We start from the raw sequence: 65,382 nt of genomic DNA, 5'->3' as shown, positions 1-65,382 counted from the left end.
GCAATATCTACCCCCTCCACCCCTCCCCTCCCCTCCCCCTACCCGAGAGTGCACAGTAACTCCTAAAAGAGAAAAAAGAAAACCGACAAAAAAAAGAAAAAGGGCTACAGGATCTGTGGACTGGGATGTCAGTTTACGCACTAACACACCAACACACCGCAGAGACGCGCTACCGTTCAGAAAGTCTTGGATGAGTGACTGTGGAGGAGCTCGGACACCTGAACAGACACCTTCCTCCTGACCACCTGCACATCTGTCCACATCTGTCCACACACCCCATCTCTATAAGGCAATAGTGGTTTGTTTCCACGTTCACTGAACCTCGTGGGTTTGACGAAGAACAAACCCTCTGTGAACACTGCTGTGTCTTTTTTTTTGTTTTCTTTTTTCTTAACGTGTGCGTGCATGTGTGTGAAGGTCGTGAGTGTGACTGTCACACCTGCAAAACGGGCTCTGAGATTGTGAGCAATATATTGTACCTACACACCCAAACTGTATGCGCTGTCAGTAAAACTACAGGAGCAACCAACTGCAATATCCAGATCCAAGGAATGGGAAACTTATGATTCTTATATTTATTTTGTAAATCACTGAGATATTTTTTATTTATGGACTCATAAAATCCCCATTCCTCTTAGGAAGTGTGCACGCTTTTTTTCTCATATATTTTGAAAAAGAGAGAAGGAAAGTGTTTTGATTACTATTTGCCTTTAGTAGGACCAAATTTGCACGAACCAGAGTTCATGTTTGTTTGTTTTCAAAGAGAGAAGCCATCAGAGTCACCGCCAAGCATTTATGGTGTTCAAGTATTAGTCTCGTCACGTCCTTTGACAAAACCTTCCCCCTTTACTGTTCACTACAAAAAAAACTAAACAAGGTGAGCAAACACTCACAGTCGTAGTCCGGCTTCGTCTTGTAGTGTCTTTGTGAAACTCAATGATTTTGGCAACAGTGATGATTGAAACACACAGCGAGAGGTTTGTTTCCTTCCTGTGGCTGCTGTGTGTGGAGCTCCAACACACATCACTGCCGGCCTGTCACATGTTGTCTTTGCTCAATACTGTTGAATGCTACCAAATACAAATCTTGTGAATGTTATTAATCCTCAGCAGAGCCTTCTTTCCACGATCAAAGGGATGTTTAATCCAAACCCACGACTAGCTGGGAACACCAACTCATGCCTTTTGATTTAGGTCTGCAAGTTTCACCTAAATCAACGGGTCATGTGTTCAATCATGCTTGATTATTATTGTTATTGGTTTTTTTTGTTAGTTTTTTTTGGGGGGGTGAACCAGCTTTTATAAAGAAGCTTTCTGCCCCATCTCTGTTCCATGTAACGCACAGTGAAGTTGCGTCATTAAGTAACTCCCAGGGCTCAAGACGAAACTTGACACGTCAGGTTGCGGCTGAAAAAAAAAGCAACAAATATATATTTTAAAAAAATGTACACGAGTGATCGTCCAGTTCAGGGCTCATCGGTTGCCAGCTTCATGTATCTACACACACACACACACACACACATCTACACACACCCATCTCTGCTCAAGCACAAAAGGGCACATGTAAGATGACACACATGCATGCATGCACGCCGACACAACTCTGTGGAGACCAATGACGCCCACCCTGTGAATAGAATCAACTTACAAATTGCATGAGGGGAAACTTTATTGTGCCAGCACGCGTCTCTTCGATGTTTCTTGACTTTTTAATTTTCCCTTTTTTTTGTTTTTAATTTTTCCGAAGCTATGTAACGATAACTCACCAATGTTTTTCTTTTGTGTGTGTTTTTCAAAACGGCTTGTGAATACGTCCTCTGTAACCAATATGAATGTAGTGTGAACACAGAACTCGCATGAGAGAATTATTTTCTACTAAGGATGTTTCTAATTTGTTTCTTATCATTATTGATTGTTCTTTAATGAGGATGAAGTGGACCTGGAATGCAGCCTGATTGTGATCTGCTTCCTATTAAAAGGACATTTGTGTCACAATATTCTTTCTGTCACGTCACTGCAGGTTTCTTTTCTACTGTCAAGTCTATCCAAACCAAATTAAAGTGACAAATAGAGACACATTAATCATCAACCTGTAGGAAAAATGAATCAGACAAGTGTGTCAACAGATGCTTACGTGTGGAGGCAGCAGCAGCAGCAGCAGCAGCAGCAGCAGCAGGGTGTTGTGCTGAGACAAAGCCTCAGCTTCAGGCCTCCAACGCAGTGAGCCTCAGGCCCAATTCCAATCCGACCCCTCACGGACTCATTGACTTAGAGGCGCGTTCACGGGAAGTCTGTGAGTGTGTGAGGGCTGTTCCGTTGTCAGATCACCAAGTCAATGAGTCAGTGAATGAGCCCTTACTGCCCCCTTACCGTAAGTCAGCACCGATGCTGACTTTGGGTAGGGGAATTACCCACAGTTCATAGCGTTGTGAAGTCAAACCATAACACAGGGGATGCCGTCGGAACGCAAGTCTTAAAAAAAAAAGAAATTAACACAAGTAGTCAGAGAGCTCCGCCAGTCTCTTTATTGTTAATGGACAGGAGCCAAAAAAAAGGAATAAATAAAAAGAAAAGAAGAAGTTTACTGTCAGTATTAACGTGCAGTTTGTGATTATTGATGATGATTTGATCAGATCTGATCCAGGAATATTTTGTTTTGAGTCCGCCTCCCTCGCACACCTTGTGCGTATTGAAAGTAGCCTACAGTAAATTTATCGGTCCAAGGGCGGAGTTAAAAACATTTTGTTGTCAAGGTAACGTGTCGTGAGAGTGTGTAAGTGCTGTTCCATTCATGTTTACAGCATCTGGACCATAGATATAGAAACATAGATGCCGCGTTCCATACTGCCGAACAGCGCCACCATGCGTCTGCTGGCCGCCATGTTGTGCAGGGCATAAATTCTAAAGGACTGCAGTTCTAAACGCTGTAACCATGGTTGTAACCCCAGATTTTGATTAAATCTATTCACATGCGTCATTTACGCTGGGGACGTTAACTACATTATCCTAGAAGCAGCTGAAACAGTGTGCACGGCGCAGAGCTTCCTGTACGCCGGAGCCAACTCGCAACAATGTAGCTTCAATTAAGTAGTTCTCAGACTCTTTCTGTCATCTCCCGCTTTGGACAAAGAGGGATTTCAAGACGCACCACGGTGATATGCTTAATGTTTGGGTGCAACAAAGTCCCTATACGAAATCAACATCTAACCTGCATCTGCATCTGGTGCGCATCTGCTGTTTCTCTCGCGCTTGCTCACTTGCTCACTTGCTCACTCTTGATCCGCATATAAATTAATATTATATAAAAAATAAAAAAAGGAAAACACACAGACACGCAAATTGAAATGACCAAACTGTAGTGTAGTCTATCAACTCAGTGACCTAGAGCTGTAGACCTGTAGATATCCCCAAATAAATTTAAATCAAACGCAACTGGACTTGGTTATTTTGTCTAGGAAGACGTTTCACCTCTCATCCAAGAGGCTTCATCAGTTAATGTACGCATCAGACTGATGAAGCCTCTTGGACCTGGACAAATGACCTGGACAAATGAGAATATTCACAGGCTTTAGACGTTCTGTGTCCTGCACAATATGGCGGCCCCGCTGACGTATCGCCAGATATAGAACGCGGCATCTACGTTTATATATCTATGATCTGGACCCTCACAGACTCTCACACTCTGTCACTTACAGCTGACGTCACTTTAGTCATTGAGGGTTCAGGGCTTGAGTCTTTAGGGAACGGATTGGAATTGGGGGAGAGTCTGTTCTCTGTGTGACCTCTGACCTCCCTGTGGAGGGGGGGGGGGGGACTATCACACATCACCACATGTTTTAAATGTTCAGTCTCACAGTAAAGTGGCAAGAAACTCCAGAAAAGAAAACAGATCGGAACGTTTTCTCAGTTGTGTAAAAGTGACAACAATCATCATGTGTTACTGTTGGTTAGTTTGACCAGTCGTATGCACTATGCAGCAGTTCTTTAGCAAAGCTGATCCTACTTTATTTTGACCTGAAACTAATGTTTTAATTACACATAAATCTTCCAATTATTTCCCTTATTTCTTCAATTAACAGTCATTTATAAAATGTCAGACAACAGTGACAAATAATCTCCTACGTCCAAACTCGACTGTATTTTTGACATGGAAAAGAAAATGAATATTGATTGGAGTCTTTAAATATTTAACATTTTTGCTTGAAAAATCACAGAAAATTAAATATCTAAACTGTTGCTAATAGATTTCCCAATCCTGTCAGATTAAGCTCACTCAGTGTCATTACTGTGCAATAAGATCCACACCATATGACCCAAACTGACGACCTACATTTGCCTTTGTCTCTAACCAGTGATCTCTAACCTCACACTGGTTAATTAATAACGGTGTAAAACAGAAAAGCTGCATATATTTTCTTATATAAGTTTCATAATGGACCTAATACAACACTGTAATTTCCCATTGTCTGATTATTAAGCAATATTTGTTAGTAGTTTTTAAAAGCGATCAGTCTCCATTCAAATGTGATCTTAGTTTTCTACAGAAATAAACATTCTCCTGTTTTTAGATGAGCAAAGACACAAACATGTCTGATCTGCAGTCCCCCACCCTCCTCCCCCCCCCCCCATTCTCAGTGTTAATGTGGCTCAGATGCAGCGTCTCTACCGCCACCACGTGGTGAAGACGCAGCACACCAACTCCTCAGCACTTGGCCGAATAAAGACACAAAGCCGCAGATTCTTATTTTACAGTAAAAAAATGAAACCAAAAAACAAGACTTTATTAAAGAAGCATAAAAAATAAAACTCTTGATACATTTCTCATAACCGTCAAGTCAGCTCAAATTATATGATTATACAATTTTCCCGGGTCACGGTTAAAAGGTCCATAAACTTTCAAATAAAATATATTTCAATTTTAAAATTTCTTCAATAGTTTTCTCATTTTGTTATAAATTGCCTATATGTAGTACACAGGAAATAAGGAAAATAAAAAATGGAAAATAAAAATAAATTTGAAGTAATAAAAAGGGTCACATTATTGTCTGGGATATTTAGGTAAGCAAATAAATTGTAAAAAATAAAATGTGTAAAAAGTTTTTTTTTTTCTTTTTTAAATCTCAAAAATTATTAGCTAATGCCAGGTGGCTTGAAGACATGCAGATGGTTAACTTACAAATAATGATACATGTTCTTTAGAAACTACACTTATCTTCAATTAAGTCATTTTGCTTTTGAAAACAAGATCCCAATGATTGTATTCAGGGTATATACACAGGTCAGGACTGAAACCTAGTTTGCTGACGTTTTACATTTTGGTTCTGCATACAAAGAGAATTAAAGCAAAAATAGGAGAGCGGAGGCTTAAGGGGGGTCTGTCACCCCCTTACTGGCGTGGCTCTCTTTGCATCCCCCCTCTAATCACAAAAAAAAGGTCAGAGGTCACTGGCTAGCATGCCTCAGGAAACCCTGTTTTCAAACCTTTAGGAAGGAAATGGGGGAGGGGGTATGTTTGGCTAAAAAAATAAAATAAAATAAAATAAAATAAAAAATTCAGCAGTCAATCTGTAAAACATTTGTACCTTTTTAACAATTAAACTACTGTACATTAAACCCTAGCATTCTCTCATTGGCCAGGAAACGTCCCGGTGCAGCACTAGGACTGACATTATAGACCCATCTGGCAAAAATCCAACAATTTCTTTAACAAGTCGACTTGGACAGTTTGAAGATGGGGCTGCAAAGATTGGCCTCAACACTCACACACAAGCAGTCACGACTGATCTGTTCACTCGGACACATTCGCCGCCCTGCATCTGTTCAAGAGTGTGCACGAGTATGAGACGAAATGCAACAACAAAAACAAAAAAAAAGCCAAGACGTTGCCAGTTATATGAGAATGAGAACAGGGTTGTTGTTGTTGTTGTTGGTTTTTTGTAGGTCTAACGTTGCACTGCAGGAGTTTTGACTGAGAGTTAAAGTGGCCCTCCCGCTGCAACCAAAGCACCATGGGTAGAGTGAGTCTTCAGGGAGACTATAGCCTACCAGTTCAGCTCCTGGGCACATTTTTCCTACACGTGTGGACACATGAATCAGTGCACTGCTGCGCTCAACCAGGACAGCTGCTTATTAGTTTCACTACTGCCCCCGTCGCCCAAGTAGCAAACAAACAGTCAACACAGCAAATAAGTTGAACGTTATATACTGGCTGGAGCACCAAAGCACAGCAGCAACTGCCCATTTCATCGTTTACTCAAGTAGAGTTACCCTTTTTTCCCTTGATTTTTTTTTCTTTTTTCTTTAAAACCCAACCCCCCCCCACAACCCGTCCTGATCTGCGACTACGTCCAAGGAGGAGGACACAACTGTGACGGTGGTGCCCTGCTCTCTTAACAGGATCTGAATGTGATGACTGTGTAGGGACAATTCAGAAAATAATTCATAAACGAGCAAAAAACATTCTGCAGCTGCTGGGATTTGAACACAAAGAGTGTCTGGAAGCCCTGGATGACCTAGCTACTAGCTGCCATAAAGGATAAGTTGATTCTTTCCTACTGTGCGAGCCTGAAAAATGTGATCATGTGTCTGTGCAGTCAGAGGAAGCCCTTGAGAATTAGGTATGTGTCGTTTTTAATTCAGTTGTCATGGCTTGTCTCATTCTATGAGCTAACTCCATGTCATGTTCAAAAGGGCCACAAACAGCAAACCGTGTACCATCACACCGACCGCCCCAAATCTTCCATACAGTATTAACACTATAGGAGGCAGTTACTGCAAACTCTTAAAAAAATAATTAAAATTGAAAAAACAAAACAAACAAAAAAAAAACAGTAACAGGATGCAACCGCCTCATCGGAAGTTATGCTATGAAACACAGGACAAATTGCAAACAACTAACCATATAGTGCACTACATTTGGCCAGGAGTACAGCGCTATATGGGTGTGACAGTGTGTCATCTGAGAGAGTGCCATACAGCTTTGCTGTGAGAATGGGGTGGAAGACCAAAACTTGACAAAAACAGTAAGAGCTGTTTCTTTTTTGTGGTTTTTGTTCTTTTTTGTAGTTTTTTTTTTTTTTTTTTCTTTTTTACTTTTTAGAGGGGTTGCGAGTTACAGTGCATGAAAAAAAATGCTTCAATCGAGCCCCTTTTCTATTGTTTCATGTGGGAGGAGTGGACATCTCTCCTTTACCTTATTGGACAAAAACATTCACGTGTGACATCAGAAAAGCCCTATCTTACCCTAAAGTTCAAAATATGTCTGTAAGCCACACACTCGACAGTCAAGAGTCAAAAAACTAGTATAAAACACTAAATGAGTTGATCTAAGTGTAACAGACAGGATGTGAGAGGATAAATGTCCCGGTGTGGATGGATCAGAGCGTCGCCTTCCTATGAGACTGAGACGAGTGAAGGAAGAGGGGCAGCAGGACAGAAACCAGACCTTCTCAAGGTGAGGACACGCGACGATGCCGGCGTGGAGAACAGCATGAGTGGGCATTACTCTAACACACACGCACGCACACACACACACATACATACGCACACACGTACGCCCGCGCGAAAGATAGAGAGATGTAAAGGGATTGTCAGGCAGCCCAAACGTACAGACCTCAGACACATTCCTTCAGCATGACTAATGGTACGTTTCTGACTTATTAAAGGATAATTAATGAGAATCAATGCAGCAGCCACATTTGAAATGTGGGGTAGACTCATTCAGATTCCTCCAACGTGTTATTGAGTTTGATCAGGAATTACGAGACGACTATTAATAGCATTCATTTGGCATTACTGATGGCTAATTTTTCATCTGTGGCAACGAGAAACAGGAATTCATCCTTAAGGAGGTCCCTCGGGTGTATTGTTCTGCTTGGTGCCTGACTACATGCCGACCTTTAAAAAAGTTCCAAGCTTACAGAAAAATAGCAACCCCGTCGCTTCATGTCACAAACAACAGCATGAGTGAGAGCAGAGGGAGAAAAGCAAGGGGTGGCGGGGTGGGGAGGGGGGTTTGTTTGTTGGAACAGTTTGCGTCCTGTCAAGAACATTAAAATAAGGAGTAGAAAAGTGCAGGCCTCAGTGACAGCTTCATCGAAAAATATCTGTTAAGTACAAAAGTGTCAAAAGGAAAGGCTGTGAGAGAGAAAGCAGGCAGAGATCTGAAGAAGCCAGAATGAAGAAGAAATGTGGAGACAGACCGGCGGCCAGCGGCGCAGGCTGCTCCGGGTCAAAATGAAGGCCTGAAGAGAGATAAGACACTAGTTTCCTTCCATAAGTTCACCACCGAGAGACTGTCTGAGCCCCAACGGTCTGCAGACCAGTTTCACTTAACTTCACTCTGAAAATAAGTCATTGTCATTATTATTATTATTGTTATTATTAATCTTGACAGTTATGAGCAATAAATCAACATCCGTATAGTATCATCATCTCTATTAATGTATTTATTATGGTCCATCGTGTGTGTGTGTGTGTGTGTGTGTATGAAGGTTATTAGTGTGAATCCTTCCATCGCCTCCTCCGCCGCAGCTGGTGCCCCACTCCAGTCCTCTTCCTGCACCCCCCCCTCTCCCCAACCCTCATATTTCACCCCCCCTCCCTCTCCCTGCCTGGGGCATTAAGAGAAGATGCGGATGCACTGTGTGGTCGGGGTGTGGCACACGGGGCACTCGGGCTCAGCTGACTGGCAGATTTGCCCGGCGCACTCCATGCAGAACAGGTTGTGGCCACACGGCACCAGGGCGGCCGTCACCTCGCTCTCGAAACACACGAAGCAGTCCCTGTTGACCCCCGGGCCCAGGCCCACCAGGCCCGCCACGCCGCCGGGCCCCGAGCCGCCTTTCAGCCGGCTCAGCATCCCCGAGCTGAGGCCCACGCCGCCGCCGCCGCCCTCGGAGTCGGTGGGAGAGCCGCCGGGGAGGGAGGAGGCCGAGCAGGAGGAGTAGCCGGTCGACGAGCCGCCGGAGCTGGAGCTGGACGCTCCGGAGAAGGAGCCGCCGCCGCCGCCCGCGTTGCCGGACTGCAGCCAGGAGAGAGTGCTGAGGGGGTCGCTCTGTGCACGGCGGGCCAGCGGGTGGTCCAGGGGGCCCGCGCCCGTGTCCTGAGGCAGAGTTGGAGACAATCGTGGAGTGATGGCGCCGCCGCTGAGGCCGCTGCTGTTGCGCCGTAGCGGCTGCTGCTGCTGCTGCTGCTGCTGAGAGGAGCCGGCCGCCTTGTTGCCGCCGCTGCCGCCGTTGACGAAAGGCGCCCAGATGTTGGAAGCACTGAACTCGAAGCCCAGTTCGTCCGAGGAGGGCAGCCCCGGGGTGGAGTCGCCCCCGAACGTGAACCCCCCCCCCGCGCTGCTGGAGCCCGTGCTGAAGGGGCTGGTGGGGCTGCCGCCCTCGTTGGCTTTGCGGGCGGCGCTGTAGCTGTCTGAGCTCATCCCGCCGTTGTGCGAGTGATAGGCGACGGAGGAGGACATCTTCCGGCCGGAGGAGTGGTGCATGGACATGGGGACAGCGGGAGGGGGGGAGGGTGGAGGTGGAGGGGGGTTGTTGGCGGCGGCGGCGGCGGCGGCAGCGGCGGCGGCCCTGGACCACAGCGACGCCCCCAGTCCGCCGCTCAGCGCGCCCAGACCCTCCAGGCTGACGTCGGTGCCGTTGGTGTGGAAGTCGTTGTCGCCCTGCAGGTCCACGAAGGTCCCGGTCCTCAGGGTGATGTGGGTCTCGATCTCCTCCCGCGCCCGGTCCACGTTCTCCGGCATGCCCGTCACCTCGAACACGGGGTCTTTCTCTCGACTCGGCGTCACGATGTAGGTGTGGGTCTGCTGCTGGATGCGCTTGATGGTCGCTCCCTTCGGTCCGACGACGAGACCGACCACTCTGTAGGGGACCCTCACCTGGATCAACGAGAGATTTATATATTAAAGCAGAAGTAAGCGATCCGGTCGTTTTGGCTAATGCTGCGTTCCAGGCAGGCTTTTGAAACCGTAAATTACAGCTTCAAGTCACGACTTACGACTTTGTAGCGTTCCAGGCAACCCACTCGTGTTTCTCCGACGTGTTTTACCTGTGAAAGTCACTATAACGGCCACTCGTAACTTCCGACCCGTGAACTCGTACCAGATCGAACTGGTACGACTTCACAGGTCGGAAAAACACGAGTTACGGGCTGCCTTGAACGCACCATAACAGTCCTCGTCCCTACGTCACCACATTCACGGCGTTCCTTGGCTGCACACACAGCCCTGCATGCCGTTCTCTCTCCTCATTGGATAAAAACTGTAGGATACGATAAATGTTTTCTCCTCGGCTCAGAGCAGAGCAGAGTGACTGACAGACCCGTGTTTCAGTCCAAACACTCTATGTAAGTGATTGCTGTCGGAAGATATAACTATTTAAGACTTATATTAACACAAATATATCGCTTACTTCTGCTTTAATGTCTGCAAAACTTCAACTTTGTTACCTGAAAACCAAAACAAAAAAAACCGCAGAACTTGACTTTTCTGTACCTGTATGGTGGTCTGTCCGGGTAGGTGTGGCGGTCCAGGAAGCGAGCCTCCCCCACCGGGTCCTCCGGCCTTGCAGCGGGACGCACGGATCATAGAGAAATGCTCGGCCGCCGAGACGATTTCACGCTTTGCCATCTCCACGTCCTCCCTGCGCCCCGTCACGATGAAAACAGGTTCCTCGCCCCTCACCGGAGTCTTTATGTAGGTGTTTGTTTTGGCACGCAAGGCCTTGATCTTACAACCTGGAAGATGTAGAGAGGAGAAGGAGGAGTTTTAGAAAAGAAACTGGGAAAAAACAAACACTGAATATACACAGAGACCCAGTGTAGAGATGCAGATGTGATTATGTAACCAAATAAAATTAGCTCATTAAACACTCAGTTTCCCTGTTTATTAAAGCCTTTACATTAAACCTGCTGCGCTGTGATACAATAAATCATTTTATCGCTGTTGTAATGTTCAGTTTTTGTTGAATCCGAGAGGTGCTGGATGCTGCAGCTCCATGTACCATCGTATATTTCTAATATTTAGTCATCAATATAAACTGGGTGGACAGAATATGAAAACATGCTGTCAGCGTAAAGCAGTGTAGAGTTCCCACGGCGTATAGACAGCATCCTTTAAAATGACAATAAAGTTGAACCAGCACCTCTCTGAAACCGCTGAAATGAAAACTGAACACTGCATGGCAGGGTTTATTGAGGGACTGTTGCATTAGCCTGATTGGTGTGTAAATAACAGTGATTATGCTCCATAAAACAAACAAGTAGTCAAATGAAACCAGCTCCAATATTTTTCTGAATATGCAGACAAATAAAATAGCTCAGCTCTGATGTGCATAACCTAGAATATTGAATCAAACAAAGAAACAAAAACAAAAAATAACAACAGGAGGACAGAACAAGAACTGAACACCCTGGCTAATAAACATGTTTGTTATGGAGACCAAATCATTTTTTAATAATAACAACACTGGAAACAAAAAAGCCAGCAGCAGTGGAGGAGACTCGTCTGCCCAAAAAACACACTGTCAATGGCTGCTGCACTGCTTGTGTCAACTCATGTAGCTCCTCCAGCAGCAGCAGCAGCAGCAGCAACACACACAGAAGGAGCTGCTGCTGCTGCTGCTGCTCTGTTTCTTTAAATATGGACGCTTCACTCCCGGGGACCAATAGGACGCGCGGAGTGTGATGTCATTGTGGGAAGCAGAAAGCATGGCTTTTTCAAACAAAGAGAACAATGCCGTAACGCTGCCGCGGCGGCGACGGGCAAAACCAAACCCACAACATGACCCGGGTTAAAGTGTGGGACATGTGTCGGTTGGGAAACAAAGCGGAGAAGGGGGGGGGGGGGGGGGGAATCGGACGGAGGAGCCGCTGCTGCTCGGTTCGCCAGCGGCAGCAGCAGCAGCAGCAGCAGCAGACAGAGCTGGGTGCAGGGCGTAACACCGCCCAGTCCCGTGTTTGTGCGCCTGCTGCTGCTGCTGCCCCGTTTCAGCCTGAAAAATCAGCTCCTCTAACACAATGAATCCGCCACAGACACACGGGACCGGTTAGAAATGTGTGTCCGCTGCTGAAATCTACCGCCAGATATCTGTGATGTGCCAAAAAGGCGCATGTTTCCGTGCGTTTCCTTTGTTTGGTGCAGGCTCCTAGACATGTCCAGACTCCCGACAATCTGCCGCTTTGTCTGACCCTCTCCCACCCCTCCCCCCTCCCTCCCTCCTACTCATCAACCACCACACACACTCTCTGTCAAGGCATTGTCTAAATACTACTACTAAAAAACAAACAAACGGCATGCAAATATACAGACAAGTGAGGCGATTTAGTGGAGTAGTGGCCGCATTATGTTGGCTTTAAGGAGCCAAAACAGTTTAGTGCAGTCTGAGCAGCAGAGAAGAGCAGCGAGCTCAGTCTGGAGAAAAAGTTGAGAGACCCTCCTCCTCCTCCTCCTGAACAAGGAGCCACCCAAACAAAGAACAACCAGGCTGCATGCTGCCTGGCCAAGACGTCCATGGACATAAACAACATATAAACCCTCAATCCTGCTCTTACCTTGTCTCCCCACTATTTCAGCCACATGTTCCGAGCTGGGCACAGGCACACACTCAGTCATGTTGACACTTCTCTTCCTGCTGCAGAGGACGGAGCTTTGTTCCCCGTGGAGCATGGGGTGCGAGCCGGTCATGTGGTAGCCGCCCGAGCCGTAGTACTCCGGGGATGGAGAGCAAGACGTCGGGGAGTCCCGTGACCCGCTGGGATGATGCTGCTGCTGCTGCTGCTGCTCCAGCATCTGTAGGTCCACGTAGCCCCCTCCTCCTCCACCTCCACCACCCACACCGTTGCATCCCTCGGAACCGGGCCCCTGGTGGTGGTTCCCGTCCAGGGGGTCGACCACCCCACAGTCCACCTTCTCCAGGGCCATGAGTGACAGCTGGTCCAGGGCGAAGCGCAGCGCCTCTTGGTGGTCCTCTTCCCGGGTCTCCTGGTCCGTCTCTCGGGGCAGACCGACCCCGTTGTGCTGGCTGCTGATCACCACGTCGTGGTCCATAATCTCGGGGTGGAATAAAGGGCTCGGCATAGTCTCTCCGTGGATCTCACATCAGATCACGGATTGCCTTGTTTTGTTGGGGAGTGAGCGCACCCTTGTTGCTCTTCTTCTTCTTCTTCCTCTTCTACCTTGGAAATAACAAAAAAAAAAAAAATGGGGGAAAAACAACAAAGAGTCAAATGTTTGTTTACCATTAAAAACACACAGCACCGGGGGTTCATTCATAAACACAGGCAGCAGCAGCAACAACAGTCCCAGAGCTGTTTGGGCGCCTTTGCTTTGTCTGTTGTTGCTTCTTGTCTTGTCTGACAACTGAGCCCATCCAGCCCGGTTGTTGTTTTGTCAGGATAAATAAAGCATGCCCGCTTTAACCCGAGTCAAACTAAACTAAACTAAACTAAATAATGCCCCCGCAGCGGTAAAGAAGAACAACCTGCACTCACTTCTTCTTCTTCTTCTTCAACCCCACACCTGTACGCGTTGTTGTTGTTGTTGTTGTTGGAAACTAAAAAACCAAAATGTGGATAAAATAAGCTGTTGTTAGCTCCTCCAGCAGCTCCAGCAGCAGCAGCAGCCGAGCTAACAGGCTAGCAGCTCCACACACACAGGCAGTCAGTCGGCTCTCTCTCAGTCACGTTGTCGACCCCTTTGTTTGGGAGCAGCAGCAGCAGCAGCTCAGCTCAGCACAGCACGGCTCGGCTCGGCTCGGCTCGGCTAGCTGCTGTTAGCTCCGCTCTGTGTCACACACCAACTCCGACTCCTCCGTTGCTGCTGCTGTGTTGATTTTTAAAATTAAACAAGTGCTAAAACCGAGTGAACTTACCTTATCTTTCCTTCCGTCGACTGTAGCCCAGCTCTTGAGGGAAAGATGAGAAGCAGCCAGGCAGGAGGAGGAGGAGAAGGTGGTGGAGGAGGAATAGGAGGAACAGGAGGAGGAGGAGGAGGAGGAGGAGGAGACCAGCGTTGTGCTGTGCAGCGCTGTTGAAGCTAGCGGGTTAGCTAACTAGCAGCAGAGAGAGAGAGAGAGGGAGGGGGGCGTAGGAGAGAAACGTTCAAACACGCAAAGGAGGGCAGCACTGTTGTTTTTTTCTCCTCTTTCTTTCTCCTCCTGTCTGGAGTCAAACCACGCTCCTGGGAGTGTCACTGCTTCCTCATGCTGCGTACCGTCACGTCAGGCAGGCAGGCAGGGGATAGAGAGATAGAGGGATAGAGAGATAGAGAGACCACCGCTGCTGCTGCTGAACCCCCCCTCTCCAAGGTTACCCTTTTTTTTAAAGTTAAATAATAATAATAATAATAATAATAATAATAAATAAATTAAAAAAAGGGAAAACAGTGGTGTTTGTCGGCTCAGTGCTAGTGCTGCTGCTTCTCGCTGCTGCCTGACCCCGCTCGGTCCGCCGCCTTTGTCTCGCCAGGCGCACGCCGCTCCGTCTCCCGCACACGGCACTGACGTCACCCGCGACACAACAATGGGTTCAAAGGCCACGCGCAGCAAGGGGGGAGAGACTAGAGCATCAACCCAACGCAAAGCCACTGTCACTGCCATTGTGTCTGCCCCATCCATATCACCATAAAAGCAGAATAAGATGATAAAAACAAAGACAGAATTAAAAAAAAAAAAAACACAAAATACAAAGTACAGAGCTTTCACCCCACTATTCAGTGTAGGCTTGCATTGCATACAAACATGTTCTAAAATGGTTCCACAGTCTGGACGAAAATCTTACAGAACTGCGTACAGGATTAACCAACACATTATAATAAGTTCATTCTCTGATTCTGACGCCCTACACATAAATCTGTGCATCAGATTGCGCAAAACAGCAGAGCAGGTGGGTACCCCGACACTAACAAACATATGGCTTGCACTGGAGCTTCTTGGGGCTTATACAGCATGTTTAATTAATTATTTTTTTTTTATATATTTTGCATCCTGGCTGCTGATAAAATGTGGTCAGGGCTGGGTGTGTTCATCATGGCTACCAATGAGCTGTTTTGGGTGGTCCAACTACAGCACTGAGGGATGCTTATGCAGTGTGTGTGCATTTATTTGTGTTTCCTGGGTTATTAAAAAATTAACAATAAAAGGAATCACAGAAGGGCAATGGGTTCATTTCAAATCATGCAAACAGTTTGAATAAAATATATAAAGCTTTTCCTTCTCCAACACCAAAGGTTGAACGCTATCAGTTTTAAGGACAGGTTTGTATTTGTTTTGAGTTAATCATAATACAGCACCCTCGTGCCCACTACACTGGAAGTGCTCTTGGTTGTTGTAATTATTCCTCCTGTCCATGCTGCCTGGTAAGTGATTCCTTAGATTTTTTTTTGGCTAACAAATTCCCTCTTTGTGTTTCCATGCAGAGCTGTGGTGGAGCGATAGTGACACAAAGGGGGAAATTAGGGCTAAAAAGATAAATTCTTGGTCTGACTAACTGCTGCAGCCTCCTTTTAGCTGTGGATGAATGACTGCAGATTTCATTTTGCTTTGAGAAGGGATCTCTTCACAGCCAGAAGCACATATGGGCATGAGGGTATTGTTTCAAGATAGGCTTGCGTAAGGAAGAAAGGACCATAATCTTAATCCTAAAACATGAGCCCATCTACCCCAGACACCCAAATTTATGAATGGTAATAATTAAGGAGAAAAAAAAACACACACACTCTACACCACTAACAAAAGAGCTGCATTTATTTGACAGTGATACAGAGACAAATAATGAATCTTGTAATGAGGTACAGTACATCAGGTCATGAGGTACATCAGTGTTGTAATTGTTTTTGTATTTTCTTAGGGTGCACATCTTTTCTTTTTCTTTCTTCAAATGTTATTGGCAAAACAATATAGGCAACTCTTCTATGAATACAAATGACATGGCCCAAACTTTAAAACCATGTAAACTCAGGATATTGTGAGTGTGACACCACTTTGAACTGTAAACCTTTAATCAGTCTAAATGTGATTATACACAGCCTCAAGAATGCTGTGAGCATGTAAACATACTGCAAACTGAACAACACTACCTACACTGCCAGAGTTCAAATGTAAAAGAGCAACATGTTCTTGTTGAACAGTAACACCCTCAGAGGTTATGAACATGAACCGATACAACTCAAACACACACACACACACACACACACACACACACACACACACTTCATTCACATACGTCAGGTTTATGTTTTAACTTTAAACTTGAATAGCTGTTAACAGAGTGTAACACTGCATTGTCTAGAGCACCATCCAAACAGTCATACATGGGTAGAGGTATAAATGAACTGAAAAGTAAAACTCAAAACATCCTTTTGGATTACATGGTCACATGTAAAAAAAGAAAAGAAAAGAAAAATAAAACTTAAGAAACACAAATACATTTTTAGGTTAACAAAATCTGCAGAACATCTGCACTTAGGGTCTATTTCAATTAAAGTGTATACAAAAATTTTCGTGGGGCAAATATTTGAAAATAAAAAGGAGTTTACCAGCAAACCTCACGTCAAACAAACCTGTAGGAGAGATGAGACAGAGACATGTTACTGTGTTATGCACTATGTACACTCCTGAACAGTATAAGATGATAAAAGGCTGGGGATGGATGCAGCAATACTCGATCCTTACCGTGTACCTTGGCTATAATTCCTCCTTGTCCACCTGCTCAACCTTCTCCTCTTCTTTAGTGGCTGCTGTATCTGCAGTGGTGTCCTCTATATGAGCCAACATGTCAGCCATAAGGGCTTCCTCCAGCCGCCTCCTCACATTCTGCACCAGGTCCTCTTGCTTCCTGGAGGACACACACCAGGAAAAAATAAAAAATAAAATAAAAAATATATATCCAGTGCTAATGAATACAAAACCGATCACAGCACAGACCCAATTATTACTTTAAACATCCTCACAGCTAAAGAAAGGTGTGTGTGGCAATGTCACATGATAACCACCAAAACACCAAGCCTGCACAGTCTGCAGCGACACTTCGGCTGATCCCAGCAGCACCGCCCCCCCAACAAACATGACAGGTTCAAAGTGGCAACACAAGACAACATCAGTATACGAAGGTGTGTAATATGTCGTCATCATCAGCCACAGCCAACCACTGAGACAGACCAGAGGTACCACAAGAACCCAAACCTCTGTATCAGGGCAATGCCAAAAATACATTATAGATGTTGTTGATACTGGAGCCGAATCGTCCACTAAACCGTTCCAGTTCAACATCGACTATGTAACTATACACAAGCTGTGACATGATTCAGTTGTAACCATTTTAATCTTGGTCACTCTATTGCAATAGTGAATAAGATAAGATAATACTTTATTGTCAGATCACTCTGAAATTTGTCGTTTCACACAAATAATAACAAAATACAAAAAACATACATTTACAAAAAGCGTAAATGTTACCCTCAAAGGTCACATTTAAAGAGAAACACAAACTACCTCCTAACTCCATTCACAACATAAATCCAACATTACAATGTGTCTTTGGTGCAACACCCAGTGCTCAGTCTGTACATGAACCTTAGGGTCGACTAAGGCTGTCTTTACACTGCAGGTCTTGATGCCCAATTCCGATTTGTTGCCTATATCCGATTTTTTTGACGGTCTATTTACATGTTCTATCAGAAGTGACCCAGATCTGATAATCTGCATTTACACCTGCTGTGCCTGCATGAAACGACCCGCTGGAAATAAACTAGCGATTTCAGGAAATTGTCACGTAATAATATAAGAATATTTTTAAACAAAGGTGAGTCTGGTGTTCAGAGTTTATATCCAACACGTCACTTACAAAGTGAACGTTACAAAATAACGTTAGTGAAGTGGCTGCGTGGAGCAGAGCTGCTGTGAGATGAGCAGCTGAGTGACGGTGACAGTTGTGCCACCGTTTGATCCTCCGTCGCTCACGTAGTGAGGACGGGGACAGCCTCACACATTTGTATACAATGTTTGTTTTTACTCTCTTGATTTCTTATCGGCTCGGTTCAGTTTTTGCCGGTAGGAAAATGTGAAATCTGGTGTTTATCTCGCGCTCCGTCGCTTGCCCTCGTATCGATCCGCATAGAAATGAATGTTACTGTAGTGGCTATATGAAAACAAGAACTAGTGAGGGGGGAAAAAACAGACGCGCGGACACCACAAAATTTTTTTTTTTTTATTTATTTAAACCTTTATTTTAACTCGTTGGTCACTGAGGTTTCCCTCATTTACAGGGACGACGAGTTTATTAAACACTGTAACGCCTGTGACAGTGATTACAGCTGGCCACGGTAGTCCAGGTCAGCCCCACGTGTCAATCACGGACTACAGAGGTTCAGCGAGACGCGTGAGCACGTGAATTAATATTATCATTGATGACGTATGACACGCATTGCCAGGGAAGATCCGATCTGTCTGTTTAGACTGCAGACGCATTGGCAGAGATCCGATTTGTATCTGATTTATTTCCACATATAACGGGGCCTGAATCTGATCTGACAATATCCGATTCCATGCGCATTTGTCCCGTTTACACATTCATGTTACAGATCCGATCTGAGCCACTTGAGAAAAAAATCGGAATTGGGCCACTTGAACCGTGCAGTGTAAAGACAGCCTTAGAGACCAAACTCTGATTTAACAGTTTGACAGACCGAGGGACAAAAGAGTTCCTCAGCCTGTTCAGTCGAGCTTGTGGAACTCTAAACCTTCTATTTGATGGCAGAAGCTGATATTCCTCGAATAACACGTGAGAGGGATCAGATGAGATATTACTTGCAAGAGACAACATTCTTTTAGTGTATGCTGCTTGAAAATGTAACTCCAAAGTTTGACCCACAATCTTTGAACAGATATGTAGCAGTCTGGTTAGTTTGGTTTTAAGTTGGACAGACAAACAACTAAACCAGGCACTAATTCCATACTGCATAACACTCTGCACTATAGATTGAAAAAATAATAACAGGATGTGTTTGTTTGCTCCAAATGACCTCAATCTTCTCAAAAAATAAATACGTTGTTGTACTTTGCAACAAATAAAGTCTACATGTACACTCCAGGACAAAGTAGCGTCCACGTAGATGCCCAGATATTTATAGGAGGAAACTTGTTCAATCTCAGCATTATGTACAGTAACTGGTGGAGGGTATGAACCCACTGGGAGACCAAAAATGATTTATTTTGTTTTCTTTGAATTAATAATGAGTGAATTGTTTTCACACCACTTCACTAATCTGTCTGTAGCATGCTGATGAACACAAGGATCATCTTCAGGGCTCAACAAAGACAACAGTGTAGTGTCGTCTGAAAATTTCAAAATAAAAAGTATTTGGACATTCTGTTTTACAATCATCAGTATAAAGTGTGAAAAGCAACGGAGAGCTCACACAGCCCAGGGGTGCTCCTGAGTTAGTAACAATAAAAGATGAGTATGTCTGGTTAATCAGCGTTAATCAGCGTTCAACAACACATCAACAACCAATAACCTTATAAATGACAAAACTTCTACTTCAAGAAGAAACTATCAACAAGTGCATTCAGCTTTGTATCAGTTTGTTTTTGATATCAATCAACCACAGCTGTGCTGCAGGTGTGGGCATCTTACCTGATGTCATCGTCAGTCACTACGAAGGCTTTGCACAGAGGCTGTGTTGTGTTGAGCCACACTCCTGGGTTTTTCTCTACTGCAGCAGTGAGCTGTCCAGTGACTGGCGAGGGGCTGGTGTGCAGCGCACTCGCAATGGAAGAAAGCAAAGTTTTATCTGAGCAGGCAGGGCCAACACCTGGGAAGAGTTACAAAAGCAGAGGCAGAGGTCAAGCTTGTTGAAAATGATCAGATGAAGATGTACATGTCAGTCATGTTTTTCATTTACCCTCACCTTGTAAACCTTTGGGAAGATCCATGGTTTTAACCAGTTCCTCTGCAATATCAAATGCATTTAACCCACTCAACTTCCTCTCCCAGAACAGCTGTAGATTGGGAAAAAAAAACAACAAAAACAAGAGGGTCCCTGTTACGTTTTGAACACAATTCATTCAAGACATCTGTACTAGGATAAATTCATCCTAACAATCCTTCTAAAAAAGATAAAAGCCAAAACTGAGTCAAGATAAATCAGCAGGCTTTAAACGCTGTGGAAATTTCTCAAGCAAAATGTGCAGGTACAGTAATTTCTTTTGACTCACTTCCAGTTCTACAATATTAACAGCGATGGGTTTTTTTTTACTGTGTAAAGTAAAAAGATGCGAGGCAGAGGTGCATGTCCTGATCTTACCTGTTTGGGTTGGTCCACGGCCTTCTGTGGGTCGGTCTTCACCTTGTTGTTTGGGTGATTTGTTACCTTGGTCACTGGCTGTTTGAAGATGGATGCCGTCTGTCGAACTGGTAGTGTTATGTTGCTCAAGTCAGGCTTGGCCTTCAAGAGGAAAACATGGCTGATGATTATCTTTTATCATCATTTTTCATAATGAAATAAAAAATTCTGTCAGTTTTAAAATGTCTACACATTACTAACCTGTTTTAATTAATTCATGAGTAGCATACTTACATTATCCCAAATGTTTCCCTAATAAAATCTGTGATTTTAATCATGGCAACAGAGCATTTCATTTGGTTGCCCGTCAATGGCATCATATCCCTTATATGCATATGTCAGCATCGTGGTCACCTGTCAGAAGTTTTATCCAGTGCAAAACCACATTTTTATGTTATATTCAGCAATTCGTCCCAGGTCATTTTTAATTATATACCTAGTCATGGGACATCTGGATCTCAAGTTATCCGAGTACCCAACTGCATAAATGTTAGCAGCAGCTTGGCTCTCTGCCCCTCTGAGATGTCTTATATCTGTTAAACAGAGTTGTAGAAACACAGATTTATCCAGTGTTTTACTGTTTTTGTTTCCATTTCTGGGGGGGGGGGGGGCACGTTTTGCCTTTGTTTTGTTGGGAGAATGGATTGAGACAAGTAAAGTTTTGAAGATTGGCTACTAGAAAAATCTCCTGAACAACTGACATTAAAGGAATCCAAACTAGCGGTAGCCAAGTGGTAGCAATGATGGTGAGAACTATTATTCCCATGATCCCATGCTTCTGTGTAATGCCACCAAACTGTTTTTTTATTGTTGTTTTGATTGAGAGAACCCTAGCAGTAGAAAATTACATATTGGTCTTTTTAAAGCAGAAGTAAGCGATCCGGTCGTTTTGGCTAACTTCTTGTCAGCCGATGGAGTTAGCAGTCCCCGCCCTCGTCATGGATCTATTGGTCCTCGTCCCTACGTCACCACATTCACGCGCATCCCTTGGCTGCACACACAGCCCTTCATGCCGTTCTCTCTCCTCATTGGATAAAGGTTGTAGGATACAAGGAAGTATACAAGAAGTTTTCTCCTCGGCTTACAGCAGAGCAGAGTGACTGACAGACCCGCGTTTCGGACCAAACACTCTATGTAAGTGATTGCTGTCGGAAGATATAACTATTTAAGACTTATATTAACACAAACATTCTGCTTACTTCTGCTTTAAGTTTCACTACCATCTACTAATATGTAGATTTGTCCAAAATAACCACCTGTTATCTTCTACCTAGGGCACAATACTCACTATCAAACTTAAACTTAATAAATTTAATGATCTATTAAATGTTTAAAAAATCTTCAAACAAAGGAGCGCTTCGTGGACTCGTTGTTTAAACGAGTGCTATTAAATGTTTATTTTGTAGTTCATAGTAAATGAGTGAACGAGTTATTTCAGACAGAGCAACTGTACAACATGACTGCTGCTACAGCGACTTATCATTTGCAGCTTTGCAGCAGACTGGCACAGAAAGCCACTGTTAAAAAATGAGGTCTCATGACATCTTAACTACTGTTTGCCTGAAGGCACATGGGAGATTTTTAAGTGGAAGAAAGTTACATGATTTAACGCCAATAAACTGAACTTGAGAATGTGTTTCAGAAAGGGCCAAATAAGTCCAGATCTTAATTTGTTGCAGATCCTCATGCAAATTCACAGGGGACTGGGAAAATCACTGTCTAGATAGAAAAAGCTGTGACAGAGGTCAGGGCTCCAGACTGCCCCTAAATGGGGGCATTTTGCCCCTAAAATTTGAGACGGTGCAAGTAAATTTTTAATCTACTAAATTTGCTATTTTTCTTTTAAAGGGATAGTAGCATTTTTTTTAAAAGTGGGGTTGTATGATCTACAAATAGCCCCTAAGTACTTTAATTGCAGTAGCAGACTCTCTACAGTCCTCCCGTTAGCAACGCCAGCCCAGTCTTCTACTGCAATTAAAGTACTTAGGGGCTATTTGTAGATCATACAACCCCACTTTAAAAAAAATGCTACTATCCCTTTAACAGTGGTGAAATGTGGAAGGGGTGACTCGAAGAATCTGGAAACTGTCATTACAGGTGGCAGACCAATGTGTGTGAGGATCATGAATGAAAAGGTGAATAATGAGAGAAATGTGAATATTTGCCCTGCAAGTCAATTTACGGTGTGCACCCCTAAATTCTCTGCTTGTGCTCCTAGTAAAAAAAGTTAGTCTGGACAGGAGCCCTGGAGGTATGCACAAAGACCTGAGCCTGACATTACCGCCAAACATGTCTCTACTGTTCACTTAACATTAAAGACTCAATGCTCTCAAAAGGCATCATTTAAAACACTGATTCAATTATGAAAAAACAATAACATGAAAAGGTTGAAGGGGTCGCTTACCGGATAATATTATAATCATTTCATATTTCATAAATCACTGTAGGACCCTATACATTCTGATCAAGTATATCATTTTTCCTTCAAGAGCCACTGCAGACATCAATGCCTCATTACACCAAACGTACACACAGCCTCACCCTGATTTGATGGTTGATGTTGTAGAGCTGCTTGTGCCTGCTGCGGGGCACTTTGGTCAGGAGCAGCCGCCCGGCCCGGGGGTTGCTGGCATTCACATCTGCGAGCAGGTTGCTGCCCAGACCGCGGACTATCTGGGGCTTGTTGAGAATGCACTTAACAGGTGCACTGGGAGGAAAAACCAGAAAAGTCACTATCACACGACCATTGATCATTTAAAAAAAAAAACAAAAAAAAAAACACACACACACTGAACAGTTACAGTCTTGAACACCCACACACGACCTATAGCTGCTGATGCTGGGCTTGGTTTCCTCAGGTGACTCAACTACAGTAGTCAACTTTGAAGGTTGTCCTCCCCGACAGGTGCAATGACAAAGTGTCACGAAATGTCAATCAAGCACAGCATGTGTGCACACCCACCCACACAGCCTCGGGGGGGAGAGGGCCAATCAACCAGAGGGGGGAACACCTGTGTGAATAATACTGCTCCACAGTTGTGTAGTGGGACAACACAACACAACGACACAGAGCGGCTGCTGCTGCCTCCTCTCTAACTAACTAACACTGTGTCCGGGGGAGTGCAGTCCAACTATTCAAGGGACAAATCAACGTGAAGCCACATGAAAGACAGTTTATTGTTCACCTCCAAGTTTTTTAACGAGCTCAATGTGCCGTAGCCGTGCCTTTTGTGACCGTAACTCCCCCCGTGACCGGCCTGTGTGTGTGTGTGTGTGTGTGTGTGTGTCTGGGCCCATCGCACCGCAAGTCAAGCGTGTGTAAACAATGAAACTTAGCTAGCTAATCAAGCTAGCAGCGTCGTAACCGTCAGCGCACGAGCCGATCAATTACTGTCGTTCAAAGTTTCCAAACACAACGAAACCGTAAACTTTCCCAACCCTCGGTTTACCTACTGTAACAAAAAGTGGGAATAGCTAACCTAAGACGTGTTGGTTTCGCTGCAGAGTGCGTCTCAACTACAAAACGCATGTCTTCCCCCCTCTCTGTGTGCGTGTGTGCGTTTCCTGCAGAGAAACTTTCATTTTAAAACATCCTCTCGTCTCGACTTCACGTTTTTAAATCTCCCACCTCTTTCTCTCCATGGTCCCGGGTGTCTTGGGTCTTCTGTCTGAAGTTACCGGCTCGGTGGAGATAAGAAGCCAGTTCGCTGCTTCTTGTTTCAGTCATGAATTCACGCCGAGTCCGGTTTGTTATCGATCTCTCCACTGTCTGTCTCAGTCCCGTCAGGACCTTTACAACTGCAGATCACTCCGCCAGCCCCCTGACATAATAACCATTGTAATCCATCCGCCGCACTCCTGTAACTAGTCCGAAAGTGATCTCGTCACAACTCACTGAAACGCTCCACTAGTCTGTACTTTTTAATGAAAATATTTGACTATTTGAATATAAAACTTGAATTGTTTTAATTTATAAACTAAGTATATAATTATTTACATTTATATCACAATTTACTTCAAGCAAACGTCAACTGAAAAGTTAAGTCTGCCAAAGCCCACAAGGACCTGCTTGCTACAAGATAGAAATTACTGCACGTTTTTTTTTTTTTTTGCTCTGCATTACTTTGAGAGCAGGCTGGAGATTCAGACAATTTACATTGCATTTGAATGTTGATTAATGGTACTTCTGTAACACCACTGCAGCCTTCAGTTGCATTTGGAAAGGTATGATAAGATTTGCAGACACAGAAAAATACCAGTTATGCACATACCCAATAGAAGAAAAGCAGCTGTAATATCTGACATCAACACTCAGGACAGGAAACTGCACCCAAATCAATAGACCGGACTTATTGTGTAACAGTTTTAGCTGGTGCTTTTAAGAATCTGTTCACATCAATGTTTGTCTGTCTGTGAGCACATTAGTAAAATTGATTTACAGTTTGAAACATTAAAAACTGGATTTTCTGTCACTAGTCAAACAATTTCTCTCTCTACAAAAATTGGAAATTATGATTCGAAGATTAGTGATCGGTTTATAAATGGCAGATAAACACAGACAAGGCATAATTCAGTTAATATGGCTTTCAATCAGTGATGTGTTGCCAAACTCCACTCATGAGTCCACAACCAGGAACATGATATTACAAACAGGGAAACACTCAAAATCATCAATCAACCCATTTCAAATGTAATAATTGAACACAAGCACAACATAAGGTAAATCTTACATACTTTACTTCTCTGCAATACAATTACAGCATGACATGAAGGACAGTTTTTCCTTTGTGGACCAGGTTTGATCCACGGCACACAGAAGACTGATGATTAAAATAAATATCTGAACCCAGATTAAGCAAGGGAATGAAAACAAAAGTCCATTCATCATCTCTGTTTTCATTTTCCCTCCATTCACTGGTGGTGGAAAGTTGAAATGTCCAAACCCTGGTGCATTTCAGTTGGATGTTGGTGAAGAAAGATTTCGATGGTGACTGGGCTGCAGGATGAAGACGACAGACTTCCAGTGGCCTGGCATTCAGGTGGACAACAGTGCGAGGTACTGGCCGCAGCAGTCAGCAGTAGTCTTTGTGTAATAATACAGCACCAACCTGGCAGTAGAAAACAAAGAGTCATTATGTTGTACAGTAGAAATCTGGGTTTCTCTAACAGGAAAATCAAATACCAAGGCTGGATGGAACGTTAAAACAACATGGTCAGGAGTGTGAGCAACAAAGTTGTGTTTTTGTTCAGAAATTAAATCATATTCTTCCAGACAAACCAAAGATGTGGTATATGAGCTACACTTTTCCAGTGGTTCAAGCTTTTTCAGACGTTTCTTTCGTATTAAAAGCTGCTACACAGAGTGCAGCCTTAAAATAGACCACTGTCCTGGATTCGTGTCTCCTGACGCCTCTAAACTGCCCGGCTTATTGTCTCTGAATTTCACTCCGTTTATCATTTCCACCCCGACACTTCTGTTCCTTGGCGAGAACAAGTGCTCCATGAGTATCTCGTCATCACCACTATGATTCTTAAAATACAATAAAAATAAAGTAACAACCATTTATTAGGCAGGTTATGACCTCCACCTCCTATTGTCCAAGTTAGGATTTGGTTTTCCACAAAAACACTATTCTGTGTCAGACTACAGTACAGTCGGGGATAACTAGCTCCTGGGAATATTCACAGCAGGTCAGTATGCGGAGGACAGTCAGTGTTCACACACAAGGTCAACATATGATCTCTATCTGTTTTTTGTTTTTTTAGACATCTTACATTTCCCCATCACAGTTCCCATCTTCACATTGTTAAAGCACATGCAGTCAAAGAGCATCAATAGCAATATAACAAAATTATATAACTAATATAACTTTCTTTGACTCTCAGCTGGTTGAACTAGCAAAATGATGTGTAAACAAATGCATGAAGTCACAACTGCCCAGACACACACAAAAATGCAGTCTGGTAGTTGTTTGAGAAAAAACTAAATTGCCTATGCTCATTGAAATAAAGAAATATGTCACAATGACACAATTGCTGAAACAGGGGCAAATCTCCACCCAGTGCCGCCTGAGGTCCCTGGATGTAGGTCGGCCTCCGTTTCCATTATTTATTTGTGCATGAGTGCTGCACTTGTGTCATTTAGCATCTGTTCACTGTGCTGCAACGATAGCGGGCAGGAAAAAAGATCTTCTACACCCAACAAACATGTAATGTGTGAAGAGACTCCACTAGGGACTTTTTTCTGCCTATGAGGGTGAAGTAAGCAGCACTGCTACACACAGTGACACAATAGACTGTAATGCTGTAGGCAACAACCCAGTAAATTTGCTACAGATAAGGGGGGGTGGGGGGGGGGGGGGTATGTGATCTTTTTAATAATATATATATTATAATATATATATTATAATATTCTTAAATACCAGTTCTGTACTAGTAAATACAACACAGTGTTTTAGCTTCTGACTTCAAAAGATGCAGTAGTTACAGAAATAATGACTGACTGTGATTATTGAGCAAAACTAAATTATATTGGGGATTATACTTAAAATGTCCCTGACCTGCTCTACTTTCACTCAGTGTCACTCTGTGGCCATCTCTTACCTGTGTGCCACTACTCATCCTTCTTGAATTTGCCACTGATGTAAGGAACATAATCCAAAAACAACCGCCAGTCTGTGAAATGGACCAGAGCTACGCCACCAGCTGTGCCCCATACAGCCAGAGTTGGGATCCTGTGGAGCAGAGGGCATTGTGATGATTTACCATATTGGAAATACAATACAATTAAGGAAGTGATCAGAAAAAACAACAACAACACACACCTTTGGGGGGGAAAAAAAGACAATTATTAATAATTATAAAATAAGTTGTTGTGTCACCTAGAAAATTATTCTTTGTATAATAAACATCGGTAACACTTTATTTTAAGGGGTCCTTGTTCCTGTGTATCTACCTAAATAATTACAGTGTAATTACCTATGTAACCGTATGTAATAACATGTACTTAAATTGTAAATACATAGTGTATTTTGGTGTACTTACATGTCCTTGTTACACTTGTAATAAGAAATGCTTGTGCAAAGAGAGAGGCCACTTTGGCATTTCTTATTACAAGTGTAACAAGGACATGTAAGTACACCAAAATACACTATGTATTTACAATTTAAGTAGGCCTACATGTTATTACAAACGGTTACATAGGTAATTACACTGTAATTATTTAGGTAGATACACAGGAACAAGGACCCCTTAAAATAAAGTGTTACCTAAATATCAAACACCCCAGCCAAAATGTTTAACAAACAAAAAACAAAGCAACTCTAACCCTGTAAATGGATGGAAAAACTATAAATAGATTGGCTAATTTAGTATTTCAGTGTGATTCGCTTTTTTTCCCCTTCTTTTTTAAAAAAAAATATTTTTCCTCATCAGTTTGCCAACAAGTAAACATGTAAAGATATTGTTCTGACACTGGACACTGGCAGACAGATAGACCAAATATCAACCTGATAAATCTGTAAGGAAAACAGCAGTTCAAGCCTTTCAAGTGAGACCGTACAGCTACTTGGTTAAATTAAACACCGTTTCTTTCACATTTCATTTAAGGAGTTCACACTTTTTCCACAAATACCTGAAAATCGTGTGTTTTAGCCACTTTAGCTGAAGTGTTCTCGTCCCCACAGCGATGACCTCGGCTAGGCTAACAGCTAGCCAAGGACACACTGAGACTCTGTCAGCCCACACCTGGCTTCTTTACGTTTTAACGACTGATAAATTATCAAAACACATCTTACCATGTTTTGGCCATGGACACATACTTCTGGCCGATTAATTTAGCGATCATTTTGGGTCAAATGTGTCCTCCTAAACGCTGGACGCGCCGCTGTGAAACCTGAAAAGAACTTCCGAGATGTTGCTCGCGAGTACACTACTGCGCATGCGCCGGGAGCACTTCCGGTTATGGCTGAACTCCTTTACAACAATAAAAGCCGGTGAAAACCATAGAAAACGGACTAAAAACATGATCACATTTAGATGACAAGGAAATCCTGTTTGCAACGGCGGACTAAGGTCAAAATCACTTTTCTACATCGTACCGACTCCGTTTACATTGCACATACATGTTGCATGTTCCATAGTGAGGATTTACTAATTTACACACAAGTACACACAATCTTGAATCAGACGGCACTCCAGTTCAGGGGTAATAATTTGCCTCTGGGTCGTTACACAAAAAAGTCAAATGTGTTACAAATGTATAATACAAAATGTAATGTAAATGTGTATGAGTGTAGTGCAGCTACTTTACAGTAGGATGTATTACGGTATGTAAAGCCCATAGGTAAAGCTTGTTCCTGCCCCCTAGTGGACAAATCAAACTTTGGAAAAACGTATTTGCTACCAGTCCATGAAATCTTGCTGCTTGGTATTTTATGTATTTAATTAATAAAATATATCAATTAAATCAGCTGGATCATGGTCCACCCTTTGTTCCAGAAAGGACAATGCAAGTAAGTGTTTATTTGATTTGTGGAAGAAGTCATTGGGAAAAAAGTGGGCTTTGTTTTAATAAAAATGGAACATTTATTGCTACATTACTGTTATAGACACAACAGTTCTCGTTATCTACTTTATATATAAAAAATAGGAAACTGGAGGCACTTTGAGGACATCGCCTACGTAGATGTTGTCCCCAAACTTTGATAACAAAGAACATCAGGTGCATGTTTTGATACTTGAATATTGTAGACATACATATCTTTCGTGTAAAGAAATAAAAGCACAAGCCTTCAGTAGCGATCTTCCACTTCACAACACTACATACTCCCGTGGAGAGGCTAGAGTAACTGACAAAGGAAATAATATTTGGGGCTAGTCCATGGGGCAAAATTTATGAAGAAATGACAGGTAGAGAGGTAAACCAAATACTGTTACATATCAGTATCAGCTCGCAGTGATAAAGCTGATAGGGACATATTATACAGCTGTACATACATATCAATGCACATGCCAGTCAAGGACAAAATTATATTCAACAGAAACAGTACATAAAAGATGAGAAACTTTAAGTAACGTTTTTCAGTGTCAAAGTTGTAGACAAGGTTATTAGTCAACTTACACACAGACTGAGGCAGTCAGTGTCGACGACTGTAATTCTTCATTTAGATGTTCTGAGACACTGTCAGATGTTACTGAAGTATATATGCTTTTATACATCTGTATTATAAAAAAAGGTACAACCTATAAATCCTTAAATGCAACATCATCCACCATGTAGCAGAGAAGTATGCAGGCACTGGTGAGTAACCATTATCAAAACCTTCTGCCCCTTCTTTAAACCAGACAACAAGCTAATCCCAGGGTGGGACATCAGGGAGAGGAGAGAGGGGGTTGCGTTGAAGACAAAAAAAAAGTGTTTCTATAAAAAATGTTGCAAACACCAGGACAATTCAGTTATAACTGGCCTGACAGATTTGTGTTCAAACAGGCTTTTTTTTTTAAGAGCAATATCAAAACATGTATGTTAGAGCCAGATCATTTTGTCATTTCTAACATTTCTAAGCACCTGGCACAAAAGAAAACACCTCCGTTTGTTCCTGGAATCTAAATTGAGAGTTGTCTTACATTAAAATGATGTAAACAAAAAAAAGAAAGCATTCCAGATCATGAAACAAAACTCATACAACTATCTTACAAGGTAAAAAATAAACAAAAAAACATATTAATTCTACAAAAGGAAGATCCACATAACAGGCTTTTGCAATTGTTCAAAAAGGGGAAAAGAAATAAGCAAAACCCCAAATGCTCAACACAGAGCAACAACCAGAACAAGTCAGTCAGTGGTGAAGGTAGCAGTAACACTTGTGACTCCTTCAATACTCGGATATTTCTCTGCCTTCTAGCAAAATGTCATTTACCACAATTTAAATTGCTCTGAGACTTACTTTGAGTAAGTTCACCATGTTTTAACAGCGTCTTTAGATATGATCTGATGTGACACTGGCTGTGCTAGTCAGAGAGGGTTCGTGATGACAACATGGCTGAATGTCTGACTCCATGATGGTTTAAACATATGAGGGCGACACCTGTGTGCTTCCAACGGCAGCCTCACAGAGGAAAGGTTGGGATGTCCGTGTGCACATTTGCTTCAACACCACCGTGGATCCTGCTTTTTGTAAAGTCTTTGCTTGTGTTTGTGTCAGTGGCGGGTCTCTCCAGCAGTCTTTCCATTCCACTTGCATGGCAGTGACAGTAACACATGTACAGGACTAAGAGATAAGAGCCAAGGATCCACGTTTACAAAGAAACAAACAGTTCCCACCACATGTGTGAGTCGCTGACTGTGGCGCCGTTTCAGCCAAAGAAAGAAAGAAAGAAAGAAAAAACACAGCCAGAGTTACCAGCAGATCAAAAAGAGGAGTCGGCTCTCTGATTGCCCAGTCAGTGGCTGGATGTCTTCAAAACTTGTAATTCAGTCATCACATTAGAGGATAGCAATGATGACAGTTTTTTTGTCTTAACAAACACTATGCATTCGGCCTTTCTCAGGCACATTTTTCAAAAGGTATTTGTTCAGTCATAACATATAAACTCAGGTGTTCGTCGTTGCTTCTGCAGAATGTAAGACCTTCTTTTCGGATGGGAATGCCAATAATTATCCAACGACACAAATCCTAACTCTGCTCACATGAGCAGTTGATCCAAAAGTTTTAATTGATCCAAACACGATTTGCTCCCAACATGTAAAGCGATTTTTCAAAATGTCTTACAAAATCATGTTCACGAGATCACAAGAAAGTCCTATGTCCAATTTCCACTGTCCACAAACCAGTAACCTCGCTTCAAGGTATTGTCATGTAAAGAATAATTTTTCTTTTTCTCTTTCTGTATGAGTGTGCTTCTTCGTACGGAATGTGGCCACCTGCTTTGTCAGTGATGAGATGTGTGTGTGTGTGCGTGTGTGTGTGAGTGTGTGTGCGTGTGTGTGTGTGTGCTTCCCAAAGGTTGATTAACACACACTGAGATGCATGACAATGATAGATTAAGGCCACATGTTCAAAGGGCTGTACAATCAACAGAAACTGGAAGAGAAAGAAAACAGAAATTAGTACATTCCCACAAAATGAACTTAAAATAAGCATCAAAAATATGTATATTTCATTGTATTGTCTCGTAGACATGACAAATCCCACTGTGGAGACTGACCTGAGAATTACATATGGCTAACAGGGTTGTGTCCATCTCCTCCCAGACCATGGTGACCCCCACCAAGCTGCATCTGGGGATCCATGCTCGACACTTTCTCCTCCTCCCTTCTCTTGAGGCAGGCAGCCTTTGGGTTCAAATTACGCTCTTTGGAAAAAAAAAACGACAGATACACTGATTGAAAACATCAGCAAAGAAACACTTGAGTTCATCTCATGAGAAAGGGCCAAAATAGGTCAGAGGGAGATGGAAAAGGGGGGAAAGCAAGACAGGAAAATGAAAAGTAGGATGAGAACTGCAGGATGTTGGCAGGAACAGCAGGGACATACTTCCTCTAAGATTCTCCCTTTCACCCCCTTTTTCATTTTTCAGTCTGATACAGACAAAAAGCAAAGAGAAGTTCAGAGTAGATGTTAGCCTACTTGGTGGGTGAAAAAATCCCTCAGGCAAATGACTGGCAGGTTTTGTCGAGGTTTGAAAAGAGACGGTTGGCTGTCTACGTGGTTCAGACCTTCCTGTGTTGGCTGACCTACCTCGCACCTGCTTCTCCAGGCCCAGGATGACCTGGATGGCCTGTTGCAGGATGACAAGCTTGGTCGGGGGCCTTTCGCTCTGCAGGTAGACCTGACACATCCTGCCCAGCTCTCCGAAGGCTTCGTTAATGTCACGGATACGCACTCTCTCCCTAGCGTTGGTAGCTGCGCGCCGCTCACGCTCCCTCTGCTCCTTCTCCTCAGCTGTCAGGTTCTCATCAGTCACCGAGACAATGCTGCAGCTTGAGGGAGAAGGGAGGAGGGGGGGGTTGGAGGGGCTGGTTAACAAACCCAGATCACAACCCTCACTGAACCTCGGCTAGATGTTCTCATTAAAACTGTGCTATTTACTGTGCTGCTTTAAGGTTATACAGCTTCAAACCTGGAGTGAAATATAACTGTGTTTTTCCTCCTCAGAATTATTCTGCTATTGGGAAATATTTTGAGTATCATGCTGAAATGAAACCCATGAGGCTGCCGAAGAGGAGCCCAGTGGAGTGGAGCTGTGTTTCGGGAGAGTTAACAGACACACTGGAAATTGATCTAATAGATCTCCATTATGTAAATAATGATTAATACGTCTTTATGAAACAAAAAACTAAAAGGAAAGTGTTGGGGGTTGAGCGGATTTCAAGCCAAGAACAGACATACCGGAGTTGACCAGTTCTAAGATATCTGTCCTGAAGTCTAACCCACCAACACAGACTTTGTTTCTCTTTCTGATCATTGGGGTCCAGGATGGAAGTTGAGGGGGTATGGTGACTGTCCAGCAGAATGAGAACTTATGAGGAGGGAGAGAGAAAGGGAGAGAGAGGAAACAGCACCCTCTGCCAAGTGCAGCATATAGGAAGAACACAGAGATAAATCCAAGGGGAGAGACTGGAGGCATCGTGTTAAATACATCATGTATTCATCTGAATGTGAGGCAGAGCGCATCACTGTTGTCATCTGTAAAAGGTAAATGGGGACAAGGGAGTGGATAAAGAAAAGAAGGGGTTCATAATATAAAAAATAAAAAAGGGTTGACTTTTGAAGGGCTGGGACATGCAGCACAGAGACACTGCAACAAAGGTGCAGACAGGTAAATACACATGACGACAGACAACCCTGCTTCCACGCAGTAACGCACACTATGAGTCAGAGGTTGGAGAAACAAGATTTCCTAATGCTAAAATAACTCATATGAAGTTAAGATGACTTCATAGATTAGTAAAAGCATAATGTGGCAGAAGTGGACAAAGCAAATGTATAAATAAAAAGATGTTAATTGTTGTGATATTTACTCCAAAATCGTATATTGCTATAATGTTTGGGATATTGACATTTGCCTTAGACATATGATAAGCTCGTGACAATCAGATTAATAATGAAGCATGTAATCAACTTTTCTATAATTGGTGTAATTACTGTGTTTTGCTCTTACAGCCCAGAGAAGTGGAATTAAACACTGCAGGATGGCGTGTTGGACTCCAGCCAATGAGAATGCACATTACATCAATTATATAATATCTTGCATTTGTGTAATCAGTAACTATAAAACCGGACAGGGACAGGAGACAGCATCAGACTTCGTGAACTGAGGGAAACTTAGTCTGGTCCGGAGCTCTGTACACGATCTCTTTTCCTAGGTGATTCTTTTATAAATAAATTTTGGAAAATTTTGTAATTTAACGTCTCCTGCGTACTTCATCAAACAAACACGCGAGTTCAAGTTTTAGAAATCTTCATAATCCAGTCAAAAGGTGCCACAGACACACATGTAAGCATTTTCACAGTGGAGACAAACAGCCAGTTGAAAGAAAAGGACACACACAGCACATCAGAACAAACAGCAGCCCTGCACAAGTTACCAGGGGACAAAAACCCGAGAAGAAGCTGGAGAATGGGCATGTCTTAAAAACAGTCACACAGCTTCATTTCTTCTTCCCATATTATTATTTGTCACATCTTTTGAGATGGACAGCAAGATGGATGTGCTTAAGTTTTCTGTAGATATACGAGGGTAGACTCCCTCTATCATGATATGTAGAGTAAAAATCAACCACCAAAAGTAATAATAATAAAAAATGGCTAAGAAGTGAAGCTGTGCTGAAGTTTTCATCTGTAAAAAGACACTTTCCCTCCTCTTCCTTCCTCCCTGGACACCCACTGACCTCGAACTTGCTGCTCCAGGTTGAGTATAATGTTAACGGCCTGTTGCAGTATGATCAATTTGGTCTGCGGTTTCTCATTGCTCATGTGGAGCTGAACCATGTGGCCCAGCTCCTTAAAAGCCTCGTTGATGTCCCGCACGCGTAGCCGCTCGCGGGCGTTGTTTGCCAACCTCCGTACTTTCTCCCGCTCAGCTTTAAATTCCACTGGCCCTTCATCGCCATCCTCATCATCATCATCATCCAGACTAGTCCAGAGCCAACGGCAGATGAGGAGGGAAGAAAAACAACAGTTTGGGTACAGTTCACTGAAAATGACTTTACAACTTTGGTTAGCAATATTTTTTCCTTAGTGTTGTCAATACCCCACCAAAAGCTCACTTAATTAACTTAACTAACTGGCTTAATTAAAGCAGAAGTAAGCGATCCGGTCGTTTTGGCTAATGCTGCGTTCCAGGCAGGCTTTTGAAACCGTAAATTACAGCTTCAAGTCACAACTTACGACTTTGTAGCGTTCCAGGCAACCCACTCGTGTTTTTCCGACCTGTTTTACCGGTGGAAGTCACTATAACGGCCACTCGTAACTTCTGACCCGTGAACTCGTACCAGATCGAACTGGTACGACTTCACAGGTCGGAAAAACACGAGTTACGGGTTGCCTTGAACGCACCATAACAGTCCTCGTCCCTACGTCGCCACATTCACGGCGTCCCTTGGCTGCACACACAGCCCTGCATGGCGTTCTCTCTCCTCATTGGATAAAAACTGTAGGATACGAGAAGTTTTCTCCTCGGCTCAGAGCAGAGCAGAGTGACTGACAGACCCGTGTTTCGGTCCAAACACTCTATGTAAGTGATTGCTGTCGGAAGATATAACTATTTAAGACTTATATTAACACAAATATATCACTTACTTCTGCTTTAAAATTAAAAATACTGTAACAAAAGTGGATCATTTATGGGTTTGACAGGAATAATGCAATACCTTTGTTAAAAACAAAGAAACACATTTGAAACAGAGAAGAAAAAAAAGATGTGCAGTTAAGCTGAAACTGAGTTACAAATAGCAAAATATAAATTATTTTTTAGCTGGAGCAGTGATTGTGATTAGGATTTTATTTCTTCCAAGTTTAAGTCCCATTTAATGAGGTGTTGATCTGGTTAAAACCTAGAAACCCATAAACCAGATTTTCCTCCGATCACTGGCTCTGACATGGCTCTTTCATCTGGACTTTTCTGACTTTTTTTCCCCCTCAAACACAAATTTTTAATTATTAGAAATGATACATGTTCATGGGAAGGTTCAGTATAAATATCTAAAATCACAATAACACTTCTTGCTACAGTGCCACTGCTGTTAAAATGTTTATATTATATCTGTAGTATCTGTGAGCTACAGTAACATGTAACAAATCAAATGTTTGGTTTCTTAAAATGAGCTTGTATGACTCTATAGAGACTTGCTCAATTTAATGTGTTGATGAGGTGAAAATAATTTTTATCAATAGTTGATCATAGTTGTCTCTCAATTATAGCCCTTCCAAACTCAATTTATTTTGTTGAATTGCATGAACCATAATTATATGCCATAACATCTCATAATAACTCAGTATAAATGTCATAGAAAAAAGGAAAATGTAAACACCTTGTTCGCGGGCGGATCTTCATTTCTTTTCTATCGTCCTCTGATTTGTCAGTAATGGAGCAATTCTCATCGTCCTCCTTCCCCTCTTGTTTGATATCTGTACCACTGGATCGATTGAGGCTGCCGGGCAGGCCTGCACAGAGTATACAGGTATTAGACACTGATACAGGTATTAGACACTGATACATAGAGAGCCTAGGCGGAAGCAGGAAGTGGCATGAAACGTTATGTTTTAAATGGCTAGAGGTCATATTTTGTTCTCATGACACAATTCAATCGGATCACGAAATAAAACTTTGACTCCCATTCACTTACATGGAGATTTTTTCCGAATTGAGGTCCCATGGCAAGATTCACTTCCGCTTCCGCTTAGGCTCTCTATATCAAGCCACACACAACTATCATTTAACCGTCCAGTAATGACAAAGTTTTCCCTCCACACACTGACATGAAAATAAAACAGAGGAGCTGAGAGCAGAGAGCCTTACCGCTGAAACCTTCAGGCTGAGATCCAGATGTAGGGCCGTGGTGGCTATGCAGAATCCCTCCACTAGAGGGCAGACCAGCAGAGTCCTCATGGTGACTGGACATCTTGAAAGAAAGCAATACAACAATTCTCAGCTACACTTGTGAAGTTTGTAATATTGCCAAAAGAACAAAATTGTGATACTACATTCATTTTGTGTTGATTTTAATTCAGGTTATCCGACTGCCTTCAGTCATTTGTGTATACATTTCCCCTGCTACTATTTATTTTTCTCACCAGTCCAGGCAGACGACTGGCCAGTCCAAGCGCTGCACTGCTGAAGCCTGGAGGTAGCCCTAAGCCAGACGCCAGCAGGCTGTGTATTTCAGCCAGTCCTGGACCTCCTTGCACGCTGGCATGACGCTGAAGAACATTAATGGCTTCATCCAGACGGTCCTCCATTTTACTCTGCCACAAAGGATGAAAAACAATGAACAATGAGAAAGCATAAAGGGTGATGCATGGTTGTAGCATCCTGTATTAAAACATGAACCATAATTTGTTCCATCTTGAAGACAGAAAAGAAAAACAGAGGCACATTAACTCACCATGGACTGAATGCCTCCCTCAAAGTTGGGTGACGGCGTGGCCTGGCCAGAGGAGCGAGTCCACTGGGATCCAGAGCCTGGAAAAAATGAAGACATGCTCATTTACTCTATCAGTTCTAGTATCCAAACTGAGACTAACATTTGAATACAGAAGTAGTACTTCACAATCATCTGATGGTTTCTGTTGATACCAATTTATCCAAATGGATATACAGTAATCAATGTTCCCTCTAATTTTCAAAACTCCTGAGCAGAAATTCAACTACCCTGATGAGCTGCTTGAGCAACTGTGAGCGACAGCTTAAGCGAACACAGTACGTCCACATGTTGGTGCTATGGCCTCACCTCTCCAACTCCAAATATCAATACAATTGGCTATTAGCCTACTATTATGATTATGAACAGATTATTTTGACAACATTAAAGGCTACTCCATATCTAGGTCAGTTACAGTTAATGAGAACAAAAAACAATATTGTTTTGGCAAAATAGATTTAGCATTTTTTCCCATATGAACAATATGAAAAAAATAACTAACATCAAGTTGGTGTCCTCAACTCTTGGCACAGAAGCATTCTTGATATGAACAGTAATAATAATTCTCAAGCAAAAACTTCAATCGTATTTGCACTACAGACCACATTTAAGGTCATAAATTTCACAATTTGAAGCCACATTAGGGAGAAATAAACAGTAAACTAGTCGGGGATATTTGAGTGTGCAACTTTTTTGTCTTCTGGGCAAAGAGGTGGAGCAGTGTGCAATTGCACAGTAAAACACCTTAGAGGGAACAGTGACAGTAATAGTCATCTTCATATCTAACAAACTCACTCACTACAGAGAATACAACTAATGCAAGTCCAGCCTGGGCAACTCCAGTCTCTACACAAAGCTGCACATTTGTATTTCCATACTCATATATTCGTCAGGCATCATATAATTTATGTTGTCAATCTATTCTTTGAAGCACTGTAATCGTTTTTTGTTTCTTCACACTGTGCTGACTATTATGTGGTTGAAATTCTGAATGTAAAACATTCAGGAAAATACATTTCTAATTGTATTTTTAACATGTGAAACTAATGTGACGCTGATGTGAAAAAAAAAACAAAAAAACCCAAAGATAACGATAAAGTGGATTAAAAAAAAAAATTGTGTTCTACACTTTGGCCAAAGTATGACTCAAATATAAGTCAAGGCATTTCCTTATGTCATATTATCATATTAGTTGGTTCCTAACTATTGTTTTTTTCTCTTCAAATCTTGATCTTGTGCCAGCAGCAGTTTTGATGTTAAAGTGTGAGATGAGCCCACTCACGGACTCAGAGACTAATAGGAAGTGACCCCACCCTCTTTTTATTTTCCCTTCCTCATAAGTTATATTTTGTTGATGGTGGTGTTTATTTGTGTGTGTGTGTGTGTTTGTGAAGATCACAGGAGGACTAAGCTGTGGATGGGGTACTCATACAAAGAGTTACACACAAGCACTGACTGTTCCAAAACATATAAAACATTATAACACCAACACAAGTACCCTTTTTAATCTATGCAGGGGTACGTGGTGTTTCTTACAAGAAACTTTGCACCAAATCAGATGATTAAATGTCCAAATAGTCTTAGATGCCGTTGTTATCGTTGTATGTTTGTTAGTAAAAGGACATGAAAACGTCTGACTGAACTCACTGACAGAAAAGAGAAAAACTGAACTGGGTTATTTAAATTTCACTTTGTTTGTCCTTCTGTGACAATACTGAAACTGGGCATTGCACGAGAGAAAATAAAGGTCCATAAAGAAAAATAAAGAATTTCTAGCGTGTTTGACTTCCACTTCTAACCCAATAGATGGAGCTGCATTGTCACTATGAACCATTGGTAATCAGAGTAAAAACAATACATTTCTCAAAGATTGTATCAGCCTCTTACACAACAGGAAAGACCCTGTGTTGAACAAACAAAACTTCCAGAGCCAGCTGACCTTGAGGCCTCAGGAAAAAATGACGGCAGCTACTCACTCACCTGACACAGCCTGGGGAGAGCCAGAGGGAGTAGACGGGGATGGTGGGAAAGCGTTACTGTTCGGGTCTGAAGGATAGATCTGGACACAAAGGTTTTTCTTTTTAATCTAGCACACACAGTGTACTTTTTTACACTTTATATACTACAGAAAAACAAAGTCTAGAACACTTAAAGTTTTATATTTATGTTTATGCTTTTTTTTTTTTACTACTTACAGATGCCAGGGCCTTTCCAATCTCATCACCTGAACTCCCAGGTACTGCTCCCCGATTGGCTTGAGCGAAGGGAAGGGGGCACAGAGAATTTAAATCAGAACCTATTCTCAATAACAAGTCAATTATGTGTCAGTGTTGAATAAAACATTAAGAACACCTTTTCAAAGAAAAGAGCACACAATAAAGGCTTTACCCATAATGGTGTCAGTTCCAGCAATGGGGGGTGTGTGGTTAGCAACTCCAAAGCTGCTGGAGCCCGAGTGGAAACCAGCATGATGAGCCCCGTTCACCTCACTGCCATGCAGGGGGTAGTTTTGTGGAGAGAGGGGCAATGGCTGCCGTTTCTTGGAGGCAAACAACAATAATACATTGATAACTTAATATATAACGTGCTTTTTTTTAAAAACAAGCTGCATACTAAGTGCTTCACAAAAACAATAAAATAAAAAGCAAAGCCATTTTGCTTTGGTTTTATGTTTTCATTATGTCTTCATAGAAAAACAAGTCCAAAGTGTGAGGGGCAGAGCTCACCAGTCGGTCGTGGGGGTTGATGGCGGTGAAGGGACCATGCTGGTTCAGATGAGGGGAGTTACCCAGCATGGAGGAAAAACCAGGCTGAGCCATCGACCCAGCAGAGCCCCATGGATCGGAGGGCGGGTGGAGGCCTTCTGTCAGGGGGCATCCAGTGGAGGAGGGGGGAGCAAGAAGGGCAAGGGATAACCAGCCACAGGAGATGAGAAGACAATGAAGGACACATATGAGACATGTCACATTACTGTGATGACTTCATTCAACTGTGATGCACCACTCGGCACTCAGGCACCACAGGGTGTTCACTGGCAAACACCACCTACAGTTGGTTCATGTGGACTCATTTCACAACCATGCTGGCCACCCAGAAACAAATGGTTAGCCAGGCATTCATATCTATGATGGTGCATAACACAACACATATTTCCACATTTAATAAAAGTGTCTCTCAACCCAACACAATGACCAGGGGGAGGTTATGTGTGCAAATCTTGTTTAGACTGACCTTGCATGTAGAATGGCGGTGGGTAGACGTTTCCTGCCTTGGAGGCTGAGTAGCCAGCATTGTCTCTGTTATAATCCTCTCCTGAGGCGTGTGCATAAACCTACAGAAAATTAAATATATTACAATGTTAGAGTAAGCAATGTATTTAGATTTGTTTTAGTTTGTTTGTTTGTTTTTTATATTATGTTGTTTTGTTCCTGTCCTTGTTCACATTCATATATGTTGGTCCTTTTGTTGCACTGTTAATAATCAATAAATTGTGAATTAAGATAAATCAGCTCAGTGCTTTAAAACCTAGTAAAAGTCATCACATCACTATCAACAAGCTGAAATTTGCATCTAACTATAAAAATATGTACGTAAATAAGGCATTTTTCTGTTGAGATAGTCTTAAGCAAGTTAGGACCTCCCTTGTGCTAAGTGGTGGTGGGGGGACCACATATCAGGTTTCAATAGGAAATAGTATCTGTTTGAGTAAAAAAAAACAACAACTAAATAAATAATAAGAGATATGAATTAAATAACCGATTAAGCACAGCTCTTAAGAGAATGTGTTCCTTCCAAGGAATCTATTTTTTTATCTACTTTTACTATCTGGTTTTACTACTTAATTCAATAGACAGACTGCTGCAACATTTCTGCAGACTGGAGCACTGAACACAAAGTATTGAATGTGCAGTGTCAGTGATTTTATTGGGTCGTGTCTACCATTTAGTGAGGCTTTTATGCACTATCCTGTTAAATAAAAGCATGCTGAGAATGGTTTACAGATACATAATTCAATCTTTTTTAACACAGTGAGATGTGACCATATAATGGGCGCTGCAGTTGGATTTTGTGAATGTCGTGATGAGTATAAAGGCGCCAATGTTCTGAACAACCGTATCCTTCACAATCAAGACCATTCTAGACAAAAATCAAGCATCAAACTGTTTGAAAAACTCAAATCCAAATGGGCTGAAGTTGTCTTCTGTAATTTGATTAAACAGAGAGAAAAAGAAGAGGAAAAAGAGGGGAGAGGAGAAGAGGGAACGGAGAGATGCACTCCTAATTACTGAACCATCTGCCGAATCCTGGATGGCGGCCAACTCCACTGGCAGCTGGGATAGAGGATGGGGGAGGGAGAGAGAAAAGGGGAGGGCTGTTGTTCATGGTGGTGAAAGGAGGGGGGGGACAAGAGGAGGAAATAGGGTGCCCAGAGAGCGAGAGTGGGAGCGAAAAAATGAGGTGGAGTAAGAACCATCAAACCCCAGTATGAATTCCCTCCAGTGATCTAACCAGTACACTTGGCTGAGGGGAAGAAATGTGGCCATAAAGTAAAGGGCCTACAAACATAACACACTATAAATACATGCTGCAAATGAGTGACTGGGTGAATGAGTGGCTTTTTTCCCCCCATTTTTTTCCTTTTTTACACTGGTGGTGCAGATGCACAGCTGTAAGAGCTGGATGACCTGTGTTGCAGCTATTCTGCTGCTCTGCGAGCCAAGCAGAGGCTCAAGATGCCAAATGGAATGCGACAAGGGCGTAAAACATGAAAACACAGGCTCCCATGCAAAGGACTAAAATGTGGTTCAGGGCTGCAGCATTTCTGGATGTCAAAACTCACCGAGGAGGGCAGGCCAGGGGGCACCTTCCTGATCTTTTTTGGCTGTGGCTCTGAGGGAGAGAAGCAGAGTGAAATCACAGAAACCATACTTGCCCACACAAACATCTTAACTCTTTGCAGAAACGAATATAAAACCACCAGTGACATGACACATAAAGCAGCTCCCTCCCTTCTGTAGTCCTGCTAAAGCAATTCATCCATCTGTGTTTGTAACTTATCATTAATCAAGAGGTATTCAAGGCTGATTTTACTCAATGACTGTGTCCATTGAGCACTTGTGATTTCATTTTCTCTGACTAAGAAGAAGCGAGACTTCTCAGACACTTTTTAAAACCTCAGCAGGAGAAGTGATGATACACGCCAACTTAAATTTAAATCAGAACAAATAAAATCTGTCACAGCACATTTATCCTACGACGGTGTTCAACACTGAACTTGAAAGCAGTCCGTTTCACTCTTACCAATGGGGTCCTGTGCTGGTCTCCTGCGAGAGTTGCTCCCTTCATAGGAGGAATAAAACTGAGAGTTGGACTTCAAGCCAGGCGGGGAGAGGGGATCAGGACTGGGCATGGGTATCTCACTGGGCATAAAGCCGGGCTAAAGATGGTGCAAAAAAACAAAACAAAAAAACACACCAAGCTGATGCAGGATAACAGAAAAGGTAAACACAAATTATTCTAAAAGTAAATTATGTGACATAAAAAAAGAAATCCGCCTGGGGGAAACACTTTGTCAAAAAATGCAAAAGCACAGATGAGATGATACTGCAGCAGAGCACCTGCCTTTCTGACTGATTTACCTGCGCTGCAAACGATGAAAACGGCCCTCGCTCTGCCTTGCCTGCGAGGAAAAGGGAAGATAAAATTAAGTCTTCAATGTGAAAATTCTGCTTTTATGTCAATATTAAATTGCAATCTGGCAATTCTGTTCTCTACGTTTGGGTGCCTCCCATCTGTTGTGTGACGATATAGGATGATGTGTGGAATTTATGGCTGTGGACTGAAAAACAACAACTAATTGGCCCATTATAAATGGTTCAGGGGCAATTGTGCCCAACCTCTGTCCCCTCCCCTGACAGTTATAAACAGAGGAGAGCTATAGGCCACCATAGTCCCAGGGGGAGAACCTTGTTTGTGCATGGGTGCCCTTTAAACCCCCCCACCCCCACCCCCTCCCGTGCAGAACACACAAATAAACCCCTCCTCCACATCCTCCCTGATTACCCTACTCCCTTCATCCATCGCCACCTAACCATAAATATGGTTTGCCCTTAAGTGGTACATTACTGTCTAACCTTAGAATGGCTGCTGCCCCGAACAAACAGCTCATTGTGTTTTAGCTCAGTCACACAGTCCTTTTAAATAAACGTGTATGTTCTTCCATTGTCAAGCCCTGTTATTAGAAACACTGCCCCTAAAATTCCCCATTTCTTTTTTAGGCCTTAAGAAAAGAAGATGTGAAAGTTCTGGTATCTATGCTTAAACAGCTTAGTTCAATATAAACCTTCTTACCAACAATCCCTGATCCAAATATGGGGGCAGAGGCCATGCCTTCGTGTTGACTGTAAAGGCCTTCTTCTCCATAACCCTGGGGGAAGACAGCAGAGGCTTTAGGGATGTAAAAATAACTGAATGAAACTAAACAAATCTCATTATTAATACCACATTCACACCACAGCAACTATATGAGAAAAGGAACTGTGGTGTATTCATTCAATAAGTCAACTGCGACTATCCTTTTTTATCTTGTTCATACTGCTCTGATCTTGGTTGAATATGGGTTCTTCAGCATATACAGGGTTACCAGAATACTGCTACTGGATTACTATAGAAATTTATACAGTACCTACATCACATATAGCAAAACTTTTCCCTTTCAGCAGACTAAAAAATAATAATAATAAAAATGGTGGAAAATTGTCAAAATGATCCCAAAAGGTATTGATGTAAAAGTTGCAAACAGGTAACAAAAGGAAATGTGACTAAGTGAATGAGCAGACTTCATGATGTTGTGCAATGTGTCATGAGGCATTATTAAGTTACTGTTCACTGTGAATATGTTTAAGCTGCTGCTCATAGATCATGTGTAAAGTTTCCTTCCTTCCTGAGTGTATTCAGTTCTGGTGACTGGTCAACCCCTAAAATCTGAGCATGGTGAGTCAACACTAGATGTGGACCAGGTGACAACTTGGTGTTTTCATTTGACCAGGCTGATGTGTATCAATGGCCAAATTTTCGCTGACATCTACATCATTCCACGTCATAAGATGCGTCTGTGTTTGAAACCACAACCACACTGTTGTTGTGTTTCATAACAGCTCAGCAGCATGGCATACACAGCCAGTTTCAGTGTTGTAAGTGAGGAGGAGCACTCATACCCTTCCCTGGTTGAAAGATGTACTGTGGTGTCCTCCTGGTCCCCAGGGACTGGACCCACTCCTGTCATCTATACCTGGAAGACAAAAGATGAGGCCTATTAACCACCAAAAGGCCGACACATTTCTAACAAAGATTTAAGCTTTGGCTTTGGAAAACTAAGTTTAACTTTGGAGAAAGATGATTTGCTTTGATGCAGGTTTTTTCAGGCTGCTTAAAGTAACCTCCATTAGAGAGCTTCACTTCACAGCTCACACAGAGACAGCACTGTGACAGTGCCGTCACATAACGTGGATATGAGCTGTAGGAAGTTTGAATAATTAACACCCAGTATGAAGCTCCCAGAATCATCCTCGACATTCTTCATTCTCCCACTCCACTGCTTTACATTTTCCATGGCAACAGTCATTCATCGCCCATCTATTCTCTCACATTTGGCCCACACCTTCGCTTTAACACAGACGCAAGGTCTCAATCGTACATGGCTGACACACGTTATCCCTGACCAGAGCAGTGCAGCTTTCAGAGAGGTGAATGTGTTTGAAAGGAGTGATTTTGAAGACTGGCGAAGCAGAAATTCCTGCCCGTCCCCTTTTCTCTCAATCTCAACTCGTACCGCTACACAGCATCTCTTGGGGAAAGCTGAAGCTTAATTGCGAGCTGATTTGCATAATTGTGCATATTAATGAAGCTCAGCTCTATGAATATTCATATTTTTGTTTTGTTGTCTAATTAAAAAGCGAAGAGGGGAGCGGGCAGGGGGGGGGGGGGGGGTAGAGGCGGGCTCGAATCGTGACAGGATCAGCAGTAGAACAGAGTGATGGGTCCACAGCGCTGAGAGCTGCTAGATTGCCGTGACAACTGTGATCTATACACACGACACCAGCAGAATAAGAGATGAAGGAGACAATGTCTTGTCCCCTCTCTATGGCTGACTGTCACTCTCCGCGTCAATCAAAGACGATAAAGAAAACACACAAACCATTCGTTTCTGCTCTAAGTCATCGGTGCCCAAGATCCAGACAAGCAAAGCTTCCAATTGAATATTTCCGTGACTGTTTTTGTAGGTTACAAATAGGTTTTTCAACATGTAGACTAACTGAATAGAGAGTATAGGTTACATACAATACAAATATATAGCCTACATTACATACAAGTTTACAGACAAGGGGGCTTCTCCAGTGAAGTGGTCACTTTTCATACACCTACTGTACATTACCATGTATTCAGCACCATGTAGCCTAAAAATGTTGAGCTAATTAGTGAGGCAGGAATGTGTGGTGTTTTAGACTAAGGAAACAGAAAAAGTAAAGTGAACTGTCACCACCCATTCCACAAATAGCAGTACATGTGCAGTGCTTTACCAGCTGCACAGCCTTTATGCATAGGAATATGTTTCCCCAGGCAGGTTATGTAAGGTTAACGGGTGTTGTGCATGGGAAACAAATTTCCTTAAATCACTGGCAGGGAAGAGATAATACGTGTTTTTATGTAAAAATCACACATGAAACAATGGCATCATAGGTTAAATGTTCAGGACACATGGGAGAGTGGACAAATGATGAACTAGGAGGCACATTAAATTAAATTAAATTAAATTAAATTAATGTAAATTAAGTCCTATGTTCTTCCTAATTAAGTGATCTAATGATATGGACAAAAACAAGTGGATATTTATGCAGGTTTCCATAATTTCTGCCAATAATATATTGGCAACTCCACTCACTAGCGTTCCACACTGAAAACATATAGCTAGCATAGAGTTTACATGGTTCTATTTTTCTCATCTTCATCCGGTTTCCATCGTGTGCATTTCTTAATGTGTGACTACTTATCAATTCCCCCTGCACAAAAATCAATTGTGTTTTTTTTTCCAACTATGAATGAAATGACAATGATATAATAATAAACCTATAAACGTAATAGGATACATCTGGATCAGCTGGATATACGACATGTAATCCTTTTTGATACACCTCAGGTTATAATGCAGGTTTTACATGCCACCACACAGCTGTTTGAAACTTTCAAGACTCATTTGATGCTTTCATTTGCCTGAGGAGCCTAGAAATTAATCTGGTTGCCACTGAGCTGCATCCAGTCTCTGGCAGAAAGGAGGAACTTTCAGTCAACTACAAAGCAGCTACACATAGAGAGGTAACTAAAAACCATGTTCAACGTGTCCCTAATATCTATACAGCATACATGAAACTTACATTGTTTAGTTCTCTAACATACAAGAACCTTATTGTTTTTTTTTTACCTTGCTAGTGTGATCATTGTGTCATTTCAGGTGGCAAGACAAATGTGTGACCATACTCTGCTTGTAAGTGAAGTGCTTTTAACATCGTCTTCACATCTTCAACCACAGACCACAGAGTGATTACTGCTTCAAGTCTCGCACCGTCTTCAATAGAGCTTTGTTTGTTCTGACTTATGATGGATGAATTGTTGTTACCCCTTTAAAGCTTTTTCATAATGTGTTGTGTTGCTTTTCTTTGTCTTATTCATCCCTGTCATACTTTTCATTTTTGTTCCCTTGGATGGAGCACGGTTCATAATTTGCAGAGAAACTGGAAGTACCTGAAGAGATACAACAGTTTACAGTGCTAATCATTATCATTTATAAGCCATGAGAAACCTGTGAGTGGTGCAGCACTCAGACAGACTTATCAGGGCTGGAGAGAGAAACATGAAGAAAGGGTGAGTAACATCAGACAAAAATTCTCTGGTGAACCCCAATGCACTTCTCCTCCCAGCATGCAACGCCCCTTTAAGCACGGCTGGTCTATAATTACACAGGAAGAAATGCTGGAAACAGACAGCCAGCCTGAGTCATAGGCTTCATGAGCAAATCTCTGGCACATACATTGACCAAACTTGCAGACATGTCTTCGTTTTTACAGGAACACGGCCCCAGGCACCTAAAACTGAGTGTGCCATTTTGTCTACACACCTTCTTCCTTCCCTTGACAAAGTGAGTCACGCAGACACAAAGCATGATGTCAGATCAAATCTCAAGAGAGCGAATACTGTTAATGAAATACTGAACAATGTACAATAACACAGGCTTGGCCATTTTAACCTGTGAGTCACTGGAGACTTCTCAAACACAACACATCGTGCCCTAACCCACTAATACAGCTAAGAGGACATCTGAATCTCTTTGTTCTTCTGACCCTGTGTGAAATTACACACAGACATTTTACCTATCAGGAACTTAAAACTGCTCTTTTTCCTTTACACCCTTTAGTTTCTGTGCTTCACTGACACATCTGTGTTTGAAAAATGTAACATTTCATGCAAATCTGAAAACTCCCTCCCCTTCTGCATTTCAGGCCATACCAAAGTTTAAAAATACATTTTAGGATTCTCGGTTTCCAGTGACCAAAAAATGAAAGTGCTATGAAAATGACTTTAACTGACTAGTGAAAGGGATTGAACCGGCACATAAGACCGGAGCAGACATATTATCATCACTGAAAGCTGTAGCAGGGAGGGTCCCCGTAGCCACATAAGCTAAATCTCCACATACCCCAAAACTTAGCCATACTGGGGGAAAAGCATCCAACTGATCCTACAAGGAAAACATGTGGCAGCTGCTCCACAAAAAGCAGCAATTCTCTTAGAAGTCCGACTATTTGAGGCTGATCAGATGATATCACAGCCTTGAGTGACCATTAAAACACAGACAAATTTACATGACCAAATTTCCAACATAGAGACACAGACATGAATCGCACTCTGGGATGACTTTTCCTCTGAAATGATTCCTTAAGCCACGTGTGCTTCCTGAATATCCAGCAGTGCTGCTCTGACCAATCTGAGGCAAACAGTGTGGTTTGTGCTGAATACTAATTAGGAAAATGGTCTTTTTTCAGAGAATGAGATGAAATGAAGATCTGAACACATACAAAAATGTAAAAGTGCACTATGATTTGATGGGAAACACTTTATCCCTCAGCCTGGCACTTCCATATATGGGTTCAAGGTCCCAACCTGGTACTAACAACGCTGATGACAAGGCTCCAGGAGCTTATTGATGTTCACCAAAACACTTACAGCATTAAATTCTCCCTCAAGTCATTTTTATACAATTAAACAAATGACCCGAGCCTCCTTATTCAGTAAGCGTCATCATGGCTGCTGTTGACTTTGGAAAGCCGTTCCCTGCTGCTCCCAGTCTTGGTGCCAAGCTTAGATGTATTTTCCAGATATTAAACTATTCATTTAAAATGACACTCTACCCAAAGTATTGACAGCGTTTCACTCACTCACTCACCCTCTGTAAGCTTGAAAAGGTGGGTGTTTCTAGTTTGCTCCTTCATAAATAACAGTTACTAAGGTAAGTTTGAAAATCAGCTACAATGACTTAAGATGGAGATGTTTTTACATGAGGAGGGAAAGGTACCAAATGGACCTTGTGCATTTTATCATTCATCTTCTGGCCAAAATTTGGGTGAATATGCTTGAATATACTGAAGATGTGAGAAGTATTTCATGATACAGAACGGCTGTAGACATTTACAAGGACCTTGTTCAACTTTATTTTTGTCTTACAAGGGTGGGTGGGTGGGTGGGTGTTTGCTACTCAAAGGATAGCTTCTGGGTAGAGTATAATTTTACGACAACAGGACAAAGCCACGAGGTGCCGTTGGACTGATAAAATCTACGAGTCCCTTCTGTAAGCACACACCTTGCCTTCACAATGGAACATGCAAGTGGCCCTCAAATGAATAGAAGAAACATAGCCCCCTATTCCCCACCCTGCCAACACTTGCCTCGTCTTTCATCTTAATTAAATATCCTGTTTCATTTCTACTGCCAGCCAGAAAGACAGTTCTGCACTTCTGCAGATATGAGGGTGACAGAGAAAGGTTCATGTGGGGCAAGTGGATCTCCAATGACAGGAACAGATAGAGATGGTTTTTTAAAGCGAATGTATTTTTGCAGGTGGCAGCAAAACAAAACACCACAACATTAAAACACTGGAAAGGAGTAAGATCCTGAGTATCTCTGAGACTGTTTGGTCATAGTGACTGGAGGGGCTGGGATGGCAGTGTTGTTGATGAGGGTGGGTAACAGCTCTAGGTGAAAAGGAAAAGTAGGGGGCAAGATTACAGGACAAGGAAATTCACTTTTTTCACAGCAAGGAGATTAATTGAGTTGTTCCCCACGACCCCCACCCCTCTGCCTTTGTCCTTAAGTGATTGAATAGCAACAGCTGAGAAGGTGAGGGAAGGGACACCTGCCAGGCGGGGAGGAGGAAGTGTGGAGGAGATGACGCTTCATCTAAATAGCATAAAATTAGCTGGCAGCTTCCCTAAGGTTCTTTCCAATAATCTGTGACCTGAAATTAATTTCATGAGATGAGGAGGAGGAACAGGAACGTTTCTCCTTTTTCCATTACCATTCAAAACACAACCAGTGACCGAAGGTGCATGGGGTACTGACTGACACTAGACAGAGCCCACCACTGGCATGTTTCACTGACTACGTTTACATGCAGCCAGTTAATAACCCTTTCATAACCGAAATATTAGCAATAACCCAGTTGCGGATGGCCATGTGAACACCAATAACCCTTTTGAAAAACCCGAGAATGACCCCTCGGTTACTCCTTTTCTAACCTGAATATTTGGTCATGTATACGCCTATGGACGCATGGATATGGATGGCACAGCTCCGGCTCCATTCCCTATTTCTTCACGTTCTCGCTTTCCATGAATGAAGAAAGTGACAAAGAATAGTGTCAAGTACTGGTGGTGGGTCAGTACCAGCACCAAAGCGCAAACGAAGGCAACTGCTACTGGCCCCGGGCTGTTCATTCATTCATTATCCGCCATGCTGCTGCTGCTGCTGCTGCTGCTGCTGCTGCTGTTGTTGTTGCTTTTGGATACAGGAAGAAGCAGCAGAAATGGGGCGCATTGCGTCATGACGTCCGTGCATCTAGGCGTCGCCCATGCTTTGCAGTTTTGATCGGGATATCCCAATTGATTACAATTATGTGTACAGGAATAACCCTGTTTGCTCACGCTTGGAAACAGGTTATTCCGAATGTTTCAGAAACTGGAATATTGACCTTAACCCGAATATTGACTGCACGTAAACGTAAAGTACTAGGGATTTTTTTTACAAACCAATAAACCTGTCAATAGCTTTAGGTTAGAGAAATATCATTTTTTATTTTCTATTCATAGACATTGGTGACATTTCTTTTTTTGACCTTTCTTTTTAAATCGGTTTTCAATAAAACCCAAATTAACAGAAAAGCAGACACACTAAGAAAAACAAAGACATTGGGAAAGACAGACAGAACAACAACAAAATTAAGTGTTAAAAGGTGGTTATTTCTGCCAGGAGTCACAAGGACAAGAGGAGTCTACAACATGTTTTTGTTTTAGGGTCTTACCTGAACCTCCAAACTGACTGCTGCCGAGAGTCGTCGGCCGGTTCTTGCCATTTGAAACTGGAGGCTCAAACATCTGAAAAGAGAGGAATGTAACCATAAACAACGAGTGCAAGTCTGTCTAAGACTTTGGTGAGCTGTGTCCTCTTCCCCTGAGCAAAAGGTGGTGTTTCAAACTATCCTATCCTGTATCCTATTCCACTTGGCCAACAGCTACAATGGGCATGAATCAATCTATTGATTCCTACTTGAACCTTGTGACTATGAAAATTAAAGTGACACAACAACTGTCTCATAAAAAAAACTGGCTGATGTACGCACTACAGGCCCTCAAATCCTGACCGACTGACCGATTCGTGGATGCGTTGACATTCATTCACATTTCAACCTGCTAGACAACAAGACCTGTTGTGAAAATTAAAGTTATTTGTCATTCTGTGAACAAAGACTGAACTGTATAGGATGCATACTCGACAAATTCAAGCAATCTTCAGAGAGATCTTACCGCACTAAAATCCAGCAAGTCGCTGAGCTCCTTGTCTGTTTCCACTGCAGCCATTCTCTGCTGCTGTTCACTTGGCCCTTTCAGTCTCAGCAAGTGACTACAAGCAGAGGTAAGGAGAATATGAGTATATTTGACCCATGACTATTGGTGCTGTCCACAAAATCTAATCAAAACAAAAGGAGGGTTATATAGCCCAACAACCAACCTAGAGCTTGAGCTAAATTTCCTGTTGACTCTACTCAGCAGGAGCTGTGTACTCGGGATGAAGGAAATGTTTATCACTCAACTGTGATGCAGCATTTAAAAAAAGAAAGCTCTCTTTTAAGTTTTAAGAAAATGCAATCTGATTGTCATCGTGTTATTCTTATCGCCTCCAACATTTCACTCACCAGATAACTCACCTGCTGAGATATGAAGGCAATAGCAACAGTGTCAGACAGAGCTTTACGATAACATCATGGAGAAACCACACAGACAATCAGACTTCAGTTTAAAATAAGTCTGGTTTAATGTGTTACCCAAAGATCTCACTATATTAATCTCAAACCTGACCTTCCATGTTTATATTACATTTCAAGTTGCACTTTACACAAATGAATGATTTAAGTGACATATTTTAAGTGGACACTTCTGCAAAATGTGGGCAGAACCAATAGAAATAACAAAATTAAAAAAGCAATACCCAGATTGAGGTAATGTAATGATAAACACCTCCCAGACAATATCTACACTTGCCAATCTAATATTGATTATTTCACACCTCCATGCAGCAGAGGATTACTCAAAAGCATTCAAGTTGCTCAATACAACTGTGAAAAGAGTCAATAAAACAACATGTTGGCGAGATCAGCACACTGCACATAAGCTACAACTACACTCTTTCGGCTTTTCAAGAAGTGTTATGCTGGATCATGTAACCGTTCTATCAATGACACAATTAAACATGAATTAATCACTACGTACTGGCTCCATGATCGTACCACGGAATTAACATTCACGTAGCATCGTCCCCGTCTGTGACGATCAGAGTATTAACCAAGTAATGAGAGTTTCCCTACAAGCCCACATCTAACAAGGGTGACCATGGTTCAGCCACAGGCCACACTCCCCTGGTTGTTAGTCAGCCCCTGGGCTCAGGCTGCTTCCTCTGCCTCATAAACCAACCTGCTCTGACAGCTCTTTTGAATAACTTGCAGGGTAATAACATAGCATGCTGCACGCCCCAAATGGACAATGTACCGTAGGACCAGTCTGTATCAAAGCAAATGCACGCCGTGTGTGGAAAACATCTACGACATTGGGTGAACAAAGCAGCAGAAACACTCTGCAGTACAAAAGCACTGCAATAAATACCAGATGGGGAAAATTACAATGGTATGACTTTGTTTGTGGTGAGAGGTGTTAATCAAATTCAGGGTTCATGTGTGAGGCTTAGCTTGTGCTGTCATCTAGCAAATATACGATTAAGTGTTTTTCAGTTTGTGTTGTTGGGGGTTTAGCCTACTCTTTTCGCTCTTGTTGGCTAATGCAGTTTTCCTGACTTAAGGATCTGCTGCCATGATGTTGAAGTCTTTTCCCTCACCACTTCAAGTTATATGACACAGAGACCGTGTGTGAGTTGCCCTAAAAAAATGACTCTATATGTTTTTTTCCTCCATATGCCTCCCAATGTTGGCACAAAGTGATTAATCTACTATGACTACCAGCAGAGACAATGTCGTCAGAATTTCTGTTACAACTGCAAAGTTATGTAATACTGAAAATAAGAAAAAAAAAAAAAAAAAAAAAAGCACTGGAAAATGTTATAAAATATAATGTTAATGTTGAAAAAAAAAGATTAACAACATCTTTAAACCACACAATACTGAATCGAGTACTTTGCCAGACAAACAACTAAAGTTGAGCATTATTAGCAACTCGAAAATTGTATAATCTATTGGTTTTGGCATGCTTCTGTTATTTTGTCAATTATTTTGCTTTACAAGTTATAAGTAGTGAGCAAAGGGAGCACAAAGCAAAAATAACATACCACGACAAACGCAAAGTGTCTTTAAGAATTTGAGGGGTGGGATGTATATTTTTCTTAGCCATAACCTCAAGTGCATTTGTGAGATGTCAGATGATTTAACTGGTGCCTACGAGAATAACTCAGTATCATTTTCAGGGTATGACTGAAGATGTGCTTTTAGCCAAAAATAATACACTATAGAAACAGAAAAAGCTAATTGGTTTCACCCATCTGAGCTATTCATGGCAACTACAAAAGCATCAGTCACTCCTCAAAGTGCAGCTAATTTTTACACACCTCCAGTACTGCTACATTAACTAGGGATAGTCCTGATAATAGTGTGACTAATCTGACTCCTCTGTTTAGGCCTATAACTAACAAGTAAAGCCATGGCAAAGACAACACCTAAAAAACAACAACTTTCAACAACAACAACAACCCATAGTGGTGACATGAAAGGATGCTATACTGGATCATGGGGAAGTAGTGACACAACAGCTAATGATAACACAACAATAACTGTATTAGAACAATATATTACCTCGTATAGTCTTGTAATTTCCATGTCACAGTGAGCTGAGGTCAAAATGGGGGATAAGAGTTTTGCCCCTCCTAACAAAGTTGCATGGGCTTGTCTTGGGCACCCCCACCTCCGGCCTGCCCATTTGGAAAAACAAAAAAAAGTTTTAACGCACAAATGCTGCTCAAAGCTGGAGACAAACAACAGACGGGCTGTTATCTTAAGTATGTTAAAATACGTGGCTAAAAAATAGAAAATAAAAATAAAGGTGACGTTTGGTAGGACCTAAAAACCTGTTGCCTGCCCTCACGTCGAGCTGGAGACTGAGACACAAAGACTCGGGCCACTAAAGTTTGAGTCGAGTTGGTAAAAACACAACCAAATCTGGAGAAAATCACACGTTCTTCAAATTATTGCTCAAAATGTATATTTCACAGTGTAAAATGTAAGAAAATTAGGCTAAAGATGCATTATTAGTTTGGCGGTTTGTTGTTGGTGGAGGTGGGTAAAATACATTTAAAAAAAAACAACCATCCCCCAGTTATAGTTTTAAAACAGGATTTATGAACATTGTATAACTTATAACGTATTTCTATAATATTCATGACATGGGCTGCGTTAATAAAACATTCGTATCGTGACAACAGGTGGGATATATTGCTAATTTGACCACAGCCGGGACTGTTAAAGCACAAATCAACACCGTCTGTGTATGTTAATGTTTCTCGGGGCTGACGACGTCCGTGCATTTGTTTCTGGTAAAGCTGCATAGCCAACATTACATTACATTACATTACATTACATTAGTGCTGCTGCTTCTTCACACAGATAAACCCAGCCTGGCAGTATGCTAATGTGCTGTAACGTTATAGCCCATTGAAGTGAACAAAGAAAGTCTTTTCCTACTGATACTCAGTAATAACACTGCAAGTTCGCTCAGGCCGAAAAGGGACGAAGATCCAAGACCCCGCTGCTTTTCTTTTCCCGGCTGCTGCTGCTGTGGCACACTGCGCGCAACTTGAACGATGCGCTTTTTAAAAACTTGAATATTATTACTCCGCTAACGACGGGACAGACAACTTCTTTTCGACATGCACACGCTCGCAATGAATGTGTATTCGTCCACGCATTTACCTGGACTCAATAATGTGGCATCCAACAGGGAGAAATGAGCGGCTGGAGTAGAGAAGGAGAAAAACAAAGTTAGGGATAGGGTCCTTCCCCCCGTGGTCCGGCGCTGTGGGCTTGGTGAAGATGAGGAAAAGGCAATAATATGAACCACTCCGCCGCCGCCTCGTCTCTTCGCTGTTCTTCGTCACGAAACTGACAACACGTCTCCAACTCGAACCATAACTCTTGTGTTAGTCCGTTGCCTTATTATTGTTAGAGAAATTGTAACCATTTCATTCCCCAAGTAGACATTTTCAATTCACAACCTCCACATTGTCGGTTTCCCTCCGTATCCCTCCGCGGCGGTAGCACAGCAGCCTACGGGGAGAGGACATGGACGCTTGAAACATCAGCGGTGTCCAGTTTCAACTAAAAAAAACGCGGTAGCCAAACGAGGCGGGTTTTCGACAGTGTGTATTGGTGTGGCGGTTATCTGAAATACCGCGAAATGACACTGTTTTTTAAGCCTGCGAGCGAAACGGAGAGCGACCCGTGTACCAATTCGCGCGGATCTATCTCCCGTAGCGGATGAGCACAGCGGAAAGCCAAACAGACCAGACCAGTAGAAGATGGAATGATAATATCGGAGGGAGGACCAATTGGATACGACCAACATTTGATTGGCAAGTGGGACGTCCATATATGTTTCAACATCATCCTTTAGGGCAGTCTCATTTTGCCTGAGGGGTACATTTACTTACGTTTTAATGTTGTTCAGTAGCCTACTACCTTGAGCCACAAAAAATGTTCACATATGTGTGTGTGTGTGTGCGTTTGTGAAAGAGAGGAGGGCGGTCGCCATGCTTCATTATATACTGTTCGGGTCAAATTTGACCCGTTTTGACATTTGACAGCAGAAAAAATACCCTAAACATCATTCTTTTAGGCTGAAATTTTATGACTTTTCCTAAAGTGACCCAAAATACACAAAAATGAAAATATTTTTAAATTGTATACTTTTGAACAGGTGCTACACATTTTTAAACACTGAGGCTGTTTCGGGTCAAATTTGACCCGTATCTGTTTAGATGGATTTTAGATCCACCAGTATGGGTCAAATCAAGGAAAATTGTGGTTTTAGGGAATCTTGAAACTGTGGAACTGTACAGGCCATGTTTGTGTGTATAATTTATGGGACAGTGGTGACAGAAACAGAGTTCAAGGGGGACTTCGACACTGTCACGAGAACTGCCTGTGTTCCCACCACATTTGCCCAGGTTCCCACAGAGACAGACACCTGCTGGTCTTTGAGGGGGCATGGGGGAAACCTCGAAACAGTGAAATAGTAAAACAGCATAGTAGTGATCATACAGTATGGTGCACAAATGGAACAGAGGTCATCTGAGGTCAAGGGGTGCCTTGACACAGACACAAGATCTGCAACTGCAAGCACCTGCACCTGCAATGTAATAAAATAATCTATAAAGTAACAAATTTGAATCAATTTGCGTTGGGAGGGTGGTGGTGGGGGGTCATGACATAGAGGTTCCTGAGCTGCCATTTCAGTGACTGACATCATGGCAACAAGACTTGGTACAACCAGGCCCTTTATCTGATCTTCCAAAAGGAGAAGGTTGATGGTGATTTGGTGGAGGATGTGTCAGAGCAGGAAGACAATGCCAAAGAAAACCATATTATATATAAAGCAGGGAGAGTGCATTTTTTTTATAATAAGCATTTTATTATTTAATGTTTTTGTGTTCTAAGTGGTAAATGTTGAATTAATATTGATAATTATGATTTCTTATGATATAGCATCTACCTTATAACATATAGCACCTAATGGTCGCAATGGTTAAACATGGTCATATTATGAATTCCAACAGTTCCACAATGTTCATGCCATTTTAAAATTCAATGAAATATATTTAAATCATTGTGGCTTTTATGTGTTTATGTCTTATGTAGAACAGGATGTAATACTGTGTAATAGAAGTTTTTCTCCAAAAACGAGTGTTGTAAAACTTAAAAAATGCACTCTCCCTGCTCTCTGATTTTTTTTTTAACACTTAATCATACATTAATTTATGTGTCATAGGCTATTTAAACATTCTAAATAGATCTGTAGTTTAAAATTCAATATAGACACTTACTATGAGGGAATTCTTGGTCCGGGTCAAAATTGACCCGAACCATACTGTGAAGGTATCAAATTTAAACAGTATGTAAGGGTTAAACATGGCTTCCATTGTGAAAAAGTTAAAGTGCATTATTTGGCTACAAACTCGTTGCTAAAGAGGCATGATTATGGAGTGACCTTGCTATTAGTAAATAAATAATCCATAAAAATTACACACCACAACAATGGGCTATTATGACAAAAAGAGCAATTTGCTATATTAAATAGCCTACATTGAAATAGTTTTTGACTAGTTCATTGTTAAGGTAGCTAACACAACTACACTTATAGCTATGACAACATTCGTAAGAAATAAATAGCCTATACTAGTTACAGGGTCCTACATGTATAATAATGTTTGAAGATTTCTAGTTATTAAGGGTCATCTTGTATTCACAATACCCATTTTGTTCAGTAGTTTAACTACGTAGTAGAACATGTGCGGTTACAAAAACGTTAAGTGCACATACATGTACATATTGACTATTTGTCCATTTACTGCAACCGTGTTTGAGGAGCAGGGGAAAACACCTGCACTAAGAAAAGTCTCTAACATGCTGAGATGAAAAAGTAATGCTGCAGCCACTTCCTTTCCTTGTACTGGAATCGAGAGAGAGTTTATGGCTCAGGCCAGCGTCTAACTCACAGAGAAGGTCTGGCTGCTGTTTTTCTTGAGTTGTGCATTGGTGGTTATGTAAACAAAACTGCAGTTAATGTCAGTGTTTGTTTTGAGACTTTCTAGAGAAAACCTCAACTGGTTTGAGGGGAAACAACCTAAATAACATCTGTGCTGGCCTTTACGAGAAAACTCAGCCATCCACTTTGTGGTTCAAAACACAGACACACACGCACACATGTAGGCACGCACACACACACACACGCACATATGCTCAGCATGCATTGCACACATGCAAGTCACACCTGTATGCTATTAACAATGGCAGTAACATTATTGCTGTTTGAGAACTAAATAAATGACACTGCATGCTTTGAATGGCATTGTCAAGTAAAGCTGGAGTTATATGAGTAAGAGTACATGGATGCAACTCATCTCTGCACAATTTTGCAATAAGGTAAGGAGCATTTAGTTAGTATGAGCACATCAACCTCATTATGACAAAACTGGTGTGATGTCACAGATTCACTCGTGCAGCTCCTACAGTACACCTGGGGAAAGCTGGCGCATGTATTTGCCATGGAAGTGATCATATCGCAGCTCTACACAAAACATCAAACGTCTGGTTTGTTGCCTTTTTAAAAAGTAGGACGAACGGCATGGAGGCAAAACAACATCAAGGTTGAACACTGAGGCGCAAGTCTCAAAAAAAATCTATATTTAGTGTAGAGCTAACCCCAAAGTGTGTACCCTCTTCTCCACCCACGCTTTCCTGGGCTCCCTCTTCTTCTTCTATACAAGAACTGAAGCTTTGTAAATGGGTTACCCCCATAAAGCCACCCACGCATCAGGTACAGTATGAAAACCTGGGGCATCCTGTTATGACTTCTGGTTTCCTGTTTCCTGTGAAAAATACAGCCCCCCTCTCTTTCACACACACTCTCTATCACACACAAACACACTCATGCACTCGCACTGCTCATTACAACAGAGCAGGCCTGGGATCAGCCATTCCAGATACATTATAGTGTAGTGTTTGAACCTTTAAGTCCTGGCTCAAGTATTTGGGAATGTGTTCAGTTCAGTACGTGCAGCAGTATTGTCATTGTGCCATAAGGTGACATGAGCAGCTGTGTCAAAACATTTAATTTGTTTTCATTTCATGTATTACATATTCGCATTTCACGTGCCGAGGAGGAAGATGTACATGTGTCAAGGGACCACTGAAACAGCAATAACAGCGGTGTGTGCTCGTGTGTGAACGGGAGGCCCCCCACCTTTGACAAAAAAATATGAAAAAAACAATTTCTGTGACACACAACATGCTGCTGCTGCTGCACATCACTGCCAGCGTCAGGATACCCGAGCATCTTTCTCAACAGGGGTCGGCCACATCACTCGTAATGAGCAGGGATCTTTCTAGATCTTTCTACCTCCCTGTGGTGGCTCTAGTCTGCCATGCTGAATAGTCAGTGACAGTGCACACGGTTAATTGTGTTGGCATGAACTCATCGCCCCCATTTCGCCCTTTTTTATGTTGTGACTTTTGTTAGTGCTGAAATATATATATATATGTTTTTGTTTTTTACCATATTTCTAAGTGCATTTCCCACACATGACTGTTTTGTATCAGTTTTGGGTGGCTGTCATCCTGTTTATACTTGTGTGTAACAGCAGCAAGATGCGTGATTTTGCACAAATCAAAGCATAATCTCTTTCCAATCAGGCTTTTACATTCCATCGAGCATTCACTCACTCTTCTCGTCTTTTTTGCAAGAAAAAGCACAATAACATCCTGTTCTTTTTCTTCATTCTCAGCTCGTCGTCCCCTCCCTCTTTCGTACGGATTGGAATTCATTAGCAATCAAAGAGCCACTGACAAACGCCCAATCTTAATTACCCTCTCATTTGCATATTTGCATATTAATGACTGCAGACTGTGCTGTTTTTCTGCTGCAGTAGTCCCCCCCCACCCCACCCCCATCAACATTGTTCAGACTTAGCCACACTATGTCGTCTCAGAGCTCAAGGCCTCTCACTTTCTGACTCAAGTTGACAAATATTCAAGGGGAGACATGTCATCACAACACCAGGTATTGGCCGAACAGATGAATAACTCATTCAAAGAGGACTAATATATCATCATTCTAATATCATCAGGTCTAATATGTCATCATACTTCACTTTCCTTGGCTTCTTTCAGTTAATTTGGTTGCAACATTGTACACACACCACTCAGCCAGGGCATATTTTCATATCTTTGTTTTGTTGGTTACTTTGGTTAGTAATTGCTTCAGAGGTCCTCAGTGCTAGGCAGTTAATATGCTGCCCCCATCTGGTGAAACAAGTGTAAGACAATATTCCAGCAAATTAGGACATTATGTTCAGATATTTCAATACATACCATTTATTGACAATTATGACTTTATAAAGACAAAAGCCTTTGATGATTTTAACCATAAAAAACTTTTTTTTTTTTTTTTTTTAAACCATAACCGAAAGGAGGAAGTACACAAAAATAACAAAACAAAGGAGTGAAATGCACTTCAATGACAAATCCATGTCTTGTTGTTTACACCAGAGCGTATACAAAGATATTACCACTTGTTTCAGCTGAGACTACACAACAAGTCGGGATGCAGCTTGCTGAAGAGTTTTCTTACAGATGGTGCTGTCCAGGGTTGGATCTCTATTTTTATTCATTCATTTTATTTTTTTTCGAAGGCAGCCTCTGCCCCAGCATAGGTAATCTAAAGCTAATGATACTGGAACAAACTGAGGATGTCGTTTTAAGTTACTAAGAAACAACCCCAAACATGACAGAGAGAGCAGAGGGTGCATTTAAGGTTTGAACTATTTTTTTGGCTCTGACATGAGTGTCATGCTAAAATGTTTTAAACACTGTGCTTCATCTGAAGGCATCTCAAAATTTGTAGAAATTTGCGTCAAATGTCAAAAAATGCAGAAAATGTCCTCAACTCGGTCACCTCTTGCCAACACAGACAAACCTAACCTGATCTGTTCAGAAAAACAAACATTTCTCAGTGTGTTTGCATGTCATATATAAAAACAAATCCATACATGTATCTGGCTGTACACACACACACACAGATACATAACCATGATTGTAATAACTGAGATTAACGTATAAGTGCTATAAGACTCAGAACACTTTGGAGAAATTCAGACGAGAAATGCAAAATGCTGAACTGAGAGAGAAAGACAAGTTTGAAAATTGAGCACAGGTATTATATTCATTTTAAAATTACTTAAAGAGACAAATCTTCCAGTTTGGATACAGTGTGTACAGTCTGTATGACTACTGGATATTGAGGCAAAGATGAACAAAAGCTTAACGGTATGTTAGTCTCCAGGGAGATTTGATGGCCCACAGTCCTGAATTGACCTTAACACAAATTACTAATAATAACCAATGTTCTCCACGTTGCCAATTATGCTGTAATTGATTTAAGAAGAAAATTTTCATGGATAACAGAATCCCAGCGGACTGACTCCACAAAAAGGTACAAACTGTAGATAGAGTATCCTTCCCATCAACTGTATTAAATGTCAGCAGAGTTCATTTGATGACTGGAGCATTTGGGGGGGGGGGGGGGGGGTTCACCTGAGGGAGGATGTGGCAAACAAGATGTTGATGTGTGGGTGTATGGTCTTAGGCAGCAGCTTCTCTATGTTCTTACATACTGTGAGCACGAGTGTAAACAGAGAGTGTGTGTTCAGTCTGCAGGACGTGTGGGAGTGCTCGGTTGGTTCAGCCCCATGGTTTTACAAAGCCAGCCGGCAAAGTCTACCTCCTCCGCCTCGGCCCGCTTGATAAACGTATGGTTCTGAAACAAAACACAGACAGTCACACAGGAATAAGATGCTAGACTTTGAAAACTTGAAATTAACAGTTTGTGGAGCGAGCACGAATACAACATTTGCTCTTATAAAATATCAAACAGGCTGACCTCAAGGCAGATTGGGCGTAGAAGTGTTTCTACTGTACAGCAGATATTTTTTTGTGATCTAAATCTTTGATTTTTCTGATATTGAACATGTCCCCTGTGCAAAGAGGCCTTAGTCTTAGTCTAACACTTACCATCAACATTTTCAAGTCTGCCCTGTCTGCTGGATTTTTGATGAGACTGTAAAATAACAGAGGAAGAGAGGAATCTTTTAGAGAGAGCTTTTCATCCGTCAAATTTATCACAAAACATTAAAGCAGAAGTAAGCGATCCGGTCGTTTTGGCTAATGCTGCGTTCCAGGCAGGCTTTTGAAACCGTAAATTACAGCTTCAAGTCACAACTTACGACTTTGTAGCGTTCCAGGCAACCCACTCGTGTTTTTCCGACCTGTTTTACCTGTGAAAGTCACTATAACGGCCACTCGTAACTTCTGACCCGTGAACTCGTACCAGATCGAACTGGTACGACTTCACAGGACGGAAAAACACGAGTTACGAGTTTCCTTGAACGCACCATAACAGTCCGGCCGCGTTTCCCAGATTTGTTAAGAAGCTCTTTGCGCTAAGATCTTCTTTGGAGCGCTCTTAAGAGCGCTGTGAAAGAAGAACGTGTTTCCCAGAGTCGCTCTTAGCCTAAGAAGATCTTTCACTAAGAAGGAAATGTAAGATCGAGCTGACCCACTCTTACGAGTCTTCTTAGCGACCAACGCTCACGTTTTCAAGGCAAATCAATGTCACACTAAGCAAGATATTAAACAGTGCACATCGTATGTTTAAAACATTAAATTATGTGCCGAAATAAAAAATAAAGAGATAAAAAAAATAAAATAAGAACAATAATAAACTAAATATGAGGAATAACATGTGCTCTGCACATCAGGCACACAAATAAAATTAATCATCATCATTCATCATAACTTTTTACGCACACATCCACGTCCCATATCTGCATGAACATCAAAAACAACCGTTCTTAAATCAACCCCTAGTGTCGCTGTTGCATCGTGTTTTTACACAGTGGGCAGCTTCTTGGTGTGGTGGGGGCATCGCAAGCAAGGGTCAGTGTCACGGAGTGTGGCAGCCGTGACACTGATCCTCCTGTGCCATGTTATACTGGCACTAAAAAGACTGTCACGCATTAACACTCCACTGCCTAAATATATATGTAGCCTATATACATATGTAGCCTTGCATTGATCATTCAGTGATGATGAGAAAAGAAAAACGTGTTGACCACCAAAATAATATTTTAGTGGGTGGATTCGAACCCAGACCACGGCAATGCTTCCACTTTCTTTTCCAGAGTTGTCAGGCTGTAAACCAGCCAGCCCCTACGCACGTTTTTATTTTTTATTTTCACACACATCAATCACATGGTCACGCAGCCGTCTCGGCCGCATCATTACGCGGCTGTGCCGTGTCATCTACGGCCAGTCCGTCACTGCCCGTGACCAACGCGGCAACAACAGCGGAGAAGTTTCTAATCAGGTCCGCGGACACCGGGACCTGTGTTAACCCCATGTTTGACAAGTGGAAATCCCGTCTTCGGTTTATTCATCGCCCGTCGGTGCAGCTGCGCTGGTCACTGTGTGTGATCTATGTGTGTATTAGGTGGCGTGTGATATAATAATCGATTTGCCTGGCATCGATTGATTCAGTTTCAGTACTGGGGTGGTGGACAGCTCCCGTTAAGAGCTTCTTAAGAAGCTTCTTTGGCGTGATCTTAAGAAGGCAGTTAAGAACGCATCTGGGAAACACCCGTATCTTAGCGCTCCTTCTTAGCCGAACCCTTCTTAAGAGCCTTCTTAAGTCCTTAAGAAAGATCGAATCTGGGAAACGCGGCCCTTGTCCCTACGTCGCCACATTCACGGCGTCCCTTGGCTGCACACACAGCCCTGCATGCCGTTCTCTCTCCTCATTGGATAAAAACTGTAGGATACGATAAATGTTTTCTCCTCGGCTCAGAGCAGAGCAGAGTGACTGACAGACCCGTGTTTCAGTCCAAACACTCTATGTAAGTGATTGCTGTCGGAAGATATAACTATTTAAGACTTATATTAACACAAATATATCACTTACTTCTGCTTTAAATCATATCTAATAATATGACAATTTAGCTAAAACTCAAAACTGAAAATGTGTTGTGTGTGTCCAGTGTTTGTAACAAAAGACAGCTGAGCAATGTTGTCAGGATAAACTGCTGTCTCACCACTTTGTTACAAAGTCCTGGAAGTCAGAAGTGAATACACCATGTGGTAGTTTTGGAGGAGGCTGAAATACAGAAAATAGGAAAGAAAATTGAGAAAGAGGTGATTAAATACGACCAGTTCTATATATAGTAGCTATCACTATGTGGAATCAGATTCATGTTCTTTTTAGCTGTAAATGTTTAGATTCTCACCTCATTTACGATGTAGTCCAGGAGTTCAAAGATGGCCATTACAGCCCCATGACCTGGAAAAGGTGGTTTCATATTCAACATTTCAAACAAGACTGTTACATAAAAACACACTGATTTTGTCAGACTGTGTTTGTGTTGCTCACCGCTGACGGGTCTACCTGGCGGCCTCGGTCTGGGTGAAGTGCTATGTGTCTCCCCCTCACTGCCATCCAATATGGGTCGTCCAAATATGGCCTCCAGTTCTCTAGCATCCGGAGGAGGGATGGGGAAACGTCCAATCGACAGCTCCACAAGGGACAAGCCCATACTCCATACATCTGACTGCACAGAATAGTGGGTTCCCTGCAGTCTCTCAGGCTAAACAACAAACATTAACAACGCATAACAAGGTCAAAATTTCATGTTTTATCGACAAATTCAAGGAGCTGTTCAAGCACTAGACGTCAGATATGAAATGGGTCGTATTTCGTTGTGGTGTTATATTTGTTTTGAACTGCTCATAAAAACTTAAAATCACATAATATACCACATATTTCAAACTGAGGCACTGGTTAAAGTGAGGTCATTCATAGTTTAATAGAGGCTTTGTGGTCTTGACAAAATGATGAAGAATTGAAACAATCAATTCGAAAAGCGAACCAAGTTAGACGAAGCAATGTTGAGCAACTGAGTGTAATTCAGAGAGACCGACGTACCGACATATACGATCTTGTCCCAACGAAGGAATTGGCCATAGAGTCTATGAGCTGCCCGCTCACGCCAAAGTCACACAACTTGATCTCACCACGTGAGTTCACCAGCATGTTTGAAGGTTTAACATCTGTGAGTAAAAAGGATACGTTAAGAAAACTTCATCTGAGTGGAAATCGATGACAATGTGCCACTATACATAACAATTATTGACAAAGTTAAATGAATCATTTACATTTCATTTATCTTCAGCATCTACATGTATTAATGTGCTTCAGCTAAATTTAAGGCACCTTGCTACTGCTATGGCTTACAGATGAATCTCCATTTTATTAAATAGAAAAGTAAATAATCAACTTGATGAAAACTCTGATACCTCTATGCATGATTTGGTGTTTTTCTCTCAGGTAGGCGAGGCCTCTCAAAACCTGTTTTTTTTTTAAGGAGATAAATTATTCAAGTCAATAACTGTAAATAACCTTAATGTGAAAACAACATTCAGAAACAAGCAGGAAACCAATCTAGGCCCACGTCGTGCATCTGCATTGTAAGTCTGTGGGTTATTTTGAGGTCAATACAGTAAAGTGAAAGAGTACTATGACAACAAAAATATCTTTTTGTTGATGAAAATGCTTTATCTCCACAAAACAACTGCGCCTTTTCATTATTTCATTAATTACAAACAATAATTTACTATCACATCATATATTAAAATGGCTTATACTGCTGTACTTACAGCAATGCTGACTTTGCCCAGAATCTCTTCAGGGATC

General features: G+C 42.1%; 4 protein-coding genes and 1 long non-coding RNA gene across 11 annotated transcripts in view; all 5 read right to left on the bottom strand.

Moving 5' to 3' along the window:
- Nucleotides 1–8,070: 8,070 nt before the first annotated feature.
- LOC311001096 (RNA-binding protein MEX3B) lies at nucleotides 8,071–13,988 on the bottom strand. The gene is made up of 4 exons (XM_083992065.1): nucleotides 13,870–13,988; nucleotides 12,555–13,171; nucleotides 10,498–10,739; nucleotides 8,071–9,882 (listed from the first exon to the last, which is right to left on the bottom strand). Exons 2-4 carry the CDS (start codon nucleotides 13,078–13,080, stop codon nucleotides 8,620–8,622), a joined length of 2,031 nt encoding a protein of 676 aa, XP_083848191.1. The 5' UTR covers nucleotides 13,081–13,171; nucleotides 13,870–13,988; the 3' UTR covers nucleotides 8,071–8,619.
- Nucleotides 13,989–15,747: 1,759 nt separating this feature from the next.
- On the bottom strand, nucleotides 15,748–24,119 carry mbd3a (methyl-CpG binding domain protein 3a). Its single transcript, XM_083992074.1, has 7 exons — nucleotides 23,972–24,119; nucleotides 22,885–23,050; nucleotides 20,305–20,445; nucleotides 19,909–19,999; nucleotides 19,635–19,812; nucleotides 16,673–16,835; nucleotides 15,748–16,560 (listed from the first exon to the last, which is right to left on the bottom strand). The coding sequence occupies exons 1-6, from the start codon at nucleotides 23,983–23,985 to the stop codon at nucleotides 16,685–16,687; spliced, it is 741 nt and encodes a 246-aa protein (XP_083848200.1). The 5' UTR covers nucleotides 23,986–24,119; the 3' UTR covers nucleotides 15,748–16,560; nucleotides 16,673–16,684.
- A 939-nt stretch (nucleotides 24,120–25,058) lies between these two features.
- Nucleotides 25,059–28,282, bottom strand: LOC311001107. The gene is made up of 3 exons (XR_014596137.1): nucleotides 28,140–28,282; nucleotides 26,947–27,077; nucleotides 25,059–25,451 (listed from the first exon to the last, which is right to left on the bottom strand). It is a non-coding gene; the product is annotated as an uncharacterized lncRNA (long non-coding RNA).
- Nucleotides 28,283–31,235: 2,953 nt separating this feature from the next.
- tcf3a (transcription factor 3a) lies at nucleotides 31,236–55,337 on the bottom strand. Of its 6 annotated transcripts, none has more exons than XM_083992063.1 (21): nucleotides 54,780–55,337; nucleotides 53,667–53,782; nucleotides 51,118–51,214; nucleotides 50,616–50,688; nucleotides 44,206–44,279; nucleotides 43,340–43,415; nucleotides 42,628–42,668; nucleotides 42,290–42,425; nucleotides 41,829–41,878; nucleotides 40,220–40,319; nucleotides 39,715–39,851; nucleotides 39,377–39,527; nucleotides 39,184–39,242; nucleotides 38,969–39,047; nucleotides 36,953–37,029; nucleotides 36,642–36,812; nucleotides 36,367–36,469; nucleotides 35,879–36,011; nucleotides 34,238–34,482; nucleotides 31,552–31,698; nucleotides 31,236–31,427 (listed from the first exon to the last, which is right to left on the bottom strand). In XM_083992063.1, exons 3-20 carry the CDS (start codon nucleotides 51,169–51,171, stop codon nucleotides 31,559–31,561), a joined length of 1,899 nt encoding a protein of 632 aa, XP_083848189.1. In that variant the 5' UTR covers nucleotides 51,172–51,214; nucleotides 53,667–53,782; nucleotides 54,780–55,337; the 3' UTR covers nucleotides 31,236–31,427; nucleotides 31,552–31,558. The 6 variants fall into 6 exon arrangements, with proteins under 6 accessions (XP_083848189.1, XP_083848190.1, XP_083848185.1 ...); XM_083992064.1 differs by lacking the exon at nucleotides 34,238–34,482 and adding an exon at nucleotides 32,085–32,326; XM_083992059.1 differs by lacking the exons at nucleotides 31,236–31,427; nucleotides 31,552–31,698; nucleotides 34,238–34,482 and adding an exon at nucleotides 31,705–32,326.
- A 4,603-nt stretch (nucleotides 55,338–59,940) lies between these two features.
- Nucleotides 59,941–65,382, bottom strand: part of map2k2b (mitogen-activated protein kinase kinase 2b) — a 7,758-nt gene continuing 2,316 nt past the window's right edge. The window contains exons 4-11 of one of the 2 annotated variants that reach the window (XM_083992068.1): nucleotides 65,346–65,382; nucleotides 64,986–65,037; nucleotides 64,615–64,739; nucleotides 64,063–64,276; nucleotides 63,920–63,972; nucleotides 63,728–63,789; nucleotides 61,653–61,698; nucleotides 59,941–61,398 (exon numbers count right to left, since the gene is read on the bottom strand). The exon at nucleotides 65,346–65,382 is cut by the window's right edge and continues 41 nt beyond it. In XM_083992068.1, the coding sequence (XP_083848194.1) occupies nucleotides 61,288–61,398; nucleotides 61,653–61,698; nucleotides 63,728–63,789; nucleotides 63,920–63,972; nucleotides 64,063–64,276; nucleotides 64,615–64,739; nucleotides 64,986–65,037; nucleotides 65,346–65,382 (700 nt within the window). In that variant the 3' untranslated portion in view covers nucleotides 59,941–61,287. Of the gene's footprint in view, nucleotides 61,399–61,652; nucleotides 61,699–63,727; nucleotides 63,790–63,919; nucleotides 64,277–64,614; nucleotides 64,740–64,985; nucleotides 65,038–65,345 lie in introns of both variants that reach the window. The other variant, XM_083992067.1, reaches the window with a different exon arrangement.

This window comes from Trachurus trachurus (assembly GCF_905171665.1).
Source record: "Trachurus trachurus genome assembly, chromosome: 17".
In the NCBI taxonomy this organism is placed as follows: domain Eukaryota; kingdom Metazoa; phylum Chordata; class Actinopteri; order Carangiformes; family Carangidae; genus Trachurus; species Trachurus trachurus.
The sequence above is the reverse complement of the archived record's forward strand: the minus strand, read 5'-3'. Positions and strand labels throughout refer to the sequence as shown.

Excerpts from the sequence above, each read along its gene's own strand:
- LOC311001096 (XM_083992065.1), bottom strand. The coding sequence starts at position 13,080 with ATGCCGAGCCCTTTATTCCACCCCGAGATTATGGACCACGACGTGGTG. Across the intron at positions 10,740-12,554 it reads TGAAATAGTGGGGAGACAAG|GTTGTAAGATCAAGGCCTTG; the intron begins GTAAGAGCAGGA and ends TACATCTTCCAG. Across the intron at positions 9,883-10,497 it reads CCGGACAGACCACCATACAG|GTGAGGGTCCCCTACAGAGT; the intron begins GTACAGAAAAGT and ends TCGTTGATCCAG.
- mbd3a (XM_083992074.1), bottom strand. Across the intron at positions 19,813-19,908 it reads TCTTCCCAAAGGTTTACAAG|GTGTTGGCCCTGCCTGCTCA; the intron begins GTGAGGGTAAAT and ends AACTCTTCCCAG. Across the intron at positions 16,836-19,634 it reads GTGACTGACGATGACATCAG|GAAGCAAGAGGACCTGGTGC; the intron begins GTAAGATGCCCA and ends TGTGTCCTCCAG.
- tcf3a (XM_083992059.1), bottom strand. The coding sequence starts at position 51,171 with ATGGCTGCAGTGGAAACAGACAAGGAGCTCAGCGACTTGCTGGATTTT. Across the intron at positions 42,669-43,339 it reads ATTTGGATCAGGGATTGTTG|GCAAGGCAGAGCGAGGGCCG; the intron begins GTAAGAAGGTTT and ends TTTTCCTCGCAG. Across the intron at positions 36,813-36,952 it reads AGGGAGGCATTCAGTCCATG|AGTAAAATGGAGGACCGTCT; the intron begins GTGAGTTAATGT and ends CCTTTGTGGCAG.